This window comes from Phragmites australis, chromosome 19, assembly GCF_958298935.1.
Source record: "Phragmites australis chromosome 19, lpPhrAust1.1, whole genome shotgun sequence".
Classification (NCBI taxonomy): Eukaryota; Viridiplantae; Streptophyta; class Magnoliopsida; order Poales; family Poaceae; genus Phragmites; species Phragmites australis.
In genome coordinates, this window is record NC_084939.1 from 6,592,627 (window position 1) to 6,664,715 (window position 72,089).

Below are 72,089 nucleotides of genomic sequence, written 5' to 3' on the forward strand. Positions count from 1 at the left end.
AAATATATGTGAAAAATTGTAAATATATACTCTGGTCACCCATTGAAAAAAATTGCAAACAGCTGGTGCCATTGGAACGGCAACATGGACGTGTCACTCGTTCAATGGGTGATAGGTCGATGTGGCCTGCCAATGTGGATAGGCATGGCCACGTGTCGCTTGTTCAATAGGTGACAAGACGTGTCGTCCTTCTGACGGATGACTGGTACATGTCATCCTTTCAATGAGCGACATGTACTTTTTCCAATGAAATTAGGATTGATTTTAAAATATAATTGTTGTAGATTAATTGAACAAGAAGAGTAGAAGCTCGCAATTTGATTGATGAAGTTAAACATCTACAATTAATACAAAGTTCATGATACGTGGTTGTAAATATTACAATGTTGGGGATAGAACATGGATTATATTGTTCTAGAGCATCTTCATGAATCTGTGCGAAGCCTTTCTCGGCTTCCGTCCATCCTCGACCTCTGCCGATACTTCAATGTCCTGAAGATGCTCTAGAACAAGGTCACCAGCGGTGCCGGATTCTAGCTCTGAGAAGGCAAGTCGGCAGAGTACATCGACTTCGCCGCCAAGTCCTCCTGGTCAAGTTGGCACAAGAGGTGATTCTACTGCCAATCTGGCCAAAAAGGGGCTTCCTTACTGGGGCTTGCCGCCGCTATCGAGGCCTGCTTGGAAAGAGGAGCCAGTGATGACCACCCTTCCCTGGAACAGGGAGATCCTGCACTTGAAGGGGAGGAACTAGATGGCTTAAGACATCGCTAGGGATTTCATCAAGCGTCAACTTAGTCCTCTGAAGTCGAGGACTACTGGGGCTTGGCAATTTCCAGCTGGATTGGATCTGGTCTGAAATGGTGAGATAGGTACTTCCTAATCCTGAGTAGCTATAGTTGAGGGATCTGCAAGATCTATTCTCATTGACTGTTGCTTCTTCTTGCAGTGTATTTACTGGAGGCTACCGACAACAGGGTCAGGGTGTTTTTTGAAGCCATCCCTTCTTCCAACCATAGGAACGTCCTGACTCCAATTGTGGAGATGGACCACAAATCCTAGGCAAGAATCATGTCGGTAGGTATTACTAAAACCTTCTTGATTCTTATTTTTCCTTTCTGAGTAGTCATACTCATAACGATGATTATTGCGGTCTTCGACAGCTTCCCAGATGTTGAGGACCTAACCCGGAGGCCGAGAACGTGGGGTGCCTAGTTGCAGACCCGGATGATGTTCTTATCATGGGGAGCAAGGGTCCTAGCAAAAGTGGAAGTGGCACACTGCAAATCACATCCTTCGACAGCACCATGGTGCTGGAGGGTGATGACTTCACAGTGGTGGATTCGGCGGTAGGTGACGTCAGGTCGCCAATGCCGACTGCTCTTGCTCCTTCTTTTGCTAGCCCAATGCCGACTTTGACAATGACCTTGACCTTGATAAGTTAAGCATTTACCTAGATCTTCTGCAGTTGTGCCTATTTTTTTTTATCCTGAATACATTTTTAGCCTTTGGCCTAGGAGCGCGGGAAGGCCGTAGTCCCAATGAGCAAGAGATTAGCACCCCTCCTTGTCCCGGTGAAGCCTTCGATGACCAGAAAATAGCTCAGGTATGTTGAGAATATTTCCTATGCTTGATGGAATGCGTAGTTTGAATTGATCTTTTCTGCAGACTATCTGAAATACCACCGATAGTACCTAATCCCTGACTTCCTCAACTCCCAACCCCTCCATCCTCTAAAGGATATCGAGGTAAGCCTGGCGAGCCCTTGACATCGTTGACCACTAGCCAGGAGGTGGCTAGCCCTGGGGTCACCACAGCCCTTCACAGAAGAGGTATGAGATCTCGCTAGATGCAACCTAGGAGGATATCCTCAAAGGGAGGGTAGGTCGGCAGTCGGCCATGGTGTTTAACACCTACTTTGCAATAAGTGTTTACCTGCAGATTAGAAATCTTAATCTATAAGTAACTAGTACTGGCATTGACGTTCTTTGTAGTTTGTCGTGCACCGCTTGAACAAGACACATTGCGATGTTGAGAAGGCCACCGACCGAGTAGCTGAGCTCGAGAAGGAGGTTGTTGAGCTATGCCACTAGCTTTCTCAGGTTATGGCCGAGAAGGAGAAGGTGGACGCTGCTCTAGAGGACCGGATGAAGGGTGAGCCTCTAGTATCCCACCTGATTGCCTATTCATCTTTTCTACTAAACATGTCACCTTGCAGAACCCTCCATGGCCAGTGATGTTGTTGCCCAGGAAGTGGCCCAGATGTCGACCACCCATAAACAACTTGTCGTAGCACTCAACATCTTCTAGGAAGCACTTGCTAGGGTTAGGATCTAGACAGAGGCTACTAGCCGAGAGGACGCGCTAGGGCTCGCTGTCCGAGCCACCAAGCTTGCTGAGGCGTTTGGTGGGTTCTGAGAGATGGTCACTGATCACCTCTCAAGCTAGTTCCAATAGAGTGCGGAGTTGACACTTGCCTATGTGCTGGCTGAGCCACCAACCAGAGATCAACACTAACTTCCTCCTGGAAGGTTTCAGGAATGAGCCAGAAGAGTCATTGGCTGACAAGGTTGAGGAGGCAACCGAGCTAGCCAAGGCCTTTGTGGACATGATGGACTTCTTGCCTTCGTCATAATTCTTTTATTTTTACCCTGTAGTTTGTAAAAACACTTGGTAGATTTTTTAAGGCTTAGGGTCTGTTTGTTTGGGCTTCTGCTTTTGGCTTCTCTGAAAAGATGTGCTTTTGGTTTTTCTAAAAAGCTACTTTTGGATTTTAGCTGTTGGATTTTACAACAATTTTTTGGCTTCTCGGCACACTACTTCTCAAAAAAAGCTACTCTCAGCTAGCTTCTCAACTTCTAGTTCATTTCCTCAGAAGCAGGCTTTTGGCTTCTCCAGAAGCCACTTTTCAGCAAACCCGTTTGTTTGGGTTTCTGGGCTTCTGACAGAAGCAGAAGCAAGAAGTAGCCTGAAGCAAATAGGCCCTTAGTCAAGAACATAAACTTTTTCCATGCTCGATGGGAGTACTTCATGTTGGACACTTTTGACATCATATCATGATTTTCTCTTTGGCTTTTTTCTTCGATTAGTTCTGGACACGTTGATCACTAGTCAAAGTGCTTATTATGGCTGACCTATAGTCCGCTTGAGTGGGAGGCGTTGTAGCCCCCAGTCACCCATGCAACGTGATAAGCAGCCTTTTTGCAACCCCAAGTTTGCAATGCAACAATCATTCTCTTCTCCTTAGAAGCTCCTGACTGTTTACTCGGAAGTAGAAATTATGAGTAGGAAGTCCAAATAGTTAAAACATAACAAAGTAAAGAGAACTCATATTGCCATTTGGTCAAAACAAACTTTTCGCTCCGGATGCACGTTTGAAATGAAGGACCCGAGAAGCGGCTTACCCTGTTTGTCCGGCATCGAGATGCGCGGAAAGACAAGGTAGAAAAAGAAAATAAATCGACCTCCTAAGCAATATGATCTTTATTATTATGAAAAGGTACTCTTAGTACTTACACTTAGAACTTATAGAGCTTACTAATGTCCAAGGAACTATGTAGACCTATTATCTTAAATCTAAATGATACATACTAGATTAAGCCAATAAGCAGTGACCTTTATTTACTCTGAGGTAGCTTAGGCGTTGTTTCATGGGCTTCAGAGTAGTTGTGAAGCCAAACCCCTTGGTTTCTAGGTTTGCTTCTCGAGGTACTGTGATCGTGGTTACGACTTAGGCTTTTTCTCCACCTTGATCCTTGAGCTTTTGGGTTCCTCGCTTGGTTGGTGTTAAACCGCCATGTCGAGACTCCGCTTGTTGCAGCGGAGACCTGCTTTGGGACAACTCAGACGGTGATGACACCCTCAGGTCCCAGAATCGTCATGCATTGATAAGCATAATGCGTGGCTACCATGAATTTAGCAAGAGTAGGTCTTCCTAAGATGGTATTGTATGCTGTCTCAAAATCGACCATATCGAATATAATTTTTTCTAGTATGAAAGTTGTCATGCTTCTCAAAATTATTGTGTAGCGGTACCTAGCCAATGGGAGTGGCCAAAGACTCGGGTACTATGCCATGGAAGGTCTGATTAACCAGCTTAATAGTAGACCAAGAGATTTGCATACTTTCGAGTGCTTTACTGAAGAGGATGTTTAGGGAACTCCTCCATCGATAAGGACTCGAGTAACCCTGCAGTTATTTATCATAGGTTTGATCGCTATCGGGAAGCGACCTAGCCATACAAAATTATCAAGGCAATCTTCTTGGTCGAAGGATATTTCGGTCTCTAGCCACTTCACAACCTGACAACCCTTAGGGATGGCGGCTAGGACTTCTCGGGCCACTATATTGTATTGCCGCTTGGACTCGTAGGACATGGAACCACCAAACATGTGGTCGATCGTCCTCTCGCCTGACTAGAAAGACATCAGGTCCGAATCGTCATCACTGCCATCCGAGTTGGAGTCTCTGCTTTAGGTCACAACCTAGATTTTCTTTTCCTTGGCCACCTTTTCGACCTCCACCTTGACCAACATTTTCCAAAGGCTACACTCATAGATGATGTGGTTGTCGGTTTGGTGGAAGTCGCACCAAGGCTTTTCGTCTCGTTCGCTAGAGCTTGGTGTAAAGTTCCTGCCCTAGGAAGGACCGGAGCGCTGGTTGGGACAAAAGTCGGGCGGATCTGCAAAAACTTCATTAGACTTAGGGCTTGTTTTATTGGGCTGAAACTTCTCCAAAAGTTGCTTCTGAATGATGGTCCTAGAGAAGTTGTTTCTGGCTTATGGCCCTAGAGAAGTTGATAGCCTGTTTGGTAACCATGTATGGTTGATGGCTTTTGAGCTGAATGAAGTGTGCAATGTTTGTAATGCCCCTAGCTATTTGGAGTAAATGTATTTGTTTCTGTAAAGTATTTTTAGTGATTATTGATAATAATTGTGGAGAACACTAATATATAAGGTGTATATATTTTTGTTTTCATTTTCAAATAGTAATTTTAGTAGTTTTTTTAGCATCGATAGTATTTCTTTTTCCAAATTGTGGGCATGTGGCATACTATTTGATAATCACAAGTGAGATCAATTTGCTCTAAAAAAAGAACAAGTGAGATTGATTTAGGTACGTTGTAGAAATCCATAGCCGTGGACCATGAGAAAACTCTAGCCTTCCCCCTCACAAATTTAGTCTCTTAGCCTCAGAAAGATAATATGTACCTAACCAATGCTGATATGTGGCAACATGTGTGCAATTCCCTAGTTATTATCAACATATAACATGGATTCAAATGAAAACATGAATACATGAAACTAGTAATAGGGCCCTTGAGTAGAGTCATATACATACACATGGTTTTCTTATTCAGCAATATTGCCAAAGTACAAATAAACATGAATGCATAACTCGATCAGATTTGCAAACAACAGTGCAGCTCAACTATTTTAGAAAATATAATATAGATACTTCACTAGATAATTTAGAAAATCTAATATAATCTGATCAACGGCTATCTAGGATCCATGTTATGGCATATATTGTTTCAACTAGAAAAGAGTACATTTGTTTCAGCGTTACAACCAAGATTGCTCAAATAGTATTGGAAATCATCAAATCATTCACATTCATCATCAAGTCCCAGAAAACCTTCCAGAGAATCACAAGGACATATGGATATTGATTGTTTGGGACTTTTTGTTTGGGCCTAAAGCATGAACCTAAGTTACCAAAAAAAACAACTTAATCTACAAAAATCAGAAGCAGACTATGAAGAACTCTATGATCTGTGCTGCTCCATTCAGTTTGGCATGTGCTGACCCATGTCAATAGAAAGTGATTATGATGAACCACCAAATACCTGCAATGTGAAGTGTGTCAAAGCACTTGTAAAGACACGAAACTTCCAGATAAGTTTCCAGTGTATTTAAGCATAATTACAAGTATATGGATCAAAAGGGCATGTGCTTTACTTTTAAGTTTACGATATGAATACATACGTGAGCAATAGCAATTTCAGAATATACAGTACCGGTTTGATCTATAGGATTAAACTGCATGGAACAAGTACCTTCCAGAGAATCACCAGGACATGTGGATACTGATTGTTTGGGACTTTTTGTTTGGGCCTAAAGCATGAACCTAAGTTACCCAAAAAATGACTTAATCTACAAAAATCAAAAGCAGACTATGAAGAACTCTATGATCTATGCTGTTCCATTCAGTTTGGCATGTGCTGACCCATGTCAATAGAAAGTGATTATGATGAACCACCAAATACCTACAATGTGAAGTGTGTCAAAGCACTTGTAAAGACACGAAACTTCCAGATAAGTTTCCAGTGTATTTAAGCATAATTACAAGTATAGGGATCAAAAGGGCATGTGCTTTACTTTTAAGTTTACGATATGAATACAAACGTGAGCAATAGCAATTTCAGAATATACAGTACCGGTTTGATCTATAGGATTAAAATGCATGGAACAAGTACCAATTTCAAATCTAAACTGTGCACCAAAAGAAAAGGAAAATGGAAATGAACTACTCCAACATGCAACAAACAGATCCGCGACAAGACCTACGTGAAAAAACCTCAAAAGTGACGGGTCATAATCATCATTAGTGACAGGTACGAGACTCGTCACCCCGAACGCATCACCGATGACTACACATAAGTGACGGGTATATATCTAGACCCGTCACTTATGAGCAGTTAAAAAACAAAAAAATATAAAAGAGCAATTTAAAAACTACGAACAAGAAAGATTTGCACAAAACAACTTAACACCACAGCAATTTTTTAAACCAAAAGATGTGGTTGATACCACTGCCTTAGCATCGGACTAGAGTTCCTACGCTCGAACATGGCCGGCTTGTCCGTGCCCCTGGCAAGCTGCATCAAGACAACGCCGGGGTCATTGTCACGGTCGGTGATCATGCTGTTAGCCTCGCTGAGTCCGTTCTCGAGTATCTGAAATCACATCAGAGCAAAAAAGCTATGAACAGATCAATATTGTGCATCAGTTTAGAAGATTGCATGAACAGATTGTGTCCTATTCCTAGTCCAATGAACTTACTTTGGTGAAGGCGCTCTTCGTTGAACATCTGATGTAGTAATCGACGCAGTCACCAGCAAAGTTCCCTTCGCTGGCACCTTCCCAGTCGGTGACGATCTTGCCTGCCACAAGCACTAGGGACAGCAGGATCTCTTGCTTTTCATGGCAGTGCCACCGACACCCTTCTCATAGCTATCATGGTAGTCAGTCAACCACTTCTCCGACCACTCTTGCATCGCGTCGAGTGCGCTCCAGAGAACCTTGGCGTACACTCCTCAGGTCAAAGATGGTCTGGAGGAGGGAGACGTAAAGGAGAACATTGAGCGAGTACTCGTCGACCCAATAGCATGCGTCCGTGGTGGCAGCCACTCTGCCAATTACGAAGAAGCGACAGGCGAGTGCATGCACTGCGTTGGTGAGGGCGTGCATGGCATCGGATTTCTTGCCCGTGTCGATGGCGCGGATCTTGGTGGCGCGCATGACCTCGTGGAAGGGGAGCACGAAACAGTGGAGGCGGTCGAGGGGAAGGGAGGGGGTACAGGATGAGGCCGGCCTCCAGGAGCTTAATCTTCCGGAACTACCACTTTTGGTACTGCTCAGCATCAGCGAACTCAGCTAGCTTCAGCTGCCAAACGAGCTCCAGTGGGAGCACAATTGTCTCCGCCCTCCTGCCTACCTGTGTAGATCACAAAATTAATCAGTGCAGCCATGGATTGATGCAGCAATGCAATCATTGATCTGGCCAACAACGGCACGCATGAGCGTGCAGCACAGTCGTGTGTCGCTTTAGTCGATGACGAGGAGGATGAGTGGATCTGGCCCTGGCCTCCATGGATCTAGCCCAACCTGCTTGGATCTGGCCCTAGCCTCCATGGATCCGGCCACCGCCTCTATGGACTACGCATGCGAGCTTCCAGGTGATGGCATCTGTGAGAGATGACTTGAGGAAGCGGATGGGGACCCGAAGCCAGCACGGCGGATTGGAGCTCGAGGACGGTAGGGACGGCGGTATCGTCGTCGGTGGCGAAGCTGTACAGGAAAGACGAAATCCTTTGGGGTGGGTGATGCACTTCGCTCTGGTGGAAGAGATCCGTGCTGGGGAGCGCACGGTGGGGAGGGTTCAGCGGTGGTGTGAGGCCGGGGAGTGGTCATGGCTGGTTGAACGCCGAGCACGTTCGGCCGCCGGTGTGGAAGAGATAGATAAAAGGGAGACGAGGTAAGAAAGAGAACACGCTGTAAAAAGGGATGCGAGATAGCAACATAAAATTGGAACCAATTAAAAGTTCAGGTGCGGCCCAGCTATGGGTGACGGGTGGTAATATGACCCGTCACCGATGACTAGTTATAGTCCTTCAGTGACGGGTCACGTTATAACCCGTCACTTATGACCTATTATGAGTGACGGGTTATACTCTGGTCTTGATCTGAAGCTATATAAGTGACGGGTCATAACAGGACCCATCACTAAAGGCTTTTTAATGACGGGTCCCGATGACCCGTCACTTGTTTATGTCTTCTTTGTCTGTTTTTCACGTAGTAAAGCTTGATGGATTCGAGTGTCCATGCTGGAAAGATTTGGGAGGACTGAGAGGATCTGGGAGGGCTCAACTCGGTGCCCACTCTCATTTCATCCACTCGCAAAAGCTAGAGAAGCATGTTTCAGCTTGCTTCTGGCTTCCAACTTCTGGTAGTTCATGTTTGCTTCTCGCTTTTGGCAAGCTACTTCCAAAAGTGAGCTGTTTGGTTGGGCTTCTAGCTTCTAGCTTATGGGGCTGAGAAGCTAGACAAAAGCCCAACCAAACAGGGCCTTAGCTTTCTTACCCTTACATCTCTTTGTATTTTTCTTGCGTTTGCTCTAGACCTTGTCACCGATGAGCCTAGGTTGAGAATATTTGATGCCTTGAGTCTTTTCCTTGACATAAAGGAGCGTATTTTTGGCCCTAGAAAACTTATCGATGATCTGTATGAGCTCCTTAACTATTTTGGGCTCCTTTCAGGTGATGTCTTCAATGCAATGCTGGCTCTTGACCCCTCGAGTGAACGCCTGAATGACATCGTAGTCGCTAATCTTGGGGATGGTATTTCGGGTATTGCTGAAGTGGTGTACGAATTCGTGCAAGGTTTCATTCTCCATCTACACGCAAAGATGGAGATCATTTTTTGTGCCGGAGCAGACGTACATACACTGGAAGTTAGCTCGGAACACATTGTAAAGTTGCTTTCATGAGTAGATCGTCCCTGGTGATAGGTTAGTCAACCATGTCTTGGCTGCTCCTTCAAGGGTTGTAGAAAGGTAATTTTTCATCACATTCTCATCCCCACCAACTGCTTGGATGGCTATGGTATAGATCTGGAGAAACTTAATGGGATTCATACTTCCATTGTATTTCTCAACCGTCCCAGGGCGGAACCTTACTGACCAACTTACGTTTTGTAGATATGGAGAGAAGGCTAGGCATCTGTTGATGGCGCCTTGATTTTGTTTCAGCACCTCGGAGAGTTTTTCCCACGGTGATCGGAGATCGGTCTTGATTTGATCGCTGTCAGGATGTTTCCCGATTAGTTTGATGAGGGGTAGATGAAGCCTCCTTAGAAACCCCTGAGCGTCTTCATTGGTTTTCGATGAACTGACGCAAGTCATTGATCGGGCAATCTCTAATTTGCGATGTGCGGTGGTGGTTGTTCACCTTGTCTTCACAGGAAGCTTTGTTCCTAGGGTTGCACCTCTCCAAGTCTGATACATCTTGTGAAGGGAGATTGCCTGACCTGCTCTGATTAGCACTGGTTCTGGCTAGGGCCAGATGAGAGTTCTCGGCCTAGAGAATGATCTCCTTTGGAGAGGTCGACCACCGAGTTCATCCAAACCTTTCCAGCTAGGGTAGCCAGATCTATGGTTGGACAGCGCATCAGGGTCTCTTGCAGAAGGAGGATCCTCTTAGCAGATGTGGATTTAAAATGGTCAGCCCCTGGTTAATAATTGGGAGACTATATGATAGGAGCCCCGATAAGGGTAGGAAGTAGTTTGCTTGCCTGCAGCTAACCGTTACCTACCTCCGGGGCCAGAGGATCCCGACCATTTGCAGGGTCATCGTCATGATTACCCAGATCATCACCCCCATCTTCGATAGCAAAAACTTCTTAGAGGTAATCTCCATTAGAGGATGCATTCATATCCATCATGGATGTTTTATCGGATTGCTTCGGATTGGTATCTTGACAATCCATGTTGTCAAAAACTGCGGGGATTGATCCCGACTTGTTGTAAATTAGACATTCGCAGTTGTCTTTGCTCCCGAGTGGTTCGAACTCGATGTCGTACTCTTTGGCGCATTAATCCATAAAACGACTTACCTTGTCGTTTGAATCGTCGCTAGAAAGTTCGTCACTAATTCCACCCGATCAATCACCGGTTCATCAAGAAGAGAGGTAAAGTTGTCGTAGAACCCTTCATCCAAAAACCGGTTTTAGCAAAGCTTTGGGCAATGTCGACAGCATATCGTGTCTAGACTCTTCAAGGCCTTTACTCATGATCCCCACAGATAACGCCAGTTGTTGACGATTTGTGAACCGCCGATCTAAAGAACTTGTTGAAGAATTAGGGGATGTTTTGAGTAGACAAATCATAAGGGAAACACACAGAGATTTTTAGATAGGTTCGTACCTTCCTGAGGATAATAGTCCCACGTCATGTTTTGATCTGAGCCTGTTACAATAGGAGTATGGCTAGCCTAGATGAATCTAAGCCTAGTCGGTGGCTTTCTCTTTAGCTCTTGTTAGCTTGTCTTCCTTGTGGTCTGATCTCTCTGGGTATGTATGGCTTGTGCTTGGCGTTTCACAATGGCTTGTCCTCCACAGGGCCTCCTGGCTCCGTATAGATGTGAGGGTTTCATACTTCCTCTGGACTCCTCCTTCTTGTTGTTGGAGATAACCTTCTCGAATACATGACACCTTAGGTACCTACGGGTTGTTTCCTTTCATCCAAGGATCTCCTTCCTAAGAATAAAGATATGCCTCAAAAGTTACGGAAAACCCAGAGGTACCTGGATATAGTAACTATCTATTATTCATAGTCATCATACAAAACTTGTGTGCAGATCTCTCTCAAGTTACATTGTTGCCTTGAACTAAATTCTTCTAATAAATAATGTTGAGTAAAGCTCAAATTAAGTTCACCTTCAAGCCAAGTCATCCTTTTGATAATGTTCTTCCATCCTTATCTAACTTACCCATGGATATAATGTTTGTCGCCATGCAATGTGATGTTTGTTGCCATGCAATTGACCTTCATCATGTGAATGAGCTGAGTCATTTGACTCTTTAGTATGCAGTACTGTACTTAAGCACTAATACATTTGGTCTAGTGCATGCACAAATACGTACATGCATCTAATGAGATTTGTTTATGATAATGTATTCCTATTTTAATACAAGTGTATATGCAAGTGGAGTACATCCTGCTCATGGCTGGCTTCTAGGCATGTGCATAGGTGTGACTGCACTTTCCAACTTGCTGCCCAATCTGCTCTCCTCAACATGGCTGCATGGGGAGGAATCAGCTGGTGATCTTTATATCGGCACGGAGGATCCTCTTGTCAACCACCTTCGAGCTTTTTTTTTCAAAATAATATTAATTTACTGGAAAATTGAAAAAAATTATATTAAAATATGAGTATTTGTATAAATAGGTACGTGTCGGCACGTGAGTTACTGATTAGGGACCTATCGGTATAACGTGGGCTGACATGCTATGTGGCAGTAGGCGCTAGGCACATCGACACTCCGTGCACCGATAGGTGCTATGTTCCGCAGACGATATTTAGAGAGAAATTTATAATTTTTCGTATGATCTCGGATGTAGATGATCTTTATAGGCATCTATAGGAACCTAATCGAATAACTTATCCTCGAAAAGTTGCCAACCACATAAATGAAAATTGGAAATTTTAACGCAATCGAGGTTCAGATTTGCGACCCACTGCTCAATCTAAAAGAACCCATAGCTCCACTGCTAATATACGCAAATATAAGCTTCAGAGAGGTTTCATCACAATTTTGAGGATACTGAAGATTCAGTGCAAAATAGTAATACAAAGTTTCATCTTATGCCGGTTTAGTATATTTTGTGTTGGTTGAAATTCGACTCTCACCTTGTACGTCGTGGTAAGGAGAAATCCGAGACATTTTTGGAGTAAGGCAGGACAAACTTTCACCACCCGATTTTTTCCAGCGAAGATATATATAATATGAGCATGACATATTTGGAAGCAGGGCACTGGTTGACCTTACATAAGAGGATGTAGCACCACGCTTGTTTAGTGTGAAAGAGCAGCACAAGCTTTGTCGCAAAAAAAAAAAAGCAGCACATGGTAGCAGGAGTTGTTTCTTTGGCTAGACTCCATTAACACGCTTTTTAGTCCTTTGTTGGATTGTAAATTACAGTTTTATGTGTTTATGAATATGTTATGTACTACTTTAGTACACCAATATTCAGAGCTTCTCCTAAGTTTCGATCAAAGTAGGATTAGATTAATATTGTACTCACTTTGTACTTCTCTATATGATACCATTGTTTTTTTTATGGTTGTATAGTTCTACACTGTTTAAAGGGGAGCATACCAAGTGAAAGTAAGCTATAGAAGGCTTAGAGGGAACCTGATAAGACGTAAGATGAAATTGTATTGGGTGTCAAGCACCTTATTTTTTCATATCCTATTACATTTACAGTTGGGAGATTTACAGAATATTTCCTAACAACTCCTATCTATTTTTACTAGAATACCCTTATACTTACCGAATATTCTATGGACATAATGGTAAGTATGCAATTTAGCTAGACCAGATTGCCACAGGGCATCATCAATGGGGCCGCTCTGCAGACCCTGCTGCCAAATGTGGATCCCGAGTCGACAGCTCGATCCTTTGCTGCTAGCTCTGGCACCCTTCGTTGCACCTCGATACCTCCGGTACTTTCATTACTTAATACCATCTCTGCCTTCGATCAGAGGTAGCCATCCCAAAGGCTCTGCCTGAGATTTTGTGACTATGGTTTTGTCAGCGACTTAGGCTCATTCTCCTCTTGACTCTGTAAGCCGTAAGAGAGACGGAGGGTTGTTCCCCAATACTATATATTGAGAAGGTGCAAATATATTGTGAGAATATAAGATGAAGTTAAAGTGTAAGTGTAATTGTGTAAACAGCACACGCGTTTGAGTTTGTTCTTAAAATTCTGCATTGAAATAAATTGTACTCTCATCTATAGCGGAAGATGGCTAATTGGGCCGTGCCGAGCCGATCCGATGCACGACACTGTAAGCACGGCCAGGCATGAGGGTAGACGGGCCGGGCTGGCACGACGTTAGCTGGGTCGTGTCTGGGCTGACACTCAGCATGGTGGGTCGGCACGGCACAACCCTGTTTAGACGGGCCAGCACGGGCACGACCCACCCTGCCCCGCACCGGTCGCCCGCCCCTGCGCCTCCTCGCCCCGCACCGGTTGCCCGCCTCCGCCACAGCCACGCCTCGGCTATCTGCCCCCGCGCTGCCTCACCGCGTCGCCCGCCTCCGCCACGGCCACGCCCCGGCCGCCCGCCCTCGCACTGCCCGGCCGCACCGCCCATCCCCGCCCCGGCTCAGTCGCCCGCCGGTCCCGCCTCTCCTCGCCGCCTCACCGCCCCGCCGCTCGGTTGCGCCGCCCCCGCCGGCCCTGCCCCGCCGCCCGGTCGCGCTGCCCCCGCCCCGACCGCTGGCCCCTCCCCGCCGCCCGGTCGCACCGCCCCCACCCCGTAGCTCGGCCCCACCGCCCAGCGGCCCGGCACGACCCGTCGTGCCGCAACCATGCCCAGGCCGGCCCGTCACGGTACTGTGCTTCACGGGCCGTGCTGTGGGCTGAGGGCTCGGCACGCGGGCCGGCACGGCACGACCTGTTATAGTATCTGGGTCTATCGGGCCGTGTCAAGTCGGGCCCGTGCCGGGCCGGCACGACTGGCCCATTTGGCCATCTGTCTATAGCTGAGAATATTTTTAAAACATTTATGCATGATTTTTATCAAACTTAAATCATTTTATTATTTAGTTTTTTCACCGAATAGGTCGCCTGGTATAACCTTTGTATTCATATTTCTTTTGAATGAAACAACATAAGGCCCTGTTTGGATGCTAAGTTTTTTTGAGTTTTGAAAAATACTATGGTTTTATAAAATACTTTTGTTTTATAAAATATGGAGGTGTTTGGATGTAACAGATCTTCAGTTTTCAAAACATAGTATTTTCAAAAGTGTGGCCTTTTTAATATTTTAGAAACTCACCTTTTTCCTAAACCGTGATATTACGTGACTCTGGTTTTTAGAACCGTAGTTTCTCAGTACTATGGTTTTTTTGGAAACTACATCCAAATAAGCCCTAACCCTTACCGACTTCTCAATAGAAGATTTGACTTTTTCTTCGTCTTCAAAACATTGCTTGATCATTAGTTTTTATAATTTTATATCATCACATTTTGAAGATCCGGATGGCTATGATTCAATCGAGAGGCTTATTTCGTGAAGTTCGAACACGCATGCTAAAATCTGAGAGTAAATTCTCACCCAAATCCTCCTTCAATTTTGTGTAAGGTAGTTTCAAAACTCCTAAAATCTGCAACTGTCATGCATCTCGGTTTCCAGTTTTGAATAAAACGGTGAGAGCAATTCTGAAGAACACGTTGAACATCCTATTTATAACACCTGTCCGGCAGTGCACTCGATGATTCTGATTTTAATAGCGCTGGCGGTGCACTGCCTCCCACGACGGTGACCATAGTTTAGTTGCTTCAGTACAGCTTCCACTTGGGCGAGGACGAGGAGGCGGGTGCTGCTCCTGTGGCTTTGCCATGTGCTCCTCCCCTCTTTTTCCTCCTACTTCACCTCGGTATCTACATGCCATTATGCCAAGATCTCTCTCTGATCTGAAGTTCTGAACAAAGAGACTACACTGCTGCCATTTGCATCTCCTTGTAACCCCTGTCTCGCTGGATCCGGATCCCCTAACTTCAGGGTACGAAATCATAAGGGAATAATAAATCGTGAGTAGATGAATAGTTTCCTGACGTTAATTACTGTACCAAAATACTGTAGTAACGGTTCCGTTAATTTACTATATCGATTTGACTGTCCTTGTTACACTGTAACAGTACATCTGATCCATCCATCCACAATCCAACGATCCACGAAGGTTTGAAGTCACCTGACTTCACCGATTCCCTGTCTCGCTTTGCCTTCGCTTCGCCAACTATAAAGCCGGGGTCCTGTGATGGGTGACCTTTTTGTATCGATGTGCAGGGTCAACTTCTTCAGGTCTCTTGGCTGCAACTACAACCTTCTTGGCTCACGTTGTAAGTGTGGGGATAAGTGACCGATTAATGTTCTTGATTGTTTTTGGATGCTCATCTTGGTTGCTGGTTCCTTTCAGCTGATCTGTTCATCATTGTTGCATATTATATGCTTTTGCTTGAGCTGCCACATTTCAGACTTCAGAGTGTGGGTGCTGAGATCTACAGCATCGATTATGACATGGTTAAAATTGTTTCACATGTATGGTCCAGTTCTTGAATGTGAATTTGCTTACTTGTATGCTGAGCTCTGGTTGAGCTGAGCCTCACCTGCTTAAATTATCAAGATACATCATACCTTGATCATTCTAGCTTGTTAGTTACTTATGCCAATTCTTGGATATGAATTTAAAACTGTGTTCTAAGCTCTAGTTGAGCCCGGCCTACTGAAAGTATCAACAGCCCCTCTTGATCACTTCTAAGCTGATTGATTCAGAGTTCAGTAGTTTTCGGCATTCACTGCATTGATCTTATTGCTCATATTGATGTTAGTTTCTGAGTCCCAAATGCTAATTCAAGAGATTTGATGATAACTTTTCTGCATTTTACCACCACTCAGAACTTGTAAAGATGGGGTGTGGCCCATCAGTCCCCAAGTACACACTAGGCGGGAAGGGGCGAAAGCGCCGGAGCATCATACAGGAGGTTGCCGTGTTCGTTCCCACTATCCGCATCCCGGTGGCTTCCGACATTGTCCATCCGCTCAGGGGGCTAGTTTCCAAGGATCTTGTCGACCGCCTGTCGACGCTCCGTGCTCATGTCGTCGCACTGGCTGAAGAAATCTGTATGTTCATAGCTGATTTTTCTGTTACTGACTTTGCTAGACTACTTACAACGATTCTGATTTGTTGTGTCGAATTGGTGACTTTCTGCGAAGATTACGCGGACGTCTCAGCTGTTTCGGAACTGCAACACGCGCTAGAGGAATACTTGCCAGTGGTTCTTGGTTTAACAATGAAAGGTTTGAAGTTTTACTTCTTCATTTTTGTGTACTTTTAATGGTTATTTAAAGATTGATAACGGAATTGCTATTGCTTTCAACAGAGAGTCGTCTTGAATCGTCAGTACATTTCAGATGGAAGACCTTAGATGATGACCAGGTGAGAGTTTACTACTGGTGCTGTTCTAATTCCTCTCTTATGAATTGATGTTACTGATTGATATTTCACATCAGGAGTGTGGTTTGGCGAGCGCTTGGTATGAGGTATTTTCGGTTGTCCACATGATGGCGATGCTTGCATTGTTTGAGGCCAACCTGATACTCATTCCGAAGAACGGTCAAGTTGGTGGTGAAAGGAAGGTTTCAGAAGGTCTGTTCATCTTTTCACAGTATATCAATAAAATTAGTTCTTTATTACTTAATTCTCATATATATTGTAATATGTGGGCTATGTTAATGATGGCCTCACAGGCAGAAAATAGTTGTGATCATCCACTTGTAGTTTTGAATTAGCATATTGCACTCAGATTATTGGAAAAATTACAAAATGCATTTGGTATGAATAAAAGGAGATTATCACTTCATGAATACTTCCTCAGTTGAGTACGGTGAAATTTTTGAAACGATACATTTTGTTATTATTAATTCTGTAGATGCGAAGAAGGACGTTGTTGATTCGTTGCTCAGGGCCTCAGGATGCTTAGACTATTCCGTGCATCGAATACTTGTTCAGATACCTGCACAAGTCAAGTATGCCCTCACCTGCACATTAAACCTTGAATGTTATCTCATCATCCTTTAATGTTCCTTTAAGGAAGTGCTTACTTACCTTTTTCAATTACAGGAAGAGCTTTCCTAGTTACTTGCAGGAAGGTATGCTTGAGGCCATCTCAATTCAGGCATTGGCTCAGGTAGGTAAACCTTTTCTTTTTACATGTTTTGAATGCTATGGGGCCAAATCAGTAATCACCTTGTTCTGTCTCAACTGCACAAACAGTGTGTAGAAATACAGCTTGGCCTGGCTTCTGAATGTGAAAAGGCCTCTTTGTCAGTAAAGAGGAGGCTAGCCTGTGAGCGAGTCAGTTATTTTTCTCAGGTAAGTATTCCATGAGTAAGCTAATGTTCAATCTACACTTTCATCAGCATGTTTGAGCATTCTTGCTGACCTTTTTTGTGTCCTCACCCTTTATGTCAGGCTCACTACTGCTTATCGGGATGCGACACCAGCGACTCATACGGGAGGAAGCTTCTGCTGTTCCTGAAGTGGAAATGCATGGAGGCTAAGGTTGCCTGAAGACACAACAGAATTCCTGCAGAATGCCAAAGACCTCATTTCTGATAGTAATTTGATTTTGTATCTTGCCCATCAGGCTGTAGCATATTACTACCATGGTCTTGTACTCGACAAGGGCGGCGAAGCGGCCAACCATATCAGCGCAGTCTGCTGCCTCTCTGCAGCCGATGACCTACTTTCAGACAGCAAGAGAGCCTGCTTGAGTTTCTGCTTGGCAAATCCTGTGACAAGGTTTGATACTACACCAAGAGGATTAGCAGATTATATTGAATAAAAATACATTGCTGACTAGTTCTGTTATTTGTTCAATTGTATGTAGGGTACCGCCTCCTTGGGGCGTCATGAAGAACATGCACAAGAGAATTCCAGATGTCGCGTACAAGAAGCTCCAAGTGTACGGGCATCTGTTTGAACAAGACAAGAATAGGTAAATCCCCAGATCCCAGGAGCAACTCTAAATAAAAAACGACACATAGCAAAATTGAACGTTTGTTGATGATAAATGCTTTTCTAGCATCAAAAAAAAAATCCATTTGAGAACACGTTGAGATGATAGTCCGGTTGGATTGCAATAACATGCATGAACAAGCTGTTCTTCATCTTTCTTTTTCATCTAGTTCTGATTTCACTACTTGCTTGGTGCAGCGCGCTTCAATCATTGCCGGATCTACCGGAGTTTGCGCTGTCGCTGAGACCGGAAGGGTACGAGTTGCCAAGCACTGATTCGATCTGGGAGAATGTCGATTGCCAACCTCAGATTCAGAGCCTCAAGGAGCATCTGAACGATGACGAAGATGAAGTAGATACTAAATCATAGCTCACACTTCCAAATGCTTCCTTCCATCGTGCCGCTAAAAGTAGCATAAATGCCAGTCTAGACTTGAATTTGCTCAGCCCAAAAGGTTTTGGATCCAGCATGCGTCACAACCAAAAAATGTAATCACAACCTGTATCTGTATAATTGGAAGTACTTACCATCTGATAGTAAAGTCATGTGTAATGGAATCATAAATAATAGGAAAAGAATAGGGTTTCTTACTGTCATCTGCTCGTAGAGTTTTACTCTGCCAACTGAAGAAAAACTATGGTACACATTTCCAGGAAACAATAATTGTCCGTGATCCTAGGTGTGCTCACTTATCATGTGCATGGAAGTTAGAACTTGATCGGTAATAGAAAATTTGGAATGTCAGTCTCCTGTGTTTAATAGTCAGACAAGGTTATTTTTGCTAAATTTCATGATCCAGCTCAATGAGTCTAAAGACCTGAATAATCAATGAGAGAAATACTATAGGGTCTAACCCAATCAAAATTACTTTATTTCACTTTTGCTATAATATTATTTAAGGAGGAAATAGGTAAAAAAGCACCATCCATTCTTACAAAAAGAAAACATAGGAATGCCCCCATTCAAACATTTTGACTCCAAGACCTGGACACACATGTCGTTGGAAGCTTCAGTGGAAAACTTGTGATTACCATCTACCAAATGCTTTTATTGACTGGTGCGGCGGAGCCAGGATTTCCACCCAGCAGGGTCTAATTGCCATAATTTTATCTTAACCTCTCCTAATTTTCCTAGGCAAAAACACAAAAAAGCTGTGGGGTCTATATATGTGGATAAGCATTGACAACCCAAAATCAACCTATTTAGTGGAAGCATTTTTTTGTTTAACGATTTTTCCTTTGGTTTTTATTGTTTATTTTGACTGAAGAGCAAACCTTTTCTCTGCTTTTTTGCTTTCTTTGTTTTTTCTACCGGGTTACCTGCTTACTAGTTCAATCGAGTTACTTCAAACTGAAGGATCTATCTCACATGATAGCGCCGTGCACAATTCGCTTCTTGGAGAATCTTGTGAAAAGTAGATTCTACTTCTATAGATTATACAGTTTATTCTTAAAATCTGTTTACTGATAATCTGCTGCAAAATCCTACCGTTTAACATAGCTTCTGCAGAATCTTTCAGAATCCATAAGTAGAAGTTGTGCCAAATAGGACCCAAATCAACTACATACGAACTCTACTAAACACCTAGAAATTTAGTAAATAGTAGAAAGTTTTGAGCTTTGGGTTTCAAAGTTGAGACTCTATTGCCAGTATAGACCACCTAAATAGAAAACAGAAATGCATGAACGAAAATTTGATAAATAAGTTTTATTATTTTGGTGTGCATTTTCGGGAAAAAAAATTTTGTTGGTATATTCCACTTGGATTCTCTATTATATTTCTTTTAAAAAAGACGAGTATTCAGGAACTAATAACACAATCTTATTATGCTGCGACAATAGTGTCTGCAGAAAACATATTGATATGGTTCTTTTGTAGAATTGATTAAATATTATATGATATTTAATTTGAAAAATATATCGTTTGTGCGGCGCTCCATGTATTTGTATGTACAAATTTTCACATAAACCTGTACCTCCAATACATCATTTCTTCCTTAACCAAAACAATCTTAATTCTTCACTAAATGCTTTACTTCATTCAGGGGAAAGAAAATCTCTTATGAAAGAATACTGTGTGCTACATCAGCATCCCGGCCATCAGTAAATAATTGGACAAGATTTACTTTGAAAGTGGGTCTACTTATGGACTTGTTAGGCAATTTGCCACACAACCTTTCAAAAGATGAGAAGACTAGTATATCCAGTGACTGGAAGAGGAAAGCTTAACCACTTCAGTAAAATTCAACGTTCCGGTTAAAAAAAATCATTCCCATATTGATCATTTTGTCTGTATAAAAATCCTTCCATGATTGTTCAGATAACACAATGCAGACAAGTAGGACTCAGGAAACTTCAGCAATGGCGGCTCCGTCTGCAGCTGAAAGAGCAGCTATTCTCCTCAGCGTCACTGTTCTTGTTGCTCTTGCAACACTTGCTAGCTGCAACACTGAAGGTACACGCGCACATCTACGTCATGCGATCAGATAGGCATAAATATATTTTTTGGATAATGTGATAGGCATAATATACACCATTCAAAAGTATCCTCTGTTATGAAATTTGGGTGTTGAATTTTACGATGCTGAAACTGAAGGTGATATACTGTATGCGCAAAGACTCGCATGGGAGGACCCCTACAACACAATGCAGAGCTGGAATCCAAAGCTTATCAATCCCTGCACCTGGTTACATATCACCTGCAACAACGATAACTCAGTGATCCGTGTGTAAGCCCCTTCACTCTTCTTCTTCCTTGTTCTGAAAAGATCTAAAAGTCGTTAACAAAAAACGTGCCATTAGTACCTGCAAATGGTTCAGCCTTTTCTAATTTCCTGTTGTGGTAGCATTCTTAGTTGCATGTTTCCTTCAAGATTGAGAACTTCATTCTGTCATGAAACCCACATTTCATCGCAGGAATTAGGATTCTTGAAGAATTCTTATCTGAAAATCTATTGTAAATTGAATCGGACAAACTTGTTTTTTCTGCAGGGATTTGGGAAATTCAGGCATCTCAGGGCCTTTGATTGCTCAGCTGGGAGGACTGAAGAATCTCCAGTACCTGTAAGAACTAAGAACTGCTTAGCTCCGTTAAGTTGACAGACTACTCCCAGAATTTTTTTTCGAACTCGAGGAAACCCCATTTCCATTAAGGATTTAACGGAATTCACACCAGTTCGAATGTCTTACACGAACATAATTAGGTAAGCAAAGTATCAGGGACATAGAGCCATAGCCCTAAACAGACAGAAAGATAAAAACGAAACATAACCGAGTCCAGTCAAAGACTAACAAGACGCCTCAATCAACTCAAAACCATCCAGCTAATCCAAAAGATCCTCAAAAGATATCGAGCAGAGCACGAAGTTTGTTAGTTGTCATCTTCATCATCTTCTTGATCGTTATCCAGCTGATCTTTACCTGGCAAAAGCATCAAATGACCAGCATGAGGGGCTGGGGTGGTTGATGTTAAGCCAGCACTTGAGACATAGACTGCGGCAGGCTTTGCACTCCACGGATCAACTCCTTGTTGCTCATATCTTTGAGGAAGTATGTCCATAAAGTTAGTGAAGAACAAACGTGAAATATTATCTCACTAGGGTGGCGAATCAATTTCTTGTCAAAGTAGGCTCTGTTTCTAACTTTCCAGATAGCCCAACAAACAGTAGTAAGACCCATAGTGTCGAAGCCTTTATCAGCTTTCACAAAAGAATCAATCCAGGCATAATATTGATTTATAGAACTGGGAACAGTATTAGCACATATCCAATTGGCTATCAAACCCCAGACCACTCTAGCAACAGGACATAGAAAAAAAAATGTCTACAACTTTCAGGCTGTGTACAGAAGTGACTACTCTCAGAATTTAAGTTGCTGAAAAATTGATACACTCATGTTATGCAGTGAACTGTATGAAAATCGCCTCAATGGATCGATACCTCCAACGCTTGGGAAACTGAGTCATCTGGTAAGCTTGGATCTTCAGGACAACAATATCGTTGGCACCATACCAACCTCTCTTGGCGCCATCAGCACGTTGAGGTTTCTGTACGTGATTCGCTACAAGAGTTTCAGATACTCAAAAATGGTTTTAAGATTAAGGTGAACTCACTGACTACTGTTTGCACTGCAAAACTTGTGCTGATATTGTGCAGGAGGTTAAGTGCGAACATGCTGACAGGGAGTATACCACCATCGATGGGCAATCTCATGAGCCTTGAATTCCTGGAGCTTCAGAATAATGAACTGAGTGGCTCTATCCCTGCTTCTCTTGGCAAAATCAAAACACTGGGATACTTGTATGTGCTTGTTCCAAAATTTGGTACAAGAGCGAAGTTGCTAATTGCTAGAAAAAAATTACACTATACCCAGAAGTAAATTATATCATTGATAGTGATATGAAAATTAGAATCTTACAGCCCCTAAAGTAATTTTCAAAAGGAAATTGTAGTGTAGGTACACAATCTGTTGAATACTGAGAGAGTACAATTGGTGACTGCAATTCATTTTTAGTTAACAAGGCGACTGTTTTGATTTCCTTTAACGCAGGCGGCTGAATGCTAATTTGCTGACGGGTAGAGTCCCATTTGAAATCCTCTCTCTTGTCCTTGTCGGAAACTTGGCTGAATTGTGAGTTACTTTGTAGTTATTTTCTTGCATTAAATTTCATTTTCTTTGTGCTTTTCACAAGAAAGTTTATTTGCTTACAGAAATGTTCAAAATAACAATCTGGATGGCACAGTCCGAAAACCGGGAATCAGAGGTGCATATATATGTGATTTGTAGCTATGATGGATTAAGTTTTTCTTTTATACATGTATGGTCCTGATGATTTTAGTGGGCATTCTTGCAGTGACCAGAATTATCCAGGATATTCTGAAGACTTCAAGCTGAGTCCAAGATCAAGCGTTTCATTTTCGTCGCAAGTGCCAAATGAATGAATAAATAAAATGGCATGCATCTCCAAAAGAATAAATTACTGTTGCCTATGTGGTCCATGAACACGTGTGTAATGATAACTTAGTATGTAATAGAAAGCTTGGAGGTCAGTCCTCTAAGTTGACTGACCATATGTGTTTACTGTTAACTTATTTTGTGATTAAAAAAATTAGAGGTTGTAGGACTGAAGAAAGTGACTAGATGGGGTAAATAAGAGCCTCACCAAATTCTTGGATGGTTTATCCTAATCTTTCACCCAACGCGTCTCAAATCAAAATGCGAGAGCTAGAAGCCGAGAGAAATAAGAATAAATCACACTAAAAATATCCATAAAGAACATAGCTCCAATAGATGGATCTGAACCCTAGGTTCCATAAAAAACCATTATAAGTGTCATAGCTCAAACAAACTTGCAACTGGAAGAAGAAACACTTAGATTCAAAGAACTAGGCACCGGTGAAGAAATTCTCCAAGGTGATGGATCTAGAGGTAAGGGATAGTTCAAAACCTACTTATAAATGATTCTTATAGAGGTAAGGTGATGGATCCTCAAGTAACCTAGCTTTCTTGCTTCTCAAGTAACCTTCCTGATGATGACACGTGTAGTCTGTCTTGCAATCTCAACCGTCGGCAAGTCTCTCTCACTCCCAATCCCTCGGACTGTCTTGTCACTTGCACCGGCATCCCTTGCAATTGACTTTGTCAACACGCCGTCTTCATCCATCTTCTCACGTTTTGCTTGCTATCCACATGTATAGTTATGATCACTCTTGACTCCGCCTGACCCTCCTTTATCGTCCAGCACCAAGCACCTCGCTTAGCCCCAATCATCTCACCGTCAATCGCCAGATTTCATCCATCACCTACACATCATAAGACAAGCACACAAGTTTCTCCAACTCCATTTCTCTCCATCTTCAATTAGTCATAATCAAAATTCTCTGTCGAAAGCTCATAAAAAAAGAATTGTGAACACTGGATGTTCCAGCGTTAGCAGTAGTACAAGCACCGGTGAAGCATCCGACGTGTGCAACTGCAAGCACTGGACCATCTAGCGTGTAAAACACTTGAACCCCGACTTTTGGGATTCTCCGATGTGCACAATTTCTCTATCGCCAGATCATCCGGCATGTACAAATGCATATGCGTAAGACCATCCAGTGTGTACATATTTCTTGGGACTTGTCCAATTCAATCCAATATTTGTCCCGAGTTTGGTGGTTTCTTCATGTGTCGCATCGATGAGACCTACTAAAACATATACTTGACAAACATATTAGTCACATTGACTATGTTGTCAATGACTCATTACACATAAACCAAGATACATATGTACTTGGTTTCTTAATCTCCCTCTTGATGAGTCCATTGACAACATACATGCAAACCAAAGAATGAATTGAAGCACAATAACCATTTGTCATATCTAAGTGATCAAAAGGCAAAGAAAAGCAATAACAAGATAACTTAGCATAAGATGGAATTGCAAAAGCCCGAAACCAAAGCCCAAACACTCTCCCCCTTGTTGACAATCGATTCATCAGGAATTCAAAAGACATTTTTTTAATCTTTCTTTTGTTATTGTCATTTGCATTTTCATTTTTTTTTAATAACGAGCATCATAAATCATCCACATACGAAGCAACAACTTGACCAAGCCATGCTATCAAAAATAATTGCTCCAATCCATCTACACATGTAAAAATGTAGTGTAAGCACAACTCAACAAGTATACTTAATTTATTTACAAGGCATGGTCTCCCAAACTTAACTACTTCAATTTTAGAAAATATTGAGACTTTAACACTTCATTGTGGTTGAAACAACAGATTCATTGCTTGAAAACATATAAGAATAATTCATTTTCAAGAAATTATATGCACTATCCACCTTACTTTTCAACCATGCCAAGCCTATACCAAAAAGACAATTAGAAGCTTAAGGTCAATGGTTTCGGTCATACACAACCTCTTCCAATTTCATATCAAAGTGCAATGATAAGTAGTATTGTAAAGAAGAAGTGCAACAATACATATTTCCTTGATCTTTTGCCTATTAGCTATTTTTTCAGTATTTAGCACATAACTTTGATAATTTACATTTAGCTCTTTTAGAAAAGATCAAAGCAGTCAAGAAAATTTGACCATGACAAGATTTAATTCAAGTTTTCATTTTGATTAAAAAGTCATAACCAAAACTACACAATTATATGTATAGATATTAAAGTGCAACAACCTTGTAGCACAAACATAGCTTCAAATGTCATACATGTATAATGTACAATGCTCGTTACATTTTTGTTTTTATTAGAATTCAAGAACTCCTCCCTCACACAATACCCTAGAGATGACACACTCTGAGCTATCCCCTCAGAAAAACAAACCTAGTTGTATCTAGAGGTTTGGTAAAGATATCTGCAAGCAGGTATTGGGTATCTATGTAACGCAGGTCAATGTCTCCCTTCTCATTGTGGTCTTGCAAGAAATGAAATCTCACATCTATGTGTTTGATTCTGGAGTGTGGGACTGGGTTATTAGCTAAGCTTATAGCACTGGTGTTGTCACACAAAAGTGTTGCACTATTGAAAAATAACCCAAAATCCCTTAAAGTGGTAACCATCCACAAGATCTGAGAACAACAGCTAGCGGCAGCAAATATTCAGCTTCGACAGTTGACTGAGCAACACTAGACTACTTGCAAGAAGACTAACAAATAAGAGATGTGCCCAAGAAATGACAAGTACCTGAGGTGCTCTTTCTATCAATCCTACAACTAGCAAAGTCTGCATCCGAGAAGTCTTGAAGAGAAAGTGAAGAAGATCATAAAACCAAAGACCATATTCAAAGGTGTACTTCAGATACCTTAAGACACGCTTCACCACTTGGCGATTAGATATCCTTGGTGATGCTTGGAAGAGCACACAGGCAGACATCAAAGTGAATATCAGGTCTTGTCGCCGTTAGGTACAAGAGGGAGTCAATCATGCTCCTGTACTCTCGCTGGTCAACTGCCTCACCATCTTCATCTGGATCAAGCGAGGTTGAGGTAGACATCAGTGTCACCAAAGGCTTCGCATCGCTCATGTCAAACTTCTCTAGCATATCCTTTGTGTACTTCATCTGGTGGATGAATGTACTTTACTTGCATTGTTTGATTTGAAGCCCAAGGAAGAACTTGAGCTCACCTATCATCGATATCTTGAATTTCCTGCTCATAGTTTCTGCAAACTTGGCCACAAGAGCATGAGACAAGCCAAAAAAATGATATCATCCACGTATATCCGAACAAGTAGGAAGTCATTGCCATGCTTGAAGGTGAACAATGTTTTATCCACCGGCCCCATCACATACCCATGGTCTAACAAGAAAGACTTAAGCCTATCATACCAAGCGCTAGGTGCCTGCTTAAGCCCATACAAAATTTTTCGAAGCTTGTATACACTATGTGGGTATTTAGGGTGCTCAAAATTAGAGGGTTGCTTGATATAGACATCTTCCTCTATAAACCCATTTAGGAAGGCAATTTTGATATCTATTTGATACAACTTGAAACTCTTGGATGCCAAAAATACAAGGAGAATCCTAATGGCTTCTAACTAGCTACTTGTGTAAAGGTCTCTACAAAATCTATTCCCTCTATCTGCGTAAAACCTTAGGCCATAAGTCGAGTTTTGTATCTTACTATAAACCCATCCTCCCCCTGTTTGTTCTTGAAAACCCATTTGGTAACTATGGTATGGATATTTGGGGTGGGTTTACAAGGATCCAAATTTGGTTTCTCTAAAAGTTCTTAAGTTCTTTATGCATGGCATTGACCCAATTTGAATTAGAAAGAGCGTGTCCAACATAATGGGGTTCAAAGGAAGCAACAAATGCAGAATCTGTGAAATGAACATGTTGAGTGGATTTAGACCTTGTTACCTTTCATTGAGATCACCGATCATCATCTGTGGGGAATGTCTCCGCTGAATGTGTTTAGGGGCCTCATGCTGTGAGAAGATCTCCCCCTCAAACATTGCTGGTGCAGACTTGAAAGCCGTTGAAGTGGAGGTAGAGGCTGTAGGACCCTCTGCTAGTGTCGAAGAGGCAGGAACTAGCTCCAAAGCAGGTGTGATAGTAGGAAGTGGTGTATGATCCTCATCATCACCGAGAGTTAGAAGGTCACCATCTACAAAGATACTTTCACTCATCTCTTGATCACTTGTACACTCAAGAACAAATCTAGCACAAGAGGTTGAGTCATCAAAGGTCACATCACAAGACTCCATGATAGTGTTAGTGTCAAGATTATAAACCCTGTAGGCATGACCATGAACCGAATAACTCAAGAAAATCCTATCGGAAGAACATGACTCAAACTTATCAAAATTGCTACGCTTTAGGATGAAGCAACAACAGCCAAATACTCTCAAGTGTGAAACATTCGGCTTCCTCCCAAAGCGCAACTCATAAGAAGTCACGTTCAAAATCGAGCACAAGAAAGTCTGATTTGAGATATAACAAGTTGTGCTAATTGCCTATGCCCATAACATCTTAGGAGTCCTATGCTCATCAAACATCATCCTAGCCATCTCAACTAAGGTTCAATTTTTCCTTTCAACTATACTATTCTACTGAGGAACATGTGGGGTAGAAAATTGATACTCAATGCCATATTCAAGACAAAAAGTATCAAAAAGAGAGTTCTTGAACTTGGTGCCATTATAACTACGGATTGCTCTTAATGCACCAAGGAGTTCCTTGAATAGTCTCAAAGCTAAGCTCCGAAAGTGTGAATACAGCTCATCCTTACTTGGAAGAAAGAACACCCAAGAATAGCCAGAGTAGTCATCAACAATGACAAGTACATACCACTGCCTACTCGCCGAAGGGACTCAGGATGGACCAACAATGTCCATATGAAAAAGTTCTCCCGGTCATTCAGTCATCACTATATTAACTGGTGGGTGAGAGGCGGCAACTATGTTGCTATGTCGATAAGGAGCACAAACAAGTCTTCTCAAACTAGAGCTTGAGCAATCCTTGGATCAAGCCAAGGGCACTCAACCGTGTGAGCAAATCAAAACTCGTATGCCCTAGCCTCTTATGCCACATCCAAAGCTCAGAAGAAGGTTGTGCAGTCAAACATCGAGAAAAACCAACAAACTCAGTAAAATCAGCTCCAAAAATTCTCCTAACTTGAGAAATCTGACAAGCTAAAACGTGAGAGGAATCAAGAACTCGAGAAGCATCACGCTTGAAATGCACTTCCAAGTCCTCATCCAACAACTGAGATACAACAAGCAAATTGTACCCTAGATATTCCACCAAAGACACATCTTTAAGAGTTAAACTCTCACTTACCTTTATTCTTCCTTTTAGATCATCCCCGAATGTGATATACTCATGCTGCTTCGTCAAGGTGAGGCTGGAGAACCATGATGCATCCCTAGTCATATGGCACAAACAACGGGAGTCAATGAGCTACTTGTTCTCCATGCCTCCACCTGCCACCTACACAAAGTAAGAAGAGCTCGAGTACTCAATGCTAAGGTAAGTAAGAAATTTCTTGGAAACCAGCACCAAGTCACTCGAGGAGAAAGAGTTAAAACATGTGTATGTAAATCAGATTTAGCACGCTAGGGCGGCTACCACAATGAGGAAAATGTGGGCTGCCAAAATGCTGTGACTCAAAATCTCTGACACGCGGACCAAAATCATATGAACCATGATATGGTCTACACCGGACACCACCTCTAGAAGGAAACTGAAAAGCATCGGAAACTCGTGAGTGAGGACGAGGAAAAGGCTCATGTACATCAAAACAAGGATGTACATGTCTCGAGTGCTCCACTTTCACTCACGTCACTCATCTCTTCTATGGCGAAAACATAACTCAACTCGGTGACCCTCTCTCTGGTAGTAAGTGCAAACATAGCATATCTCAGGAACTGGCCTGTTGATCACTCTAGAATCTTTTATAGGGGCCTTCTCAAGCTGAGGAGCTTTTCTAGGTTGTGTTTGTGGAAACTCTTTCTTCATAGGTTTTGGTATGTGATTTTTTTGGCATAAGCTATGTGGCATTGATCTTGGCTTTTTTTGTCTCAAGGGTACTAGATGTGGTGAAAATAGCCTTGCCAAGCTTATTGTAAGTCACTCTCTCAAAACCTAAACCTACAGCTTGGTATTGGCACACATCTTGGTATTGGCCAAGATCAAATCCATCTTGCCCTTGCATTCTGAGCACTTCTCCACAAGAGAAATGCGGTACTCATTTTCAGCCATGAGCTTCTGAACTTGCCCTCTTACCCAGCTGAGTTTGTCCTTAAAGATGATGCAGGTGGAACAATTCGGCCGCATATCCTTAGAACACATATCACTCTCAAATCTAGACTCTAACTCCTTAATGCACTTGACTTTCATTTCAACAACCTTTGCGAGCAAATGGCAATTTTTGCAAGCACCTAAAAGAGTGGGTCGAGACTCTTCCTCAAGAAGCTTCTTCTCAGCAGTCTCAAGCCGATTGGCACCTTGAGCATGCAAAGTCTGAAGCTCGGTAAGCTCATTCATGGCTACAATAAAACTTTCACACTCCTCTTTCTCATCCTTAGCTCTAGACCTAAGCAACTCAAGCTCAGACAACGAACACTCTAGCTTAGACTTAAGTTCCTTAATCTCTCTAGCCATAGTATGAACCAACCAATCTTGACTAACTAGCGCATCAGTTAAATGATCTACCTCAACAGAAAGCTGATCATAAGATAGTTGTACCTCATTAGGCTCGAGGTCGTCATTCTCACCCGCAATGAAGCATAGGCCAGTGAAGTCCTTGTTCTTCTTCTTATTCTTCGCGGGCTGCTCATCCTCTTCCGAGCTCTCATTCTCGCTTGAGGAAGTGTCGATGTCGCTGAGCGCCGCCACAAAGGCTCGTGAAGCCGCTTTGGCCACCTTTTTGACCATCTTATCACGGTTCTTGTATAAGGGCTTCCTGTTCTTCAAATGCTTGTTATGGTCGTGGTTGCGATCTTCCTTCTTCTTAAGCTTGGGGCAGTCACCACACTCATAGCAAGCACGAGGATCGCCTCTCCTCCGATCTAGACGGTTGTTGTAAAAGTAGGTAAATTTCTTCACGATCAATGCAAGATCTTCATTATCAAGTCCATCCACCTTCTCTTCTATAATAGAGACCAAGGAAGACAAAATAAAGCCAACAAGTGAAGGGTTAGCACAAGAAAAACCAACTCCCGCCTGACTGCTACTACTAGATCCTAAAACCAACGTCATGTTCTGAGACAGGAGATTTCCTAGACCTATTCTAGCTGCCTTGGCTTTCTCTATGGACTTAAGTTTGCTAAATAGCTCATAACAAGTCAGAGTATCGTAGCTAGATGACTCCTCAATGCTAGAGATCTTCACATCCTAAATGCTACAATCAAGAGCATAGAGAAGCTTGACCGCCTTCTCATGATCATAATAAGGCAAAACCTCGGTGGATCTAAGATTGTTCATAATCCCATCGAACCTCATAAAGTTGGCATTTAAAGACTCTCTAGGACCTTTCACAGACATTTGGTAATCCTGATTATAAGTGCTCTGACGCCTAGCCTTAATCTGATTTGTGTTGTAATGAAAAACACTAAGAGTGGACCAAATCTCTCTAGTACTGCGAAGACGATGAACCCTATCAAACTCGTTATGACTCAGACTAGTGAACAAGATATTTCTAACCTTGTTGTTGGCCTCACATTAATTAGTCTGGGTCTGAGAAGTACGAGCAATAGGAATTTCATAGTTGGAGTCAGCAATCTCCTATATAGCACTTCCTTAGATTAAGAGATAAGCAAGCCTTCATGCACACCTTCCAATAAGAATAATCACAACCATCAAAGAATAGGATTTTTCCATTTCTCTTTATTGTCGTCTACGGATCACAAAGTTGATTAAGGTCAACTAGTGATCAAACTCAGCTCTGATATTAATTGTAGAACCAAGAAAGGTGACTAGAGTGGGGTGAATAGGAGCCTCACCAAATTCTTGGATGACCTATCCTAATCTTTCACCCAACGTGTCTCAAATCAAAACGCAGAAGCTTGAAACCGAGAGAAACAAGAATAAATTACACCAAAAATCTCCATAAAGAATATAGCTCCAATGGATGGATCTGAACCCTAGGTTCCATAGAAAACCATTCCAAGTGTCATAGCTCAATCAAACTTGCAACTGGAAGAAGAAAGACTTAGATCCAAAGAAATGGCCCCGGGTGAAGAAATTCTCCAAGGTGATGGATATAGAGATAAGGGATGGTTTAAGACCAACTTATAGATGATTCCTATCCCTCTATCAACAAGAAGAATAACTTCAACACGATGTAAAAATTCAGCTCTCCAACAAAAATAAAAATCACAATAAAGCCGAATAACTTGTAACCATGCGAGTGAGCCAAGAGTGAGAAACTAGAAGGAGATGAACACAAGCATAAAAGGAAACATAATATTCATTACCTGTAGAGGAATGCCCTATTTTCAGCGAATTATAAAGTGTTTTTTGGATACACAGCTCTCACCTAAACCATAGGCTAATCTCTCATCTCTCTCTCTTCTAAAACCCTAACACACCACTCTCAAATGCCTGGCTCAAGGAGGCTCTCACAACCCTTCTCTCATATTTATAGGCCTTGAGAACTTCCTTCGATGCCAAGTTTCCTAGATTTCTTGCCCCCCCAAGTAATTTAGATTTCTTACTCCCTAAGTAACGTACCTTTCTTGCTTTCCAAATAACCTCCTAATAATGACACATATACTCCGTCTTGTGATCTTGACCGCTGGCAAGTATCTCCCGCTCCCGATCCCTCATGCCGCCTTGTCACTTGCATCGGTATCCCTTTCGCTTGACTTTGTAAATATGCCGTATTCATCCATCTTCTCACGCTTTGCTTGTTTTTCACGTGTACAGCTAGAATCACCCTTAACTCCACCCGACCCTGCTTGATCATTTGGCACCAAGCACCCTGCTTAGCCTCGATCATTCTGCCGTTGACCTCTAAGTTGCATCAATCACCTACACATCATAAGACAAGCACACAAGTTTCTCCAACTCTATTTCTCTCCATCTCTAGTTAGTCATAATCAAAATTCTCTGTTGAAAGCTCATCAAAAAAGAATCGTGAACACCGGATGTTCTAGCGTTAGCAGTAGTACAAGCATTGGAAAATCCGGCGTGCACAACTCCATTTCTCTCATCGAACCGAAGGTACACTTTTGGAAAATGCTCCAGTGAAGTATATAGCGTTCATAACTTCAATCACCGGACCATCCCGCGTGTATAATTCTATCTTCCATTGAATCGAAGGAAATCTTCTAGAAAGTACTCCGGTGAAGCCTCTGGCGTGCGCAATTGCAAGCACCGGACCATCCAGCATGTAAAACACTTGAACCCTGACTTCTGCTTCGGCATGCACAATTTCTCCATCTCCAGATCATCCCGTGTGTACAAACACTTCTACGCTGGACCATCCGGTGTATACATATTTCTTAAAACGTGTCCAATTCAATTCAATCTTTATCCCAGTTTTGATGATTTCTTAATATGTTGTATCTATAAGACCTACTAAAATATATACTTGACAAATATATTAATCACGTTAACTATGTTATCAATGATTTATCACATATAAATCAAGGTATATGTTCACTTGGTTTCTCATATGCCTTCTGTGTGACTACGTGCAGTATAACCGGCCAAGCCATGACCACCGAAGTTTCTTAGGGTTTCTCATTTGATTAATCAAGCCAATTTGACCCGCAAAACATCGCGTTGGATGTAGACAATTAGAAGCCACTTTTGTCTGTATACCAAAAGCTCCATTCAAACGTTCTGACTCCGAGGCTCGGACTTTGTAGGCACAACTTGATGGAAGATTCTGTAGAGCACTAGTCGTTAGGATTGACAACTGATTACCCAGAGGTAATCCAATAAGCATATATACATTTTTAAACGGATAATATTATTGGATTTTGAAAATTGAGCATTGTAGTTGAGACTTTCGACCATCTGGAATGCAATATATGTTGCATAATACCCATAGGATTTCATCATGTACACAGAAATTTATACTTGCAAGTATAAGACTCCACTATATTTGCAACACTTTTACAATTGATTGAACCAAAATAATGGTTTCCTAATAAATCCAGTGTGAACGTGTAAAAAGAAGATTAACAGCTTAACAGCTCGGTGATTAGCTTAAACGGCGTTAATTGTTTAGATTCCTTGTGGTCCTTCGTAAACGGTTTGTATATATTTTTTTGCATATGATAATTTTGGTACAGACAACTATTAAGCGCTCCACCTTACTATTTTACATATACTTCTAAATATTGTAAGAGTTCCTTTCTCCTAAATAAAAAATGAATGAGTTATATTGTTATAATTGTTGAACATTGACCGTGCTGCAGTTCTTCATAATGAACAAATAACTCCTATTATATTTTGGCAGAATTTATGTATCCAAATATTTATAAAATTTATATATATATATAAAATATGCATTGAAAATTTTCAGAATAAGGAAAGATAAAACATGATTCAACTTTCCGACTTTCATGATTGTAAACCAGAATTTCAAATTCCTAGATCTAACTTCTAAAGTATGATATATTAAAATTTTAGAGTAAAGAACTAATGTTGAGCTTTACATATTCAGAACTCGTATATTGAATTCATAAAAAGGTTAAAGTTTTAATGCAAATTTCAGTTTTTAAACCCCAATATATTTTGTTATATACTAGGCATGTTTGTACATACAAAAATAGCAAAAAACGTTGTCAAACCATATATTTGTACAATAGTTCAAATAAAAGTCTCCATTCGCCATTTTGTGCTTCCAGAAATAATCTTACTTTGAGAACTTGGAACTTAGCCCCAACAAAAATTTCTTCTGTACTACATCCACGTTTGAGCTTGTAGAAAAATTCTCATTTTCGTTGGCAAATTTGCATGATCTAGATGACAGGTACGCTGTAGCAGTTACACCATATGAAGGAATTGACTACGGTCACAAGGTGAAGTTTTACTTGGTCAGAATAATAGCTAATCTAATCCAGTTCTTGACACATCAGGTCAATGGACAAGAAAAGATTAATCAGACCATACCAGGAAAGTTTCAAAAGCTATCGCTTCATTTCTCCGTAGGACTGTGTATAAAAGCCTCCCTCTCTAACAAGTGCACCAAGCAGCTCAGGTTTGCAGCAATGACAACTCAGTTTGCGGCAGCAGCAGTCCTTACTGGTCTTCTTGCTCTTGCAACACTTGCAAGCTGCAACACTGAAGGTACACTACACATCAAATTTGTGATCATTTTACATGCATAATTGTTCAGTTTAGTTTCTTTTTTCTGAAACATGATGTTGAGACTTGAAGGTGACATACTATACGCACAAAGGTTGGCATGGAAGGACCCGAACAATGTGCTGCAGAGCTGGGATCCAACCCTTGTCAATCCCTGCACCTGGTTTCATGTCACTTGTAACAACAATAACTCTGTCATCCGTGTGTATGCCACTCTCCTTACTTCCCTCTTTGAGTTTGAGATGAGCATAGTTTTCTAATTTTCTTATTGGAACCAGTATAATCTTTCCTTACCTGGGTCATGCAACAACTTCTGGTTCGCAGTCAGCATTCCTATTAATACATCCCCTTCAAGAATTCAGAACCTCTGAATCATCAACAGACTCGAATAGTGCTGGAGGATACTCATCTTAAAACCTTGTTATATTGAGGTGTAAGTATCGGTTTCTTGCTTTTTCAGGGATTTGGGCAATGCAGGCCTCTCAGGCCCTCTGCTTCCAAATCTGGGAGGACTGCAGAACCTTCAGTACCTGTAAGAATTGTTGCAATTACTGCTAGCATCAAGAATTGCACTTAGAGTGCCAATATTCTTAAATTTGGTTTCCCCATGTTTGCAGTGAGTTGTATGAAAATAGCCTCAACGGTACAATACCAGCAACACTGGGCAACCTGACTAATCTTGTCAGCTTGGATCTTTGGGACAACCTGCTTACTGGTGCGATACCGACTTCGCTTGGTGCCATCAGCACGCTGCGATTTCTGTATGCACTTTTCTTACAGAAATTTCATATGCTTTTCATAAGATTGCTAGAATTCTGATTATTTTCTGAACTGGTAAATGCGCTGATGTTCTTCAGGAGGTTGTATGAGAACAATCTGACAGGGGCTGTACCTTCATCGTTGGGCAATCTGACGAGCCTTCTGAAACTGGAGCTTCAGAAGAACTCTCTAAACGGCTCTATTCCGGCCTCCCTTGGCAACATCAAAACATTGGAGTTTTTGTATGTTCTTTATTCCTAAATTCACAAAGAAGACTTACATGATATAGCAAAGTTGAACAGACAAATCTGCGTTCCTTGCCAAGAACTTATAGCCTATAAAAACCTTCAACCACACAACTTTGAAATGCATAAACAATGAAGTTTTGAAGTATAGGTGCCAATTTTCTGGATAGTCTGAACTCTAAAGTACATGCGAGTTATTTGCAATTCTTCTGAAGGGTAGTTTTTCACTCCTTTGCAGGCGGTTGAACGAGAATATGCTGTCTGGCATGGTGCCATCGGAAGTCCTCTCTCTTGTCGTTGTTGGGAACTTGACCGAGCTGTGAGTAACATAGTAATTTCAATGCAGAATTATAACTCATTTCAACATGGCTACATTATATTACGAGATGATATTCTCTTTGCGTTGAGCTGCATTGACACAAGAAAATTTATCTGCATTCAGAAATATTGCAAAGAACAACCTGGCCGGAACAGACAGATCATCAGGATTGAGAGGTACCAATGTGAATGTGATTTGCAGCTTTGTTAGACTTACTTTTATATTTTGTTTTGTACATGCATATATAATATAGAGTGATGCTAAAAAGAGCTACAAATTGGCATTGTCACAGTGGCTGTGATTATCCAGGACAAGCTGAAGACGGCATGATGAGTTCCAGGATCAAGACATTGTTTTTCTTCATGCACATGTTGGAAATAAACAAATAAATCCAATGACATGGATTAATCTAGACATTTTGTAGTAGAACTTTGTGTGCCAAATAAACTCTTATTGGTCAGGTATTGCATCCCTCGTAGCAGCTTGAATGGATGAGATGAGATGGGGCATCTCTAATTTGCTAAAATAAATTGAGTTTTCTAGGAAAAAAACCTTTTCCCTAACGCAAGATAAAAGATTATTTCACTTTGCTATCGGTCAGTGTCATAGCTAGGAACTCTTGAGACCCGGGGCAAACTTCCAGCATAAAGATATGGTTGTACAACGCGATGTAAGATTGAACATAACTGGTCACTGAAAATAAACAAGTAAATTTCAGAAAACTATATAAGTCAAAATTATCACAAAACTACACTTTTAGGACCTGTATCACATAACCACACATAATTTGTATTATGCTGAAAACAGCATGGCATCAGGTGCTCCTAATTTCTGCGGCAACCTGCTTCTTCAGATTTGAACTGTATGACCCTTAATTAAGTTTATGGAAAACATATGGAAAGGTAATTACTAACACTTAAGTACATTAGTGTTGCCATCCAATATTAAGAAGCCAAGCAACTAATCATCCTAACCAACAAAAGTGCATCTCACTTGTTGCGGAAACAATGACTATCAACTCTGCTTAGACCTTATAGACACATTTTTCTGTCTCCTTATGTGGCTAGAGAAGATCCATTCATTATTGCAAAAAAAATAAAAAATAAAAAAAATCGAAACAAATAGTTGCTCCTTCAAACATTCTGACTCCAAGACGACTCCGCGTTGTTGGAAGCTTCTGCGGAAAACCTTTTCTTTACTTGTCCAATTGAGCAATTGTACATCAGAAAGGACTGTTTGTGATCCAGGACTTCTCTTCTAATTTTCCAGAGCAAATAAAAAAAGTGTCCTCTATATATGTGGATAAGCATTAACTACCTGGAATCAATCCGGTAAAGGAAACACATTGTGTTAACGATTTTTTCCCCTAGGGTTTTCAAAGCTGAGACTATTTTGCGGGTATAGACGATCTAAAATAGGATACAAAAATTCAAGAACACAATGCTGATTGAGCAAGTGGTGCACCTTTGAAAGTTGATACATAAGTTCTAATCATCTAAGCTAGTATTCACAAGAAAGCAACATATTTAAATCGAGAAATGCATCGGTTTTCCTTCGCAAAAAAAAAGAGAGAAATGGATTGGTTTTATTACTATGGTGTTAAAACAGTTTTCAACAAAAAAAAGGGTAATGGTGCTGTAAAACTGCATGCGTAAATATTTACAGAAATATCTGATTTGTCGTCTGGACAGTGCTCTATGTATTTTTAAATACATAGCTTCATTTATGGCTGCAGTTCCAATCGTTCGCTTTTCTGTTCTCAACAAAAACTCCTTCACTGAATCAAAATCCTTTTTTTTTTTTTTGCGAATTGAATCATAATCCTTTGGGAAACTAAAAGTTTGTGTTGGCACTTCCGCACACAATCCTTCAAAAAGGCAAGAAGATTAGTATGTCTAGTGAGTGCAAGAAAAAAGATTAGCCACATCAGGAAGATTGAATGTTCTGGGTCAAGAAATTCTTTCCCAGATTGTTCAGTAAACCATCAGTAGCTTTCAGACAGCACGATACAGCTAAGCAGTACTCAGGAAACTTCAGCAATGGGGACTCATTTTGCAGATGAAGCAGCAGCAGTCCTCCTCACTGGCCTTGTTGCTACTGCAACACTTGATAGAATGCCACTGAAGTTTTACCTGGTCAGAGTAACAAATCTACTCGAGAACTTACTTGACACATCATTCTTCAGAAGAGTACAATGATGGAGAATAGTTTAACCAGACAAGAAAAGCTTCAAAATCCACTCCCTCACTTCCCCATACGATTGTTACTTTTTTTTTCTCAAACACGCATGAGATCTGCATAATGTTGTATTAAGATAGAACAAGAAACCGATCCCCATACAAAGCCTCAAGAGGTCAAAAGAGAGAAAGAAAAGGAAGGAGAGAGAGAAAAAAAGGACAAACCAAACCTAAAAACAAAGAGCAAGGCTAGGACTACACGGGGGCAATAGCTCCCACGACCAGCACCGCCTATGTAACAACCCAGCGCTCTAACCATGCTACAAAGCACCAAGCATCCTTGCTTATGCTGTGACCTATAGCTGCACCTCCGTTGAGATTTCTTGCAAGACGATCTCCACCCTCGGGGCGGCCCCATTAAAAACACAGCCGTTGTGATACTTCCATCAAGGAATTGAGACCTTTGTGCTGCTCTATGTCTGCCCTTCGTTGAGCCCTGCGCCACCATTTAGAGAAGACGAGGTTTGAACTGGAAGGTGCGAGAGCTGTTGCAATCCGACCAACTTGAGGAGCTTGAACCATAACTCCCTTGCGAAGACACATGAGCGACCATAACTCCCTTGTGCCACCATACGATTGATATAAAAGCTTCCCTACCTAACATTTCATTGCACCAAATAGTTCTCAGGTTTGCAGCTATGGCGGCTCAGTTTGCAGCATCAGCAGCACTTCTCACTGGCCTTCTTGCTCTCGCAACACTTGCAAGCTGCAGCATTGAAGGTAATAAGGTATCTTATTCCTGCATACCAATTTCAGATAGTTTAACATGCATATTTTTTTAGTTTAGTCTTTTCTGAAACATGCTTTTGAGACTTGAAGGTGACATACTGTACAAGCAAAGGACGGAATGGTATGACCCCGAACGATGTGCTGCAGAGCTAGGATCCAACCCTCGTCAATCCCTGCACCTGGGTGCATATAACTTGCAACAACGATAACTCTGTCATCGGCGTGTATGCCACTACCTTTCCCTTCCTATTCGTTTTTATGAAGAGCAAAAATTTAGGATAGGCCTGAGGCACTACACTGATTGCATCTGTGTTTCTCTTTGAGATGTGCATTGTTTTCATGTTGAAAGCTGTTGAACCATTCCTCACCTGAATCATTCACCAAAGTGGTGTGGATGACATATACCATTATTATTTGCGTATTCACGTAAAGACTTCAGAACCTCTGATTCAACAATGTTGTATCTTATGGCATAAATGTGTCTTGTGCATCTCCCATATAGTACTGAAGGATATTTATCTGAAAACCGAAGTGTAACTATCTGTTTCTTGCTTTTTGCAGGGATTTGGGGAATGTAGGTATCGGGGGGCACTCTGATTCCAGACCTGGGAGGACTGAAGAACCTGCAGTTCCTGTAAGAATCACATAACTTGTTGCAACAACTGCGATTTTTGTATGCCTTCTTTTTACAAGAATTTCACATGCTTTCTTGAGACAGCCGTGAGTTCTGACTTTTTTCTGAACTGCGAAATGCGTTAATGTTCTGCAGAATGTTGCAAACTGACAGGGTCTATACCGCCATCCTTGGGCAATCTGACAACCTTCAGAAGAATGCGTTGATTGGTGCCATTCCCTCCTCCCTGGGCAACATTAGAGTGTTGCAGTTCTTGTATGTTGTTGTTCCTAAATTCACAAAGAAAAGATACAAGAGATAGCAAACTTTCTAGACAAAATTATAGCCACCATTCATCACGAAAAGAACTTAAAGCCTACAAAAACCTTCAATCCCATAGGTTTAAAATGTATAAACAGTGAAGCTTTAGTTTCCTATGAAGTATAGGTGCCATTTTTCTGGATAATCTAAAGTATATGTCAATGCTTTGCAATTCTTCTCGAGGGTAGTTTTGAGTTTTGACTCTTCTTTACAGCAGCTGAACAGGAATATGCTGACCCGCATGGTGCGTAACACCTTAGAGACCACCACAAGCCTGAAGTGTCATTCAGACAAACCTACAAGGCTGTCGAAGCTTAAATGAAATTTCGGCAGCACCCCTCTAAAACTGGAGGTATAACTGGCAACAAACACACACAGATAGAAACATATTATAAGTTATTACACTAGCAACATAAAGATCATAGCAAACAATGTACAAGCCTCGATCATACAACCAAGTCACCACGGACCCAAAACATACATCATAGGACAAAGGGTCGCCAACTAGCATAACAAGTTCAACTAAAAGAGAAAAGAACCAACACCATCGATAAGCTTCCGACAAGAACAACAACTTCCATACGAACTTGTGATCAAAACCGGCACCGAAGAGGCCTCAAATTGAATTAACCCGCTACTCGCTAACCGAAACAACACAACACTTAACTGACGGTGCAGACGATTGATCTCAACCTCATACAAGCATCTAAGGACTACGAGGAAGTCACCTTTAGAGTGGAGCCACAAACCGGCGAACTCGCGGATGGCCTCCTCCTCCCTTCTTCCTCTTTCTTCTTCTCTTCTTTCTTTCTTCTTCTCTTTTTTCTTTCTTCTTGGCAAACCGGCTAATCGGCCCCTTCCTGCTCCTTCTCCACCCATGCCCCCTTGCTCCTTTCCCACGCCCCCTGCCCAGCCTCCCCCCTGCACCCATCAGCCAGCGGTGCTCCGGCCAGCGACCAGCGGCAGGACAGCGCGGATGCAGCTGTTGCGAGAGGTGGTGACCGACAACGCCGGGCGGTGGTGCTAGCAGGGTAGCGGCTTGGTGGCGGCTCTGGCGGTCAGGCCGAGACGGGCTGGTGAGGGGCGATGTGTGGATGGGATTCTCTCTTTTTTTCTTTTTTTATCTAATGATCTAAACTCATTGGGCTCGTCATAGACTCAACGTGTGCCCAAACATGATGATAGATAGCAAAACAGAATCGTCTCAATGATATGTATGCATCAATGGTCTCCGATTATCCAACCGAGCAATGGTTTAAAAGGTCACATTATTTTTTTCCCAGGTATTACATTCTTCTCTCCTTAAAAGGATTCGTCTCCTTAAAAGGATTCGTCCCCGAATCTACCCTCTCGAAACTATGATAAGAAAGTACAACAAAGCATAAATGATGATAAACAACAATTAACACTCACCAGCTTCGAAGAGCTAAGGATACTTCTTTTGCACTTGATCCTCAAGTTCCTATGTTGCCTCACATTCAGACTGATTTGACCAAAGGACCTTCACATATTTGATGGTACTTGTCACACCCGGTTTTAAGACCAAAACCAGATGTAAACTATATGTATACTAGGATCAGTTTATTCATACATATAGCGACATCATCAGTGCATAACAGACACAGTGCTTCTTATTACAATGTTATTTATTACAAAATGACCACACACGGGTCTAAAAGGAAAATACACCACAACGGAACAGTAAAGCGCAGCTCCATGCCAACAGGCAGCCGACCGAAAGCTCCACAAGCCTAGAACTCGGCATCATCTTCAGGGAAATCATCTTCAGGGAATTCTTCAAAAGTTTCACCTTCTGAAACAACAAGCGTGAGTATTTTCAATACTCAACAAGTGTGGGTAAAATGAATATGATATGGTGGCTTGAACCAAGATTTCCTATTCTCTAGGGTTTTATTTGCATAAAAGCCAATTTTATTCCTGAACTATGGAAAAGCAAATTTTATTTTAAAAAGGAAAAGATGTACAAAAGATTTTCTTAATCCTCCGAGAATTCAACCAATTCTCAACCATGTAAGACATCCATCCGACTAATCATGTGAGGGTCCATGCTGCTCATAACCGTGAGCACGGCTGAATATTCAGTTTGACACTCTGCAGAGTTTGTACACTTTACCCACGAGTCATGATCTTCTCTGTTGCCGGCACCTGCGGTACCTTACACACTTTCCAGGGTGTGCACCAAGAGATCACTACGAGGCTTTTCCAAAGAGTGTCCCAGTATGCACTTGCTCGCTGAGATTTCATCGCCGTACATAAGTGGAGTAACCCTCCACCCCAGAAGCCCCCTCTAGTGCCGGGTAGAATCGGGAAATAACCCTTCCTTATCTACACATCCAATTGGCTCATACAATACTGTGAGAACATCTAATTACTAGGCCAAACCGTACCATATTGGTCTCGTGGTTGTTCTGTTGCCATGGATGGTCGCTCCACGAACCGGTCCTTAAAATGATCTGAGAAAGACCGCCAATAACCCCATAAGGGTAGATTACCAAACATCTCCATTCAACCAACCATGCCGAGAATAACCCTTTCTTGCCCAAAACCCCAAATATCCTTGTTGTTAAATCCCTTAACAACATCAGTTTTCATGTCATACTTCCTATATCAACTTTTAGTTCATAACTCATGATTCATCACCTACATGCTGCATGTTCATCTAAAAAGCATGGCTAAGCATAAACATGATGTTATTTTAAGGATAAAACATCTACAACTGACACTAGTGTTTGCTATACTACCTATTTTATAAAACAGCATGCATATTTGATAAAGACTATCTTTATATAAAAACTGGGTTCACAATATGGTCAAGACACTTGCCTTCATCGAAGTGATGCACAGGTCCTTCAAAATCTTCTTTCTGGAAGTTCCCGAACTCTTGGACTGAATCGTCTACAGGAGCACACAACCATACATAAGAACAGTACACAAAATAGTCCTAAAACTAGGGAAAACCCCTATAAATAGAATCTACACGTCGCTATGAGAATATGAGCGCAAAGAACACCTAAATCGGAGCTACGAGCAAAAAGTTATGAGCGTTTGAAGTTCCAGGGGTGTTTCTGCAAATTTTACTTATTATTAGAGAAAATCCGAATTGTTTTTATACTGGAAGTTGGATTTATGACGTCATAAACATTTATTGATTTATTCTTCTATTAGAAAAGGTTATGAAATGGGTTCATGAGCCCGTGGACCAGGGCCTGAAGGCCGGTCCACGGGTCCACGGTGGACCGAACTTCAAAAAAAAAGGGGGTTTTAATCCTGGCCGTAGAAAGGAGATCACACGGCCGAGATTGATCTGCGTTCGGTCCGGCGGTGCGAACGGCGGCCGACGGCGGCGGGGTGGTCGGAGTGCGGCCGGAGTTAACAGAATGGAGCTCCGGTGGCTGGGCTGCTCCAACGAGCGGCGGAAGGGAGTGAGGGGAGTCCGGCGAACTTACCCCGGGCAAAAAGAAGGCCGGAGGGGCGTCGGAGTGACCGAGCGACGGTGAGGACGGCGGCGGTGGTCGGTGCTGCGGCGGAAAGGAAGCTCCGGCGACCGAATGATGACGGCAACCCATGGAACCGACTCCAGAGGGTCTTTTGAAGATGATGAACGGGTCAATTTGGCCGGAGGCAGTTCAGTCATGAAGAACGGCGTCGGCAGAGCTCCTCACCGGAGTTGGCAAAGAAGAGATTGGCGATGACGAAATCGGCGAGGAAAAAGTGTGGGAGCTAAAGCAAAATGCGAGGGACTTTGCCACGGAGAGAATGAGCGGTTTAAATAGAGGAGAGGAGGAGCAGGGTGGCCGGAATTGGAAGAGAAGAGGGCGGCAGCCATGGATTAATGGCCGACGGTTTTTCTTGCTTTTACCGCGCAATAGAGACTGGAAATGAGGGGGAAATGGCCGGGGGAGCTTAATGGGGCTTTAGGGCTCGGACCTTAATAGGGCTTTAGGGCTCGGATCCGGCAGTTGTTGGGAGAGGAGAGGGCATGGGAGAAGGGAAAATGGCCGGCGGCCGTTGGAGCTCAGGTGCGGCCGGAGGAAGGAGAAGAGGAGCCGATCGGGCGGCGGCTCGGCTCGCGGCTCAGGCGGGACCCACGCAGCAGCGAGAGAGGAAGAAAAGGGGTGGCTCAGGCAGGCGCTTGGCTCGGCTCGGTGCTGGGCCCACCTGGCGGTGAGAGTGGCGGGGTGAGGCGGCTCGGTCGAAGTGGAGCAGGCCGACTTGGGCTGGCGCTGAGAGAAAGGGCCGGCCCATGCAGGAGGGGAAAGAAGGGAGGGGGAGGGGGTGAGCTGGGCCGGAGAAGGAATTCGGCCCAAAAGCATTTTTTTATTTTCAAAGCCTTTTCCAATTGAATTTTCACACATTTTCAAATGAGGTTTTAAAGCAGCGAATCCTAGCGAAGTTTTGCAAACTTTTTCCACCCAATAAAACCTTATTGCATCTACAACAGCATGAATGCATTCAAACATTTATCCTAGGCCAAGTTAAATTTAGAAATTAATTTCCTATTGAACTTGTTGCAACACCTGATTAAATTTCTAGCAAAATTTTAAATTATTGCAAATATTGAATTTTCGGGTGTTACAGTCATCCTCCTCATGACTCGCTCAGATGAGTCTAATATGCACACTGGATGGCACTCCACAGTCAGATCTTGCTCCACTGTGATAGACTCCAGCTCGATCTTATACTCAGGGTCACTGAGATACTTCCATAGCATAGAGACATAGAACACATTGTGCACTCCCCTCATCGAGTCTAGCAACTCCAGACGATATACCAAACTGCCAACACGAGCCACAATAGGAAACATACCAATGTACTGTGGGCTGAGCTTCTCGGTGGTACCAAAGCGAACAATGCCCTTGGTCGGCGATACCCTGAGAAGCACGTGATTCCCAACACCTAACATCAACATAGCTCTTCTATTGGCTTTGAGCAGCCAACAGATTTTGGAGAATCACCTGCTTAAATTTCTAGCAAAATTTTAAATTATTGCAAATATTGAATTTTCGGGTGTTACAAACCTACCCCCCTAGGATGAATCTCGCCCTCGAGATTCGGGTTGATCTTCGAACAGCTGCGGAAATTCTACCTTCAGATCATCTTCTCACTCCCAGGTTGCCTCATCTTCTGAGTGATGAGTCCATTGAACCTTGCACATTCTAATAGCCTTTCTTCTTGTCGTTCACTTTGCAGTGTCTAGAATTCTACTAGGATATTCTACTAGGATATTCTGCATACGTCAGATCTTCTTTTGGGTCCACTTCTTCTAGGGACAACTGTTCCTCTGGCACTCTTAAACATTTCTTTAATTGAGATATATGAAATACGTCATGCACATCAGCCAGTGCAGATGGTAGTTCCAGCTGGTATGATACCTCTCCACGCCTAGCGACTATCTTGAATGGTCCAATATACCTGGGTGCCAATTTCCCTTTAACCTTAAACCTGCGGAGACCTCTGATAGGTGAGACTTTCAAATACACCATATCTCCCACTTCAAAGGTCAATTCTCTCCGTTGATTATCCGCATAACTCTTTTGTCGGGACTGTGCAGTCCTCAAGTTTTCCCGTATGGTCTGAATCTGCTCTTCTGCTCTTCTAAGAACTTCTGGTCCAAACACTTGGCTTTCTCCAGTTTCGTTCCAGTACAATGGAGTTCTGCACTTTCTAGCATACAAAGCTTCAAATGGAGACATTTTGAGACTGGCTTGGTAGCTGTTATTGTAAGAAAACTTTGCATATGGTAAGCTTTTATCCCCACTCTGCTTGTACTTCAAGGTGCAGGCTCTTAACATATCTTCCAACACTTGGTTGGTCCTCTCTATCTATCCATCGGTTTGGGGGTGATATGCAGAACTAAAGTTCAGTTGAGTGTCCAAGGATTCATGTAGCTTCTGCCAGAAGCGAGAGGTAAATTGGGTACCTCTATCTGACACGATCTTTTTGGGTACACCATATAGGCACACAATCCTTGACATATACAGCTCGGCAAGTTTTGCACTTGAATATGTTGTCTTGACTGGGATAAAATGCGTAACTTTCGTTAAGCGATCCACCACTACCTAGATAGAATCGTAGCCTGCTTGAGTACGGGGTAACCCGACAATGAAATCCATACCGATTTCTTCCCACTTCCACTCTGGAACTTTCAAGGGTTGCAATAATCCTGCTGGCCTTTGATGTTCTGCCTTTACTCTCTGACAGGTGTCACACAAAGCTACATATTCTGCGACATCTCTTTTCATACCATACCACCAATAATACTCTTTCAGATCCAGATACATCTTGGTGCTTCCGGGATGGATGAAATATGCAGAATCATGTGCTTCTTGCAAGATCAAATCCCTTAAAGCTTTCTGGTTGGGCACACAGATTCTTTTCTCAAACCATACTGTTCCTTGATTATCTTCCGAGAATTCCGGTGCTTTATTTATTTTTATGAGTTCTTTGATCTCCTTTATTTTCTCATCTTCCCACTGTCTGTTTTGGATGTCTTGTTCCAATTGTGACTTCATTTCTATTACCGTTGCATCCATGTCAGCAACAAAACCCAAATTCAACCTTTCAAACTCCTTGCATAATTCTGGCTGACTTCTCTGCAACATAGCCATATTGCAGTAACCCTTCCTACTCAGAGCATCTGTTACAACATTTGCTTTCCCAGGGTGGTAATGTATTCCCACATCATAATCTTTGATTAATTCCAACCATCGACGTTGCCGAAGATTAAGATCCGGTTAGGTGAAAATATACTTTAGGCTTTTATGATCCGTATATATTTCACATCGGTTGCCAACGAGGTAGTGCCTCCAAATCTTTAGGGCATGAACCACTGCAGCTAACTCCAAATCATGGGTCGGATAATTTTCCTCATGTTTCCTCAACTGCCTGGATGCATATGCTACCACATGACCTTCATGCATAAGCACACATCCCAACCCTTGTCGAGACACATCACAATACACAGAGAATGGCTTCTGGGTATCTGGCATAATAAGAACCGGCGCGGTGGTTAACTTTTTCTTCAACTTGTTGACACTGGCTTCTCGAGCGGCTGTCCATTTGAATTCTGCTCCTTTTTTTAGTAGTTCTGTCATTGGTTTCGCTATCTTGGAAAAACCTTCTATAAATCGGTGGTAATACCCTGCTAAACCCAAGAAGTTGCGGATCTCTGAAACATTCTGCAGGGTTTTCCTGTTTAGAACATCCCTCACTTTGGATGGATCCATGGATACACCTCCTAATGAAATAATATGACCAAGGAAAGGTACTTCTGTCAACCAGAATTCACACTTACTCAATTTGGCATATAGCTGGTTCTCTCTGAGTTTCTGTAATACCATCCTTAAGTGTTCCTCGTGTTCTTCCTCGTTCTTGGAGAAGACCAGGATATCATCAATAAACACCACAACGAACTTGTCCAGAAACTCCATGAAGACCTTATTCATTAGGTACATGAAATATGTTGGTGCATTTGTCAAGCCAAAAGACATTACCGTGAACTCATAAAGGCCATATCAGGTAACGAACACGGTCTTTGGAATATCCGAAGCGCAAATCTTCAACTGGTGGTATCCGGACCGAAGATCAATCTTGGAGAAAATACATGCTCCTTTCAACTGGTCAAACAGACCATCAATGTGAGGCAGTGGATATTTGGTCTTGATAGTTACTTCATTGAGAGCCCGATAGTCTATGCACATCCTTTGCGTTCCATCTTTCTTTGGTACAAAGATGACTGGGGCTCCCTAGGGCGAAGAACTGGGGCGGATAAACCCTTTGTCTAACAGCTCTTGGATTTGCTCCTTGAGCTCTGCCAGCTGATTGGTATCCATTCTATAAGGTTTCTTATATATAGGTGCAGTTCCTGGCACTAACTCAATAACAAATTCTATTTCACGATCTGGCGGCATACCTGGAAGATCATCGGGAAAAATGTTCGAGAACTCGTTCACCACATTGATCTCTTCTATAGGAATACCCTTCATTTGATTTAGTGAGCATTCCTCTGCTGAGGGTATAGTTGCAACAAACTCAACCTGCGTGCCTTCTCTGTTCGTCAGTTGAACTGCTCTTCTGGCGCAGTCTATGATTCCCTTATATTTCGCTAGCCAGTCCATACCCAAAATAACATCAATTCCACTGGATTCCAGAACTACAAGGTTGGCTAAGAAGTCTACCCCCTTATATAAAGGCTTAGCTTTGAGCATATATACTTTGCCCTCATCTCTCCTCCAGGAGAGCTAATAATCATTTGCTACTTCATAAGCACAATCGGCAGATTATACTTTGCAATATATCTGGTAGTGATGAATGAATGCGATGCTCCTGAATCAAATTAAACTGATGCTGGGTTTGAGTTGACAAGGAACATACCAAGCACCACATCTTGCACTTCTTGGACTTCTTCAACAGTGACATGGTTGACTCGCCCACGTGCGTAGTTCTGTTGAGCCTGGTTGGTTGGAGTTGGTGCCTGGTTCCTATTGCGGCCTGGAGCTTGATACTGGCCTTGCCTTGGAGAATTCCCATTGCCATACTCTTCTTCAGGCATTTATTGGCATAATGCCCTTCTTCACCACAGATGAAACATGCTTTTCCGGTGGAAGGTGCCTGATTGCCAAACTTCTGTTGAGGTGCCGGTGGTGGGGCCTGACGAGGGGCTTGGAAGTTTGAGCGTTGAACTTGCATCTGTGGCTTGTTCTGGTTCGGATGCTGATTCTGATTTTGATGCTGATTCTGTTGGCGGAAAATTGGTCCTTGTTGAGGTGGATTATAGCGGGGTCGAGAGTGACTGCTTGAGCCTTAGCCTTGAGAAGACATTTTCCTCTTATGATCCATCTGGCGGTGTTTGTGTTCCACCACCAGGGCTTTATTCACCATAGCCTGGAAGCTTGCAAAGTCTTGGGGAAGCAATGCATATTGGATACCATCATTCAGACCCTCTAGGAAGTGCTACTGCTTTTTCTCATCCGTATCGACATCCTCAGGGGCATACCTTGATAGTTGCGTGAACTTGGCCACATATTCACTCACAGACATAGCTCCTTGTTTAAGCTCATGAAATTTCTTCTTTTTGAGTTTCATTGCCCCAGCTGATATATGGTGAATGCGAAAGCTGGTCCTAAATTCCACCCACGTAATGGCTTGTGCGTCTTCATGGGCGTTGACATATGTGTCCCACCAATCTACCGCTGGTCCGGAAAGTTGATGTGAAGCAAACAAGACTTTTTCCCTGTCGTTGCACTGGGCTATCCGGAGTTTCTTCTCCATGGCTTTCAACCAGTCATTGGCATCCATTGGTTCCACAGCCTGTGAGAACATTGGGGGTTTGGTTCTCATGAACTCTCCCAACCTATTCTACAGTGGAGGAGGAGGAGCTTGCATGTGCACGGGGGCCTGCTGCATATTTGCCATAGTTTGAGCTAGTCCCTGAAGAATTTGCATTTGCATGGCCATCATCTGCTCCATGTTGAACTGAGGTGGCGGAAGAGGATGCAGTAGTTGCTGGTTGTTGTTGACATTGTTGTTGTTAGCGCGGGGGTTTCTCCTGGTGTTCACCATCTGCTGGTTGCCAAGGCATGAGCGGAGAACAAAGGGAAAAAGCAAAGATGACAAGATATGACCGAAACAGATAGAACAAGAGCAAAAGACTCCCAACTAATAATTATATTATAAGATAACTGATGCAACATGGAGAAAGAGCATCCACATTACATCAACAATCAAGCAAAGATCCAACTCATAACATTGATCACATTACAGACATAACCACACAAAAACTAGAACAGATGACACAAACGATCTAGACGATTTATTAAACTGGCTCCAGGTGGTCTCCTAAGCATGAGATCCGGCAGATGGTTTAGCAATTGACTGGTCGTCGTCCTCCGAAGACTCCTCACTAGAAGGATCACTGCGGCGTGGCCTCTTGGGGGAGGGTGAGTGAACGGACTGGTCCTCTGAGTCAGAAGAGCTGGACATCCCATTGAGGCTCTTCTGCAACTCCCTGATCTGAGCTTCGGCATCACGAAGGAGCTTGCGTGTGTCTTGAAGCTCATCCAAAGCTTCATCCAGGTCCTCATGCAGTGTCGTAGCCAGTAGCACCTACTCTTGAGCCACACCACTATGCTTGTGTGTGGTCGTCTTCACCTTGATGTCCCGGCTTCCATGCTCCTGACGAGGAAAGTAGTCGTAGGAAGTCCCCCTCAGAGTACTCCTGTGGCGCTCACAGACACGAGCTAGTGCCTGCCTTGCTGCGTCTCGGATCCCTGCTTCGAAGCTTGCACGGACTACCATTGCTTTGTGGATTCCCACGATCTCATAGTTGTAGTTGCCTTCTGGAGAACCGTAGATGCACACATCTACCGTCCACTCCTCACGTCCTGGACAAGTTTGACGAAGACCATGGTAGATAGGCGCCTTAGTGAATCCCAGACGCTGCAGCATCTCCACCAGTATCATCGGTGCCTTCCCTGCTTCAAATCCCTTGGAATGGTACAGCTTCTTGCCTCCATTCTTGGGAATAGTGACTCCACGGCTGGGTCCAGCAGAGGCGTTAGGTGCAAAGGTGGCAGAGGCGCGGGGAGGAACATAGCCGCCGGTTGTCTTGCGAGCAGTCCTCTTGATGCGGGCCATCTACAGTTTGGAAAGAAGAGAGTATCAGTAAAATATTTTCAATAAAGCAATAAAATGAAGCTCAAGGGTAAACGAAAAATTTGCAAATATAGTTTTTATAAATTAATCCTTAGTACGCGACCATTTCTAGCTAGACTTCCTACGGTCAACATGGCTCTAATACCACTTCTGTCACACTCGGTTTTAAGACCAAAACCAGATGTGAACTATATGTATGCCAGGATCAATTTATTCATACATATAGCAACGTCATTAGTGCATAACAGACACAGTGCTTCTTATTACAATGTTATTTATTACAAAATGACCACACACGGGTCTAAAAGGAAAATACACCACAGCGAAACAGGAAAGCACAGCTCCATGCCAACAGGCAGCCAACCGGAAGCTCCACAAGCCTAGAACTCGGCATCATCTTCAGGGAAATCATCTTCAGGGAATTCTTCAAAAGTTTCACCTTCTGAAACAGCAAGCGTGGGTATTTCCAATACTCAACAAGTGGGGGTAAAATGAATATGATATGGTGGCTTGAACCAAGATTTCCTATTCTCTAGGATTTTATTTGCATAAAAGCCAATTTTATTCCTGAACTATGGAAAAGAAAATTTTATTTTAAAAAGGAAAAGATGTACAAAAGATTTTCTTAATCCTCCGAGAATTCAACCAATTCTCAACCATGTAAGACATTGACCCGACTAATCATGTGAGGGTCCATGCTGCTCATAACCGTGAGCACGGCTGGATATTCAGTTTGACACTCTGCAGAGTTTGTACACTTTACCCACGAGTCGTGATCTTCTCTGTTGCCGGTACCTGCCGGTATCTTACACACTTTCTGGGGTGTGCGCCAAGAGATCACTACGAGGCTTTTCCAAAGAGTTTTCCAGTATGCACTTGCCCACTGAGGTTTCACCGTCGTACATAAGTGGAGTAACCCTCCACCCCAGAAGCCCCCTCTGGTGCTGGGTAGAATCGGGAGGTAACCCTTCCTTATCTACACATCCAATTGGCTCATACAACACTGTGAGAACATCTAATTACTAGGCCAAGTCGTACCATATTGGTCTCATGGTTGTTTTGTTGCCATAGATGGTCGCTCCACGAACCAGTCCTTAAAATAGTCTGGGCAAGACCGCAAATAACCCCATAAGGGTAGATTACCAAACATCTCCATTCAACCAACCATGCCGAGAATAACCCTTTCTTGCCTAAAACCCCAAATATCCTTGTTGTTAAATCCCTTAACAACATCAATTTTCATGTCATACTTCCTATATCAACTTTTAGTTCATCACCTACATGCTATATGTTCATCTAAAAAGCATGGCTAAGCATAAACATGATGTTATTTTAAGGATAAAACATCTACAACTGACACTAGTGTTTGCTATACTACCTATTTTATAAAACAGCCTGCATATTTGATAAAGACTATCTTTATATAAAAACTGGGTTCACAATATGATCAAGACACTTGCCTTCGTCGAAGTGATGCACAGGTCCTTCAAAATCTTATTTCTGGAAGTTCCCGAACTCTTGGACTGAATCGTCTACAGGAGCACACAATCATACATAATAACAGTACACAAAATAGTCCTAAAACTAGGGAAAACCCCTATAAATAGAATCTACACGTCGCTATGAGAATATGAGCGCAAAGAACACCTAAATCGGAGCTACGAGCAAAAAGTTATGAGCGTTTGAAGTTCCAGGGGTGTTTCTGCAAATTTTACTTATTATTAGAGAAAATCCGAATTGTTTTTATACTGGAAGTTGGATTTATGACGTCATAAATATTTATTGATTTATTCTTCTATTAGAAAAGGTTGTGAAATGGGTTCATGAGCCCGTGGACCAGGGCTTGAAGGCCGTTCCACGAGTTCACGGTGGACCGAACTTCAAAAACAAAGGGGGTTTTAATCCTGGCTGTAGAAAGGAGATCAGATGGCCGAGATTGATCCGGGTTTGGTACGGCAGTGCGAACGGTGGCCGACGGCGGCAGGGTGGTCAGAGTGCGGCCGGAGTTAACCGAATCGGCGGCGGCCGGGCTGCTCCGACGAGCGGCGGAAGGGAGTGAGGGGAGTCCGGCGAACTCACCCCGAGCAAAAGGAAGACCGGATGGGCATCGGGGTGACCGGGCGATGGCGAGGACGGCGGCGGTGGTCGGTGGTACGGCGGAAGGGGAGCTCCGGCGCCCGAACGACGACAGCGACCTGAGGAATTGGCTCTGGATGGTCTTGCAGTGCCGAGGAGGGAGTTAGTTCGGCCGGAGATGGCGCACACACGAGGAACAACGGTGGTGGCACGTCTCACCGGAGCTGAAGAAGAAATGGTCGGCAGTGGCGTTCCGAGCGGAAAAACGGGGTTTGAGCAGGCGTGTGGCGTGCGGGACCTCGCCGAGGTGGTAGAGGGCGGCTTAAATAGGGGAATGAGCTAGCGGGGTGGCCGGAATCCGAAGGGGAAGGGGTGTCGGCCATGGCCTTAATGGCCAGCGGTTTCTTGCAATTACCGCGCAATAGAGAGGGGAAAGAGAGGGAAACAGCTGGGGAACACTTGGTGGAGCTTTAGGGTTTGAATTCGGTGGTTATAGGGAGAGGAGAGGGCGCTGGGGAAAAAGAAAACGGCCGGCGGCCGTTGGAGCTCGGGCGCGGTCGAAGGAAGGAGAAGAGGAGCCGATCGGGCGGCGGCTCGGCTCGCGTCTCGGGCGGGACCCACGCGGCAGTGAGAGAGGAAGAAAAGGGGCGGCTCAGGCGGGCGCTCGGCTCGGGCTGGGCCCACCTGGCAGTGAGAGCGGCAGGGTGAGGCGGCTTGGCCGAAGTGGAGCAGGCCGACTTGGGCTGGCGCTGAGAGAAAGGGCCGTCCCACGCGGGAGGGGAAAGAAGGGAGGGGGGGAGGGGGTGAGCTGGGCTGGAAAAGGAATTCGGCCCAAAAGTATTTTCTTTATTTTCAAAGCCTTTTCCAATTGAATTTTCACACATTTTTAAATGAGGTTTTAAAACGGCGAATCCTAGCGAAATTTTGCAAACTTTTTCCACCTAATAAAACCTTATTGCATCTACAACGGCATAAATGCATTCAAACATTTATCCTAGGCCAAGTTAAATTTAGAAATTAATTTCCTATTGAACTAAGTTGCAACACCTGATTAAATTTCTAGCAAAATTTTAAATTATTACAAAAATTGAATTTTTGGGTGTTACACTACTGGAGCTAGCACTTTGGTGGATTTTTTTGGTGGTGTCCTAACCTCTCTTAGCACTTCTGTGTTCGATTCCCCACGGACGGCGCGCTATTGGCGCAAGAGATCGTCTTGCAATAACAAGTATGGTAAGAGTTTCTTCTAAGGAGGAGACTCAATCTTGAAGATGAAGTTTGAGAGGAAGGAACACAAAAAATGTATTGATAGTCCAAAAGATTGGTCTAGCGGGAGTATCACTATGTGTCTTTGTGTTTGTGTGTATCTGTCCTGTCCCCCCAAATGACCATGGACCCCTATTTGTAGGGTTGTACGTAGCTTGGTGTACAAGTTATCACCATGTACATATATCTAGGATCTGATCAAATTACATAGTCTTATTTTGTATAATTACTCTTAACCCTACATAGAAGATAAATATCTAACATAGCAACTATTGCAGTACAAGCAGCCCTGGGGGTGAGCCAGTCACTAATTGCGGTCTAGTGCCGCACTACCAACGTTGTTAGGATGACCTCTATTGCACTTGTAATTATCTAGACTTCTTGTAGTAGGGTGTTTTTATTTTGTGTATGTATAACACCTAGAGTTTTGTCATCTTCCACCATAGCCAAAAATCACTAAAAATTTAAACTTTTCAAACGTAATTCATTTAGATTAACCTGACCTGTTTGCCGAGTTAGTTTTGAAACTAGTCCAACCCTCCTTCCAAATTAGACCCTCCAATTAAGTCTTCTCGAAACTAGCTCAAACTCGACTACCAATCCAATAATATTCAAAATTAATCAAATTCAAATATCATAGATCCAAATCCTTTCCGAAGGGTAAGTCTTCATTTCAATTCTCTCCAAATCCAACTCTAGCCAATAATTTAATTTTAAATTGAATTATGTTAGGCCAGCTTCCTTTTTCCAAAAATCAAATTCGATTTTAATTTAATATTCGGCTCATTAAGAACAAATCAGTCTTTTTTGAATCATAATATTTTACTAAATAAGATTACATCGCAAGAACAAATCAAGAATATTGATTACTTTGTGTTATGAGGTAGGCCAAATCTGAAGGTTGGTTTTCTTTTATTTTATTTTCTTTGGCAGAAATGAGCTTCTCAGCTTGTTAAGGTATTCCAGCAGCAGAAGTAAAGACTGTGGATTTAAACTCAGTGACAAAAAAAAATTCGATTAACGTACGATCAAATTCCCTACATGTGCTGCGCTGCGTTGTTTTCCTTCCAGAAACTGCTAAAATTGTGCGCCATGTTGATCTATCTCCGGACAGGCGCCGCGAGTGCAGACGCAGCCCGCAGCTAAGGCGATGCCGCTACAGCCGTACAGGTACAAGTTCTGGCTATTGCCATTCTACAATGGACGAGCAGGCACACTATGAAATGAAGCAAGAGGTTCAGACTTCACACCAGTAATGCTGAGCCTGATTCCGCCAAAAGAAGCCCAACTACTCTTGTCTCCCTTAATGTTTCAAATCAGTTAACATGTTGAGGCTATTATTTGAATAGACTCTGAAAAAGGATATCATTTGATTAGACATAACAGCATGGCAAACTAAGAAGTTGTTTTCCACAGTTCTAGTACGCCATAGTTGCCACAGTCCCGTTGACTAGCTATATGGTGGCCATTGTCCAAGAAGATCATGCGTCATGTCAACCCAACTGATGAGAGTTTTTATTTTAGGTGTCATTATATAGAGAGGTAAGCCTAGCTGGTGCGCGTGAACAACAGCAAAAGGATGATATATACTCATTCGGTCATAAATACATGTTCTTTAAAAAAAGTTCGGTCATACTTAGTAGGATCAAATACGTGTAAGATACCCGATGAAAGGGAGTGAATGATTGTGAAAACTAAATTTAAATTTTAAATAACTCTAATCAAATATTAGATTTATTCACGAAATTCAGTTCGGGATAGACAACTATCACGTCGCTAAAAATAATGTGTAGAAAAATTCAACACTTAAATTGTCCTTAATTTTTTTTTTTAAGAAACTAGACAATCATACAAAACTATTTAATAGGAATCACGTCAATTGGATCTTTAGATTTAAATATATGAAGTTCACAGACAAACTGTGATAGACTATGAAAAAAATAGATCAAACATAAATAGTATAAGAGTTACTAAAATTCGACTAACCAAATTTCTCAGAGAGTTACTTAATGCTTAATGATGATATTGGTTGAATCAAACCAATACAAATCGCAACTATTGAACATCCATTGAAAATCACCGTAAAACTACAAACAAGAAAATCGCTAAAAAAAACTTATGACATTTGCACTTTATTGCATGAATATATTATAAGATACGTCTCCAAAACATCTCTAAAAGTTTTCTCATGAAACCTAAATTAAACTCTCTAATCTCTCTATCATATTCTCTCGGTCTGTCTGTTCCTCGCTGGTCTAGTGTCGGGCTACGCTACAGTACCCAACAATTTCTTATATAGTCCAGCCGACCGACCTGAATGTTTTATTCATATATTTTTTTCAATATTTATAAAACTACATACTTATTTTAAAATATTGCAGATCTAAACTACAGTTACTCGTTGAAAGACAACAACAAAATATCACTTATCCAATAGACGATACCTTGTAGGACCCACATCACAATGGTTAGAAACTAAATACCCTAGCCAATATAGCGTCCACGTTAACGTGTTTTCCATTGTTATCGTCGGTTGAAACATCGATACGAGCAACTACACTCTACTAGCCTCAATGAAAAAGATGTCACGACACCTTTTCCTATGACATCTTGATGGCCGTAGTGTGAGGTCTCACGTCTGGTAGTTCCATGCTGCCTTATTTCATGCTTTTATGTTGGATAAGTTGAAACAGATAATGAGATGCAAATATAGCCAAGTGCAATTAGTTTTTGCTTGTGAATGAACTTGTTTAAGTGAGATGGCACTCTATTTTAGATTAGCCATGTGCGACTACCATGATGCATGGACTTATTAATTAAAAATTGTGAGAGCACCTACGGGAAAAGGTATCGGCCGTCCAGTTAATTAAAAATTATGAGAGCATGTACAGGAAAAATGTGTCGCATTTTCAAGGAACGATAGCAAAAGTGTCGTCCGTCGATAAATATGCAATATTTTACAATAAATATATATTTTTACAAATATTAAAAAATAAAATATATAAATAAAAAAGCTCGCAGACTCCCAGTCGGCCACAACTTCGTGCGTGCATCGGCCTCCTCGGTATCGCCCGCAGCTGGCCTGCGCTCCCGGCTTGGCTGTTGTGTCTCTAAAAAAAAATTATATATTTTTTTTCAAAATTTGCAAAATTACAAGACCATTTCAAAATATTACAGCAATAGGTTACCACCGCTCATTCATCGGGCGAGATTTTGTAGGTCCTGTCGGTCAGAAAATTAAAAAATACGGTGAGACCACATGTCATCCATTCATCGGGTAACACCTTGATGTCGCCTAGCGAATAGACGAGATCTTCATGTTGCTCATTGAACGGGTGACAGCAAGGTGTCACCCAATGAATTGGTGACATCTTGCCCTTTTTTTATTTACAGCAGAATAGACGTGTGTCGCAATGTTTATGTTTTTGATTCGTCCAGTGCTATCAGATGTTTGTATGATATTTTAGATACCGATTTTATAGAAACGAAAAAGTAAACATGGTGATTTTAATAGGAACTGTGATATACATAGAGGATGGCATGTACGGTACATAATCATTCTAACCTAAACCATTACCGTGTCTAAACCAAACATGCCTTATGAAATGTAAACAACATGATTACAACATGTGGTCTATTGAGTGGTACGTGGGTGCTTTCCCTTCCTCATCACTTCCAGTCCCACCTCATGCGTCTGATGTGCCCTCTCACACTTCATCTCCCTTTTCGTCTCACAGGCCTCTGCCATCATGTGATTACGCTCCTCCCCCATCTTCTGCTACTCCTTCTGAATGCGCTTGCACGTATCCTCCATCCTCTCGTCGGCTCCCATCTCATGGAAGCATCTCTAAGCAAAGTGGTGCTGAGTGTGAAAGAAGAACACATCCATTTACGACTGCTCAATATCCAGCCACTGTAAGAAGTCACATATTGGTGGCGGAGACTGCAATGGAGACAAAAATATTAAGTGGTAATTCTTAGTTATATTTGGAGTAGCTTGGCCAGAATGGTTAACTGGCAGTGGGAGATAACATTGGTGCTTCCTTGCGGTGGATCATACTCGTAGTTACGGCACATAAAGAACCTCCTTCCGTAGGTATCGGAGAACTCGGAGGACTTCATCACCCTACAAAGGTCTCCACAGCAGCATATGGGCACTTCGACCCCATCAGACGTAGTATGTAGCAAGTATTTCTTGGGTAAACGATCGGACGCCATTTTTGTGAGAGTTGTGGAGGCTGAGGCTATTGGTTTGGTTGTACATGTGGCCAGGAGGTCATCTGATTGTGGATTCGTGTTGGTGCATAGACTAAGTCCACAGAAATTAGCCATGAAAGGAGTTGATTCTGCAATAAGTTGTGGTCATATCAACTGAAAAAGGCTACTCCTGAAAAGGCTACTCATGAAAAGGCTTCTTCTGAAAAAGCCTATTTCTGAAAGGCTACTTCTAAAAAGTTTGCTTTTAAAAAGGCTACATCTGAAAATGCTACTAATGAGAAGGCTAATTCAGAAAATGCTAGGTATGACTAGGCTAGGTCTGAAAAAGGATGTGTGCATGTAACACAAATTTGACAGTAATATTACTCCTCAGTAAAAAGACATATGCTGATATAACGCATCTTTAAAAGGCTCATGTATCTAGAAACTGAAGCTACAACAATGAATGGAGGGTAAGGGAGGGAGGGGATGAGGAAGAAGGGGCCAGGGTGGGCGGCGGTGAGATGGGATGGTTCATTTGGTCCAACTGAGTACGATGAGCCTCTCTACAACTTTCCTTTGCAGGATATGAGTGATTTTTGTCCTTCATGTCACCTAAGGGTTTACGAGCACCCAGGGGAGATCGATTCTTCCAATGTCCTCTTGGTAGGGTGAGAATTATTTCACCATCACCGTCTATATCCTTATTTGAAAACATTATACAATGTGACCTTCACATTTTTGCAAGCCTCTGATGATGACCCTAACAACTGCCAGTACATAAGATGGGTCGATCCTCATGTTCTATAGAATATCTAAGATTACATCCACCACCTACGAGACTAAGTATTCGACGTGCACAGGGAGGTGGAGAGTATACTAAGTCCTCCTGTAATACACCTGGAGGACCCTTCTATATGCATCGGTCCATGGTGCACCTGCCCCTGCCACAATAGGGATGCTCCTCCTCCACCTCGTGCACCTCCTTCAGCGCAATATGATGCTGGATATTATTAAGCCTTAGGAGCATCCTCACAGTTCACTCTTAGTTAGTATGATTAGAACCACTATCAGGATGATGTTGTAATTTGTGCATCATCCCATTGATCTTAGCCCTTTTAAATTCCCTATGACATGTTTAGTATATCGCAGAATGCCATTATACATTAGGTCGGTGTGTTTATTATGATTGTTATGGAATGCTCATGGTACAACTCGATACTCCGAATAGAATCGCAAAAAAAAAAACACGGGACATGAAACATATTATGACACTAACAATAACATAGTAGCATGAAAAAAGTAGCATTACATTGACATTAATATAGTACTATAACACCAACAATAACATAACATAGCTTATAGGTTACATCCCCTCTTGGGGATGAACCCCTGGTCGCATCTGCCTTCGGGACCCTATGTCTCTGCGCTCTCATCCAGTGAGTTGAGTACGTCAGTGGGTCCAGTGGAACGATCATTCGCCAAGGCCGTCCAGTGGGCGGTGGAGTGGCGTAGTCATCGTAGGAGGGCTGTGTCCCCGAAAGTGGCATGCCAGGTAGCTATGACGCACCGAGCTCGTCACTCTATCCAAAGATGTGCGAGTACCTAGGGACCTGACTACTATCATTGGTGAGCAACTACATGTAGCTACCATACGCCTCGAGATCATCAACATCTGCACATGGAACAACGAAGGAAAATTTTTAGCACTGGTAAAGCGTGATATACGTAACAATTGGTTAATCATGAAGCGAGTGTCGTACCTAGGTCCATGGAGGAAGGATACATGGACCTACTCCCAGTGTAGAAATGATCACCGGCACCAGTGAATGGTGACCTAGAAGCTGTGACGCTGTAGCAGGGGTCACCGGCGCCGAAGAAAGAATGCATAGGCTAGGCACCACTATAGTGCGGGTCACTAGCCCCCAAGAAGGTATGCCTCACCAAGAAAGATGGCCTCAATGGCTGAGCTTTGTTGATGGGACGTACCAGTGGGTGTGGGGGATCGGTGAACGTCGCCGATGGGCACGCCGAGGGAGTAGCCGACACTAGTGGTCCCATTGCAACGTCCGAGGATGAGTTGCAGCTAAACGACTTGAAGGCCTTGCTCACCTGCAGGATAATCCGACCTAACGTGGCGCTCACCTCCGCCCTGGGGACCTCGAGGCCACTATTGATCCGCACCTTGGTCGCACGTGCCTTGACATCAATCTGACGCAGTATGTCCTTATGCAAAGAAAAGTTTCATTTTATTAGTCAATTTATTTGTATCAACAAGTATAGTAAATGAGGAGTCATGTACTTCTCTACGTACTACTCTACGTACCTCAAGCGAACATGCCTGGTCCATGTGCATCAGGTATGTGCCGTGAATGTTTGGCTCATACCATGGAAACTCAGTCGGTGTGTATATGACCCGGATCCATGTTCGAGCCACGAACCTGGACATATACTCCGCTTATTCCTGCTCACAGTGCAGGTGATTCTTGTTCATGATGTCATCGACAGTGTGCTCCCATCTATCAACCCACGTCTGCACACGAGACGCAAACGTGCTCGTGCTATGAACCCCCTTACGCATCAGCCTGCAAAAAACATACGCGTAGAAAAAAATTTGCAGCGGTGTCTCCAATGAAAAGTTAATTACAACGTTACGCACCTATGTATGTTGCTAGGTACCGTCCTCGTGAGTGGGAGCAAGAACGCCTGCAACTTCCCGAACTGCTGCATCACACAATGTGGAGAGTACTCCTCGATGTAGATGTCACAAATGAGGTCACACCACGTGAGCCAATACTCCTGGTCCTGTAAGCACATCGTAAGTCCTAGCGGGGCACGTCAAAGTACCTCCTTCTTCGTGTACGACCTCCAATGGACGTCATTCACCGTTAGTTCATCAAACTGGTGAACAAAGTCCAGGTACACGAAGTGTGTCTGCACACTGGACCAAGTCGGCTGTGCAACCAAACTACATTAGAGCAATAAAAAGGAAGTAATTAGCAAATACTAGCAAAGTTCATAGTTCTTACCCAATGTCTGCACCACAACGATCCCATGGTTGAGCTGTCAACACCGTTGGTAGGGAACTGGTACGCGCTATGGTCCATAAGGGGTCTACCGATGGCGATGCGCTCGTACAACCATATCTAAAGTAACAGGGGACACCCAGTGAGGATCGCATTGTCGTCAGTCTTCATGTAGGTGTCACATAGGCTGTGGTACGTCCCGGCTAGCACAGCAGATGCCCAGCTGTACCGCGGGACCTCCCCAGGTCAGCGTCTGCAACCTCTCTGACGTAGGGGATCATGCTCCTAGAGACCGTGTTGAAATGTATCTCGGTGGACATGGTCCACCCAAACAACCACAAGAGGTATGCCTCCAAGTGGTGAGAGACATCCTCATCGCCTGGTAGTGGGTGGATGTTGTCCGCCTATCACAGAACAAACAATTACAAATATGTTCATTGGCTAGTAACGTAAAGAATGTGATAAAAAAAAAGTACAAGACGGACACACTGCAAATTGAATAAGAAAGGCCTTCATCGGGCTGTGCTTCTCGGACCCTAGAGTTGTCCCTCCGTACAACGACAAAGAAGCGTCCCAATAACTCATCGCATCACGCCACACCCATGTTCCTCCCTCCAACAGCGGCACCAGCGTAAGGTAGCCCCTATCAGTAGGGAGATTTCCTCAAACGTGGGCACCATCTCACCACATGGGAAGTGGAATGTGTGGGTCTCGGGACATCACCTATCGACAAGTGCCGCGAGCAGGGCCCTGTCATAGCTGAACCTAGTGGCCACCTCCGAGCCCGCCACCAATGTGTTAACCTCCACTAGCCGACACAAAGGAAATAACCTAACAGTACGCAACCTGCAAACACAATAAATTAGTGAGCATTACGGATAACAAGGTGTATGAAACGTTACATTCGAATGGTACAAACCTCAGGATATAGCACGTGTCAACCCTCATGAGCTCATCTAGCAAACGGGGTCGTAATACTGGGAGCTTCTCATATTGCATGACTATGTGGTATGAACGGCGCCTAATGTCCAGATGCGTGTCAAGCAAGGCCAGTTGCGCCATACCTACATGTTCAGAACTTATTTACAGTTTAGTAAGCAAAATAAACACAACGTAACAAGTAAGAGTGGAACATATAACATGGGATAATACATTGTTGAATCTGTACACAAATACATTAACAAATCACAACTTAACATATTACAACTGAAATATAGTGACAGTCTCACTACTATAACATTAAAGTAAAATATTGTGCACACAAATGGCCATCATAGCATGAATTACAACAATAATGAACTCAATAGGTCAACAAAGCGGATGATCGATGAGCATGAGGACGTCTCCCATCTGTAGCTAAGCTAGAAGGACTTGCTTCCATGGGGTTTGCACATGGAACACCAACAGTGCATTTCTTGTAAGTGTACCCTGTTCCGTTGCACTTGCTACACCATTTCATACAACGGTCGGCTTCTACTTTTTCCATGTCATTAAGGAGCCTCATAGTCCTATGTCGTCTCTTCTTCTGCTTCATCTTATATGGATCAGGGATGAACACACAATCGGGTCCAGATTCCTTCATGAAAGAACCATAAATCCCAAAACCATAGATCTCATGGTTCCAAGTGTTGAACAGAGCTTCCTTCATGAAGTAGTCAGAGACGTACCTCCGAGTCCTCATCTTCATCATAGAACACATGGTAATGACAGCTTGTGTAGTAGCATCGGCTTGTAGCAGCTGCAAACGCACCTGTCATCGAATAGGGTGCACTCTTAGATAACTCTCTCACACTTGCCCCCCTCCTTCCTTTGTCCCTACATAGAACATCATATATGTCTTGTGTAGTTCCCATGTCCTTCACCTAGTGCATCTGTGCCTTCTCCGTCTTGTCTTCAATGCACTTAGTCATCTTCATCCTGTAAATCAGGCGAGCATTATTTAGCGTTGAGTGCACTATTGCATAGTAATCTTTGAAATACTTGCAGGTCCATTGATGTATGAACTCTACAATCCCCACTAGCGGCAACCCCTTAACACCTTTCATAACCCAATTGTAAAAAACTACTAAATTTGTAGTCATAATACCATACATATCCCTGTTTGTGTTGTAAAGCAAAGCCCACTTCTCCTTCGACTCATTCTCAATCCACTCGCTAAATGACCTTGTAGTTGACCCAGTCCTCCACGTTATATCAGCTTCATTATCTGTTGGCAGGACTCAAGACGTATTGGTTCTTCCTTGATCCACTCACGAGCCTTCATGCATGCTCTTGGGTTTGTTTCTTCGTCAGCTCATCTAGTGTCTTTCAAAGAGCATCAAACTTCTATTGCTGGTTTTGGCCGCACAACCTCTTGAATATGTTCATGAGGTTCTTGTTCTTGAATTGACAGAAGAAGTTTGCATCCAAATGCCTCATGTACCACCTACTTTGCAAATCAGGCCACAAAGGTCCCATCATGCTATCGTCCATTCCATTCTATAGATCCTGAATAGTTTTGAGGATCCCTGCATGCCAGCCATGAATAAGGCACACATTCAATCGAGCACCCACAATTATCATCCTCCTATGGTACATGAACTAATAAAACTTGTGATGTTCTCACTCTCCACAAATGCAAAGGTCAACGGGAGCACTTGGTTATTGCCACAAACCCAATAGCAGTCAGGATCTGTCTCGTGTATATACCGATAAGGAAAGTGTCATCGATACAGTGGATAGGCTAACATTGCTCAAAAGCTTTGATACATGGTCCTAATACAAAGAAGCATTGAGGACATACTTGCTATGTTTGGACAACAATTGGTACTTATCAATGTCATAATACGTCACCGAGTTCCTTCGAGTAATGATCTGCATCAATTTTGAAAGATTGCCATATGACGCTTTGTAGGTCCCGAACTTCATCTCAATTGCCTTCCTCTTCGCCCTTTATGCCTTGTTGTAGCTAATAATGTACTTTTAGTCCTCCTCAATTGCCTGATTATAGACTCTAGTTCGTAGTTCAGGTTGTTCACGATTTAGGCGTACATCACATTAGTGACAAAGGTTGAGGTGATGTTCCTGTGGCTGGGCACAAGTTCGTCCATCGTGCAGGTGTGGTCCACCACAATCGACATCCCCTAATACTCAACCTACTTCCCCTTCAAGCCGTGCACTCGCCACGGTTAACCCTCCTTCATGCACTTGACATCATACTCCTTCTTTCTTGACTTGACAATATAAAACTATCATCGAAGAAATGTCGTTCATTGAGTCACAACATCCTTCATGGCCTGACTGGTAGAATATCTAGCACCCTAGGTCACCTCAATCTGCATATACTCCCGGACCACCTGATTCTCCTCATTCACCACAAGGTTATCGAAGTTGGGATTGTTCCATTCCGCGAGAACATGAGTGTTGTCCTCATCATCTGACGTGTCATACTTAGAAGATTCGTCAGCTTCAAGATCATCCCACTCTATGTGTTCAATTAGATAAGACATTCATTCCTCCTCATTTGCCTCACCAGTCGATTCAGTCAGATAATATATTGAATGTGCACCATCTAGATCAACATCCTCATCATACTCTTCCTCACCACCCTCCTCCTTCGCGTACCCCCCACCTTACATCTCCCCAACTACCTCCTTATTCTTCTATTGCACAAACAACATAGGAGGTCAATCTATGTGCACAACATCTTGTAGGTACCTTTCTCTAGACTTCATCTTCCCTGAGTGGGTACATCTCCCACTACACACCATCTCTCGCATGGTTGCCCACAATACTAATGGTCATCTCTTGAATCTCAGGGTCTATTTTGGAACTCCACATCAACCAGGTGTATAAGTGTCCAACACTCTTTTGTATAGGTCTGAAGATACCCTTATCCATTGAATCAAATACGGGCAATACTATCCCTTTTTAACCATAAAGTATTTCACTGTCCCTATAAAAATTTTAAACTATCACTTATCCGCACATACCTATCAAACATCAACAATAAACCCTAATATTATTATAACATAACATAAAAAATTAAGTACAACTACATCTACAACACATTAATTATAAACATGATTCAATAGTTCATCTACATTGCAACAAAATATTCCCGAGTCGCTACATCAAATATCTCAAAATTCTATATCTACTACCTTAGTTACACCTACACTATATCTAAATTATACATATAATACATAGAATATGTCTAAATACTACATATAATTACTAAAATATGCATACAAACAAGATCTAATTAATAAACTATGTATAACCCTAATTCTAAACCTATATCTACATTCTAGTCTACGTCTACTGGCTGTTCTACTGGGTTCGTAAAAAAAGATCCTAAATCTAATCTCTAATCCATGTCAAAAACTAAGTAATAGTGGCTTTTCTATCAAATTTGTAAAAAAAGTAAGATAAAAATGTACATTTTCCTCAAGATAAAAAGTAAGATAAAAATACACCTTTTGGTGGCCTCCTAACGTCATAGTGAGAAAAATCTCATCCACTAAGTGAGCGAGACTTCGAAGAAAGATATTTAATATCTTTTGACTGATGGGACCTACAAGATCTCGTTGGATGAAAGGCGACGGTAAGATTTTTTTATAATATTTTAAACATTAGTGTCATTTTGCAAATTTTGAAAATATATATATATATAATTCGTCTGGCTCCACGGTAGCATCGGCCCACATCACCGCGCCAGAACATCAGGCCCACGCTAACCGCACGGCACCACCTAGCGCCTGGTTTTGTGCCCGCCTGGGCCACCACAGCTCCTGCTCCCTGGGCCGCTCACCTGCTGACCATCCAGGCCGCGGACACCAGCACCCAACAGGGCCACATGCTCACCAGGCTGCAGCACTCACCAAAACAACTGGGCCACGTGCTCACCATAGCCATTCCATCACACCGAACTCCACATGCATCCATGGCCTCATCAATGCAAGTGATTTTTTTTCTTTTCTTTACTCCAAAGCATACATACTCATGTATCAATAGAACAAATTCTTTCGCCGTGACGCTTCGCATAACAGACAGTATCTCCTAGTACAATACGTCTCTACCACACCATGGCTCCTACATCTTTTATATATGTCTCATGACCATTTTCACGTATACGGTTATGTACTTTGGACGTCTCATATGACCTTTGATCGCCTTTGACCTTAATTCCTTCTTGAATCTAGTTCCAATCCTATCACCAATCATATCTGCCCTCAGAACGACACATGTATATGAACAAAATCAGCACACAATTTCGAGTACAAGTTTCACAAACTTGACTCACGTTAATCCGCACAGCACTACCCCTCGAGCATGTTGCACATATCAAAAACACAATTATCATGCTACCACGAGCATCAACATCACATGCACATCATCTATAACTATGCTACTATGAGCATATCCAATAATATATTTATCGCAGTATTGAATAAGAGGACGTCCTGGCTAACAAACCCCATAAGGGATATGACGACCGATAGTGGATATTTCCTGAACCCTGGCCCATTATACGACCAAGTCAAAACTCACACAACCAGCACGAGGTTTGCACGACCAGCCTCCTTGCAATATAGTGTGATCCCGCGACCAACCCTTGCTGGTCGCAGGACGTACATACCTAACTTGTCTAATCACATTTATTGATATCTACTCAAGTGTTTTCTTTCCCTAGGTACCTTCTCCAATGAATAAAGTTGTGGCCGACACAGATGAGCAGAGCCCTATCCCGTAGCATTAAATGCTACGAAGTTGGATTTTGCGTACTGACTTGATGCTGCGTGATAGATGGGACATGATCTACAGAATGATCGGACAAGTGGACAAGTGCGCAGGCGGACTCACGAAAAGCTAGGACGGATAGCTTGGCAGATGAGTTTGCGGGCACAGCGATGGGACAGGTTGGGCTACCGAGGTAAAATAAGAGTGAAGACGTTCAAGAGGATGGGATAGGCCCCGCAGTACCACTAGCACAAGGTGTAATGCGCATGCTTCGCATGATGACGGCCTGAAAAAAGAATATCTAGATAGGTATGGGTCTTGTGAAAAGGACTCACTTGTAAGTTCTCCTTCTCTTGTATATAAAGAGGAGAGGATCCGGTTTGTAGAAAATAGAGAAGAACGGGTTTAGGATTCAAGGAGAAACTCATCTGTAACCAGTTTATAAACACTCATAACAAAATACACTGGATGTATAATTGTTATCCTTCGGGGGGCTTGAACCTAGATAACCCCTAGTGTTCTTAAGTTCATCACACCGCAAATATCATTCACGCGCCCATCAACCGGTACACCCGAAATCATTGTCAGGGACTAACCCTCAATAATATTATCATCACATGAATTGTTAAATCACTATGCATCTTTTGTCAATTTTATAATTATGTCAATCTTACGTTTGCCAATTTTTCAGCATATGATCTCACAAACTTTTAAAACTTTGACTAACAATAGCTTTCAAAATATTTAGTTTGAAAACCTTAAAATCATATGTGTAGATATATCTTTAAAAATATTTTCATAATATCACAAATTCAATGGATTTTATAAATATAGTCTAATAAAAATAGTGGTCAAATCAATGCATTGGATGCCGTAAAACGATATATATTTATGATCAGATGGAGTATTAATTACTTGATCTATAAAAAATAGTTTTGGCTACAGAATGGTCATTTTCCAAAATATTCTTTTGAACAATAGTTCATGTTGAATTGCTACCTTGCTATATATACGGAAATATTCGTGACATCGTAAAGGTCATGTAATAAGAAAAAAAGGAAGGTATAAGCGTGACTATGTCGTTCTGCTATGAAAGTCTGGAGATTCGCTAATTGGACTCGAGATATATTTTGTCCAAAGGTTTGCAACTTGGCATTTCTGTACGGCGTGGCTTGGCCCAGTCCGTTCAGGAACAGGTCCTTACCATTCATAGAATCTGTTTAAATTTGTGTAAGAACAGATTGTTTTCATACACTGCTTGATGAAGTGAGATCACAATGCTTGTTTCAAAAACCACAAGATGAATGGCATATTCTAAAAAAATGAGCGCATGCTTTATTTCTTATTAGATTATTAATTACTTATGCTTGATCATGTAACAGAAAGATGAAACCATAAGAAAGAATAACAAATCATATTCTAACAAAAATTTAATGTTACAAAAGTTTTGAAATCATGTATTAGGAAACAACGCATGCAAAATGTATTAAATGGAAATGTAAGTCGTGTGTTCTGTCTTCATTATTGTTACATACCTTCTCCATAATGGTCATCACATATATTTTTTTTGTAAACATAAACAATAGCGAATGGAAATGGATAACCGGGACGTAAAATTAACTTTGATGAAGGAAAAAGGATCCTCAGATACAAAAGAAAGGCCACAACTCCCTCATCAATATCTGGGGGAAAATGATTCGTCGATATGACCGCAACGAATTTTCTCATGCACGACACAAGAAGCCACCTCCCCCCCCCCCCCCCCCACTAAATGTTTCTTAGGACTAGAGACAATGCCAAATCAGTTGCTAAAAAGATACTTGAGTACAAACTAGCGTGACTAGGTGTCCACGAATCCACCGCGGCCACTATCTCATGCCTTTTTTCGTTCTCTTCCCTGCCCGGTAAAGTGGATCAAATAAAGGTAGCTTGCTCCCGAGGCAAGTGCTTGCTTACGCTTTATGTAGTGGTCTTCCTACCTTCATGCCTCCTTAGTCGAAGAGCCAAGCCTGCACAAGAAGCAAACAAACTTGCGCGAAGGACGTTTTCTTCTCTGCTCTGTCCTCTCCTTTGTACCCCTTTCCTTCGGTAGCTCTTTAGGTTTCCCAAGGATAGCGGTAGCTAGGGCAAAGCCTGCTTTTTTTGCTCCGCGAATGAGAGAGAAAGAAAATCGGAAAAAAGACGTTTTCTCTTTGTGAGATCCGAAAGTGGAGAACGCATTGTGTTCTATGGGCACATAGGATAAAACCTAAAGCACTGCTTTCTTGGAAGAGTTTGAGGCAGCAAAAAACTTTAGAGCTTGTTGGAGCTGCTGAGCATAATGAATTGAAGCTGAAGGCAGATCAAGGTAGCTTGCTCCCAAGGCAAGCGCTTGCTTGCACTTTATGCAGTGGTCGGCCTTCCTACCTTCATACCTATAAAAGCTTCTACAAAGCTTCGTTTCCGGTAGAAGCTAGTCACTTCGGTAGCTTGCCTGCCAAGCCGCCTAGCTATAGGCAAAAGGCCGAAGGATGGAGCGTACAAAGTCGATCGTGCACGTGTCGTGTGACCGTTGGTCCTAAGAAATGCCTTTCGTGAAGTGACCCACCTAGAAACAGCTCTCCTTTTAGGAGGCAAAAAAAATGGAACTTCGATCTAATGTGGGTATCCAATCCCACTGCTGGGATGTCCAACGGATTCCGAGGCCTTGACAAATGGCCGGTCACCAATGTTGTTAGAAGAGCAAAAGGCCCGGGGCATAGCAGGATGAACCAATGTGAATGAGTGTAAGCTTTGTTACTCGAACACGATTGGTGCTGACCACACTAGATGCTACCGTGGTAGCAAGAGAGGCCAGGTGGTGACAATTGAGAGGTTGTCACTGAGCATTCCGTCTCACATGGGAAGAGAGGTCAAATGGCAAAGCAAAAGGCCATACGCTCGTGTGGCTCTTCACGAAGTATAGCTCACATCCAAACATTTGATTGGGAAACGGGGCAACGCCCATGAAGCTCTGGCGGAAAGGGAAGGCCTGCCAGGCCGTATGCCCATGGGTGCAGGATTCTTCGAAAAAGCGCGGGTTGACTCGGAGACTTGAGACCTCTGCTTAGCTACGAATGAAGGGGAGAAAGCACTTCTGCAGAAACCCTTATCAGTGGCGATTCAAAATCATCATCAGTGACGGGTTTTGAACTGTCACTGATTAATTGGCACTGATAGTCAGTCACTAACTATTAGTGCCGGTATGGAACCGGCACTGAAAATCACTATCAGTGCCGGTTCGTAGATCCAACTGGCACTGATAGTACACCTATCAGTGCTAGTTGGTAATACAAACTGGCACTGATAGGTGTTTCCTGCTCTTTCTAAAATCTAGCGGTTGCCACCAATATCATGCCTATTTTCAAAATTTGGCCATTGCCGCCAATAATATACTGTATATTTATAGATACGAACATATAAATTTAATTCACGAGATGTCAAGTTTCATCGCAGCTTATATACATAAGCACATATCAATTTAAGTCATAAAACATCATGTCTCGTCACAGTATATATACACCACATACATGTCAAGTTTCATTACAGCTATGATAAAGAGTTTAAGGCTTCTTGTTAATCGAAGGGTCAGAGTTTAAGGCTTCTTGTTAATCGAAGGGTCTGAACTCTGCTCTTTCTTGTACGATGAAGGTAACAAGAGAGAGGAGCCAATTTCATGAAACTCGCTGGTTAGACTGATGATTTGATCATTGATGAACCCGATGAGTTGTTCTTGAAGTTTGTTGATTTCAATAGGCATGAGATGATCTCTGAACATCTTGAGGAGCTCCAATTTCAAGAATTGAATAAATGAATCCTTATGAACAAGTATCAGACCTGAAAATTAGTCATTATATGTATGCCACCTACATCAGCATCGGCCATTGGGAGCGACGCATCTCCGTTGAACCCGTGCATGAATTCCATTACATAAAAACCACATAAATTATTGCTTGGGCCCTTCTTCCTACAAGGAAAGTCATGTCGGACTATCCATTCTTTCGTGAATGGCCGGTGTCTAACACTCTTCTTGATATATCATAGGTACACTCTGCATGTGTGTGATTATTACTGTAAGTAGACTTAGATCCAATCAAATCAAATATTACAAGAGTAATAACGAAATGGTTCGGTTTACCTTTGTAGCAAGTCAATGATAGGTTGGTAGGTTTCTGTCGGAGGGTGAACTCCTCAAGCAGGGATCCGGAGGGACCCCCTTTGAGATTTGGCCAGGGGGATGATTCTGAATCTGTTTTGCGGGTGAAATAAATGGGCGTAAATGCGACAGCAGGTGGGATGGAATGTAAGGATCGTATGCGGAATGTAGTAAATGCATAGGAGGGATTTTTAGACAGGTTTGGACCACACTGAGCGTAACACTCTACTCCTGTGTGTGATATAAATGCTCTGAGAATGTCTCTCAGAGATGTTGCTGGTTACAAGAATATTTGTCTATCCTAGAGCTTCGGGCTCCTTGTTCTTCGGTGATCTCAACTTCTGTGCTCCAACTTGTCCTGATCTCTTTCTTTTTCTCCCCCCCTTTTCTGTGTCGTCCGGCCCCTCCTTAAATACTCGTCGGCAGTAGCATGCCCTGAAAGGGAGGACACGAGCTCCAATGCACCATAAATGGAAAGCAACCATCATGGGCTGCTGCGCGAAGTGACGGGGAGGGTTGAAAATGCGCCCCCGTCCGGTCTGTTCATCATCATGTTGTTCTGCAACGGGCACCGCGGGGAGGGCCCACCGAGCAGCCCGGCGTGCCCGTTTGGTCAAAGTGGGTCTGACACAGCAGGGCGGCAGGCGGGGCGCCTTGGGCTTCGCGATGTTATCCCGAGGCGCACCGGATGACACGGGATGGGACCCGTGCATTAAATGTCCCCACGCCTCCCTGCCAGGCGGTAGCAGGGACTGACACCAAGCATGGCAGGAGCAATTGGAAGTGGCAGCGCCCTCTTAAATGCGGCATCGGCCCTTTCACTAGTTGACACCTCACCGCTGGACCTCTGTGGGGGCCACCGGCGAAGGACTTCTTAGGCCGTCGGGGAACCGAGTGCTCGGGGGTCGCTGTTCACAGCCCCGAGCACTCTCTCCCGGACATGCCCTTTCTTGGTCCTCGGGGAACCAAGTGCTCAGGGGTCACTGTTCACAGCCCCGCGCACTCTCGCCCGGAATTGGTTGTTCGGGTCCTCGGGGAACCGAGTGCTCGGGGGGCACTGTTCACGGCCCCGAGCACTCTCTCCCGGAACTGACTTCCTTGGGTCCTTGGGGTACTCGGGTGCTCGGGGGCCATTGTTCGCAGCCCCGAGCACACCCTTCCCGGTACTTGGCTTTTCTGGTCGTCGGGGGACTGGAGTGCTCGGGGGCCACTGCCCGCAGCCCCGAGCACTCCCTTCCCGGCACTTGATCTTCTCGGGTCATCGGGGAACCCAGGTACCCGGGGACCACTGTTCATGGCCCCGAGCACCCTCTCCCGAGACTTAGTCTTTTCGCACTTCGGGGAGATAATCTCCGCGGGAGGGCGCCACGTGGCAACCTGCTGA

The 72,089-nt window shown here is 42.9% G+C and overlaps 4 protein-coding genes and 1 pseudogene across 4 annotated transcripts; all 5 read left to right on the forward strand.

The window, feature by feature from the left end:
* The first annotated feature begins 15,275 nt into the window (after positions 1 to 15,275).
* Positions 15,276 to 18,738, forward strand: LOC133900723 (uncharacterized). Its single transcript, XM_062341947.1, has 12 exons — positions 15,276 to 15,408; positions 15,965 to 16,189; positions 16,283 to 16,366; positions 16,450 to 16,505; positions 16,580 to 16,715; positions 16,999 to 17,095; positions 17,190 to 17,256; positions 17,343 to 17,441; positions 17,541 to 17,630; positions 17,716 to 17,870; positions 17,959 to 18,066; positions 18,285 to 18,738. The coding sequence occupies exons 2-12, from the start codon at positions 15,976 to 15,978 to the stop codon at positions 18,454 to 18,456; spliced, it is 1,278 nt and encodes a 425-aa protein (XP_062197931.1). The 5' UTR covers positions 15,276 to 15,408; positions 15,965 to 15,975; the 3' UTR covers positions 18,457 to 18,738.
* Positions 18,739 to 20,424: 1,686 nt separating this feature from the next.
* LOC133900762 (disease resistance protein BAK6-like) lies at positions 20,425 to 23,119 on the forward strand. The gene is made up of 8 exons (XM_062341992.1): positions 20,425 to 20,541; positions 20,683 to 20,815; positions 21,078 to 21,149; positions 21,990 to 22,133; positions 22,241 to 22,384; positions 22,635 to 22,715; positions 22,796 to 22,848; positions 22,939 to 23,119. The coding sequence occupies exons 1-8, from the start codon at positions 20,448 to 20,450 to the stop codon at positions 22,977 to 22,979; spliced, it is 762 nt and encodes a 253-aa protein (XP_062197976.1). The 5' UTR covers positions 20,425 to 20,447; the 3' UTR covers positions 22,980 to 23,119.
* An 11,112-nt stretch (positions 23,120 to 34,231) lies between these two features.
* LOC133900576 (disease resistance protein BAK6-like) lies at positions 34,232 to 36,131 on the forward strand. The gene is made up of 8 exons (XM_062341762.1): positions 34,232 to 34,330; positions 34,421 to 34,553; positions 34,809 to 34,880; positions 34,966 to 35,109; positions 35,206 to 35,349; positions 35,591 to 35,671; positions 35,795 to 35,847; positions 35,964 to 36,131. The coding sequence occupies exons 1-8, from the start codon at positions 34,252 to 34,254 to the stop codon at positions 35,999 to 36,001; spliced, it is 744 nt and encodes a 247-aa protein (XP_062197746.1). The 5' UTR covers positions 34,232 to 34,251; the 3' UTR covers positions 36,002 to 36,131.
* Positions 36,132 to 38,280: 2,149 nt separating this feature from the next.
* Positions 38,281 to 39,640, forward strand: LOC133900748 (disease resistance protein BAK6-like; annotated as a pseudogene).
* A 27,967-nt stretch (positions 39,641 to 67,607) lies between these two features.
* On the forward strand, positions 67,608 to 69,108 carry LOC133900160 (large ribosomal subunit protein uL2m). Its single transcript, XM_062341293.1, is given in 5 exon segments — positions 67,608 to 67,626; positions 68,376 to 68,462; positions 68,465 to 68,599; positions 68,602 to 68,702; positions 68,704 to 69,108. Coding segments are annotated over 5 exon segments (747 nt in total).
* The last annotated feature ends 2,981 nt before the right edge of the window (positions 69,109 to 72,089 follow it).

Coding starts and splice junctions, on each gene's coding strand:
- LOC133900723 (XM_062341947.1), top strand. CDS start 15,976: ATGGGGTGTGGCCCATCAGTCCCCAAGTACACACTAGGCGGGAAGGGG. Junction 16,367..16,449: donor TCTTGGTTTAACAATGAAAG/GTTTGAAGTTTT, acceptor TGCTTTCAACAG/AGAGTCGTCTTGAATCGTCA. Junction 17,096..17,189: donor CAGATACCTGCACAAGTCAA/GTATGCCCTCAC, acceptor TTTCAATTACAG/GAAGAGCTTTCCTAGTTACT.
- LOC133900762 (XM_062341992.1), top strand. CDS start 20,448: ATGGCGGCTCCGTCTGCAGCTGAAAGAGCAGCTATTCTCCTCAGCGTC. Junction 20,816..21,077: donor GATAACTCAGTGATCCGTGT/GTAAGCCCCTTC, acceptor TTTTTTCTGCAG/GGATTTGGGAAATTCAGGCA. Junction 22,134..22,240: donor ATCAGCACGTTGAGGTTTCT/GTACGTGATTCG, acceptor GATATTGTGCAG/GAGGTTAAGTGCGAACATGC.
- LOC133900576 (XM_062341762.1), top strand. CDS start 34,252: ATGACAACTCAGTTTGCGGCAGCAGCAGTCCTTACTGGTCTTCTTGCT. Junction 35,350..35,590: donor ATCAAAACATTGGAGTTTTT/GTATGTTCTTTA, acceptor ACTCCTTTGCAG/GCGGTTGAACGAGAATATGC. Junction 35,848..35,963: donor CAGATCATCAGGATTGAGAG/GTACCAATGTGA, acceptor GCATTGTCACAG/TGGCTGTGATTATCCAGGAC.